The following is a 72089-nucleotide window of genomic DNA, read 5'->3' on the forward strand; positions in this document are numbered from 1 at the left end:
TAAAATGACTGTTGTTTATTATTAAGTAGTGAATGGCACTTTCCTCTTAATCTCAGGGTTGTCACTTGGAGATGCTTATTGATGTCAGTGAGAAAAAAAAATCAGGCCCACATGCAGTAAGGAGACAAGTTTCCTTCCTTTTATAGTCAAAGCACCTGATCAGTCATATAATATTTCATAAGAGGAAAGTGTATTTTTTACTTTCTTGGACTCTGAAAATGGCAGCAGCTACAGAAATAAGCAGCAACATTCTGGGAATTGTAGTGGATATCTGTAGTTTGGACTTAAAAGCCAGTGCTATAATGCTTCTCTTACAAAAAATGCTAAAGATAGCTGCCATGCTATACTGGATGACTTTTGAAAGCTCACTGTTTCAAAAAGTGAATTCTTTAAGGGCGTAGATGAAATGGGGGCCCTAAATTGAAGTGGTGGGTTTTTAAAAACACCGCTTCAATTTCGGGCCCTTTAAACCCCCGTGTTGTTCACACAGCTGAATTTACCTGCCTCTCCGGTGGTGGTGAAGGGAGGGCAAGATGCCAGCAGGTGGAGCAGGTGCCCTGGGCTGTGAAGGGGGCTGGTGCTTTCCTCCACAGAAGTAGCACCCGCCCCCCCCCCACAGCACCCACCTGCAGGCACCCGGCTCGGGCAGTCCCGGGGGGCACCACAGCTGTGGAGGGATGCACTGGGCCCCTGTGCAGCTCAGGGAGGCAGGCAGGCTCCAGGGGAAAAAAAAAAAAGATCTCAGGCAGAGCATGCCTTCCCAGGCTGCTGCCAGCCTGCCTGCATGGGCGTCCTGCAGAGCGCCTGAGCTGCATGGAGCCTGGTGCTTCACTCCACACCTGTAGGGCAGCAAACTAAAACTCCTCCTCAGAGGAGTTTTAGTTTGCTATGGCCCAAGTCATGTAAGGCACATTACGTTGCTGAATTTGCTACAACGGCTGGAATTACTGCACAATACGGTGCTGTGTACAAACACCAGCACCATTAAAGTGGTGCAAAAGCATTTAACTCACTTGAAAGTGTTGTGCATACATGCCCCTCGTTTTGTCTTACACGTGACCTAAGTTAACTTGGGAAACACTGAGGATGCAAAGAAAACACTTTAAAGAAATGGCAAAAGTATCACAAACACTGGAAATATTAGGAGTTACCAGCTCTCCAAATCCTGATTCAACAGTCAGGCTGTGCTGTCTCTGCTTTTCCCTCATCTCCAATGATAACAATTTTGTACTAGGATGCCAGATAAAGTTGGGTTTGTAAGGCTCTGTAATGAGCCTTTTCCCTTGACCTACATACAACAATCTAGAAGGAATACAGTAGCATGTATGGAAAGACAGCACTGAGCATGCTATACTCTAGCTGTTCACAAGAAGCACATGCACTACAAAGCTGTTCTCAGCTACTGAACATAGGAGCAATCCTAAGACTTTTCTAAGTTTTGCCAGGAGGCAGAATATGAGAGGCAGAAATGTGACCTTTGACCCCCACCTTTCTTAATTTGGATGAGCACACACAGGTGTATAAAATGGAGGCCAGGATGTATCTGGGATTAAGGCAAACAGGAACTTTCAACATTTGGTCCACCGGACTGGACAAGAGCCAGTTATGTGGACTCTGCAACATTACTTTCAGGTATTACTGGGACATCAGTTCCTGCTGATTCATAAGAAATGCAAATCTTCAAATACCACAACCTTAGGCATCCCAACCACTTCACCTTCCTGCCAATCGCTGGGTGTGTGTCTACTCACGCACATGTTACAGCGCGTTAATGCAGGTGCACAGATTGACTTGGGCCTAAAGTCAGCTTTATGCAGGTATCAAATTTAGGCTTGAATAGCCTAAAATTGCCATTTTTAAGGAACATTAAGGGTGTGCACACGTAGATGCCCAACCTTAATGTGCCTTAAATTGGGCTAATGTGCATTAAATGCGCACATGTAGACATGCCCTGGGCAGTTTTACATCCCAGAGGAAATCCCCTCTTTCTCATGGGCAAGCTTGACCCACTTTACCCCAGCAAAACAGTGGGCCAAGGCACACTGCAGAATCAGGCCCACTAAGAACAAGTCTGTTAAGTCAGATCAATCTAACCATTACCACAATTCAAAGATTTGGCATCTTTTACATAATCAGCCTGTTTTAAAACGTTTGAAGTAATCATTTTATCTGTAACATAACAACGGTTAAGGAGGACCAAAATATTAGCTTTATAAATTCCAACAGCCAATGAAGAAACAGAAGGCAAATAACTCTAAACTGCATAGCAGTCAGAATAAGTAAATAATTAAATAAAAGAGCAGCCCTTGTGAGAGGCTTATCTGGATTAATTAAAACATACAAACTACACATAAAAATATTCAGTGTTGCAGTTGTGAATAAATCCCAGAGTCTTCTGCAGAGTGAATACTCTTACAGATACAAGTCACCTTTTTCACATAGACTTCAAAAAGATCTTCACGGATGTAAACTGGGCATTCACTTCGCTGCCAGAAGACATCTATTTTCTCTTCACATGTGACCCGGAAACAGGAGAAGAATACAGAAAGCTGTAAAATATAATCGAAAAAGCTGCTGTACATACCAAGACCCTTGTGGATGTTATGATTAGAGTACAGTAATAGTTGCATACTCCATTTCCCTGGGTTCCAATGTCTATATAATAGTCCTAGCCATTTTTGCCAGATAATTATTCAGTGTTAACTGACAAGTAAAACTTTATCTATAGAGTTTAGGTGGTATGAACCAAATCTTCCCTGTCCAGGCTGTTCCACAACATAGTCCACAGGCTGGTTTAGGTGCCCTGAAACCAAGTCATGGCTGCATTCTGCAGTCCCTGATAGCTAGAGCTTGAACCTGACTACAGTTAAGACAATGGTGAAACTTCCCTTAGTGCTTTGCTAATTCTCTCCTTTTACACACTACTTTGCAGAAGAGAAAGGTAGGTAGCTATGTTAGTCTTAAGTCAGGCAGCAGGCAGAGCAGGACAGCACCTGTTTCAGTTTATGCCTCTGAAACAGTTAGTCTCTAAGGCCACTTTTATATGTGATCCAGGAGTTGGGGGGGAGGGGGCAGTGCTTTAATTAGAGCAGCTCTGAGAGCCACTCTAAAGTGCCGCCACATATCATGTATCAGCATCCCCTCACTTAAAAATGGTGGTGGGGGCACTTGAACTAAAGCTCGTTCAATGAGCTTTAGATCAAGTGCCCCCACCTCCTTTTTTAAGCACAGGAGGGATGCTGGTACAGGAGACACAGGAGTCTGCTGGAGATTAATCGAGTCTGCTCTGATGTGCTGGAATGTCAGTGCATCGGAACAGCCTCTGCACTCGTGTATCGGTGCCCGAAGCCTAGGTACAGGCATTCACTTAATGTGCTTTAAGCGTGCAGAAAGCACTGTGCAGCCATAACACAACACACGTTCATGGCGCATAACGCAGTTTAACAATTACAGATCCCACTCTAGTTAACCCTGGATGGATGTGTACTAACCTAAAGTACTTTCTGTTAGAGTGCTTTACTGAACGTCCATGGCAGATCCCATCGAGGGTTAACATAGGGAACAATCGCTGCCATCCCAGGTAGCATTGCACAGGGCTACACTCTAGCCTTGGGCTGAGCTCATTCCCCCTGCTTGAGCACTGGGCTTGTCCTGCCCACCCCCCTGCCCCCGCAGTCACTAACCCAAGTCAGCGACAGCCTCTGATCGCAGCCTCACACTCAGCCTTGTGGAAGGCATGGAGGGTGGGGGGAGAGAAGTGGGTCTTCTGTCCCCAAAACTGCCCCAGCCCTGCAGCATGCCACAGCATGAGGGAAGGACTCTGGGGTTTCTCTCCTGGCAGCTGCCCCAACCAGGCTGCAGTGTACCACTATGTAGCCGGAGGGGAGGGAGGTGGGGGCTGCTGGGGAAGGCTTCAGGGTCTGTGTCCCTGCAACAGGCCTGGCCAGGCAGCACCACAACACTGCTTGGCTGAGGCTACTGTAGGGGAAAGGCACTGGGGTCTCTACCCCTGCAATAACCCTGGCCAGTCAGCTATGTGCAGTGCTGCCCAGCTGAGGCTGCTGCGGGGACACAGACCTCAGAGTCCTTCCCTTGCACTTGGGGCCACTTCGGCAGCCTCCTGGGAGGCATGTGGGAGAGCCCCCAGCAGCCATTATGGGTAGGCTGCAAGCCCCCCTCCACTGAACAGTGAATGTTTGTCCAGTTGGCTTCTCCTCTAATGTATCGCACTTTGGGTACAGTGCAATAGGGGAGCCAAGCTACACTAAGACATTATTTCCAGAACTAGGGAAGTTAGATTAAGAAAGAGAGATATCCATTGTCAAAGGGCCCTTGGTTGTGAGGAGATTGCTTACTTATTGATCTGTTCCAGAGGAAAGGGGGGATTGCTTAGGTAGGCAGATGTTGTCAACATTTCAAAGATGTGAACAAACATATTTTTATCCTGAAAAAGGAGTCCTAAAATTAAGATGCTTCTTACAATTCAAAGTTATGTATATACATAACAAAAAAACTGGAATTCTTGCAATAAAAAAACTGACCACAATTAATTCAACTTTGTATTAATTTTTCTCCCCATGATTTTATCTTTTTGTGGTGGGTGGATCTTATAAACAGGTAAATTATATAGTCCAGAAAACATGGTAACTTTTCTAGCAGTCCACCCAGCTCTAGACTGAAGGAGAAAAAGAGGCCTGATTCTTTTCACTGAAGACAATAGGACTTTCCCACATCTTCCAAAATGTACTAGATCAGGCTGAATAGCTTAATTTGTTCAAACAAAATTGTAAACTTTATTTTTTCCCAAAGTAACATTTGGGCACTAATGTAGTTGTAAAGTGCACCTGCCTTAGCAAAGCAAAATTGTGCTAAGCACTAACTATAGCCTCCATTTGATTCTACTTCCTACTGAGTGTATCACATACTAATTGTAGCAGAAATGTAGGCCCCAGTCCTGCAGTCACTTACCCTGGGATTGCTCCCTTAATTCTGCTGGTACTGAAGTTTAAACAAATGCATGTGGCCATCCAGGGGGCAATAATTGTATTTGTTATGGTTTTATCTTCCAATACTTCTTTGAAGTTTTAAATAAAATGTGATTTTTCTCCTTTTGGGTTTATTGAGGAGATTCATTTGGGGGAATGTTTTTGAGCATACCTTACTTCTGGCTCCCAGCCAGCCCTAAAAGCAGTTGTGGTTCTTTCACAGAAAAGCAGATCTTCCCCCCAAAATAAAACTTTTCAGTTGTAATTCCCAAGAGGCAGCCTCTCCAGCCAAATCACCCTTGGAAACATATTTTAAATCATTTGAGCAGAGAAAAATATTTGGATCTTTGCCTGTTTTGCTAAGGCTCAGCATCAAATTACACACACAGAGCTTCTGTTTTTTTAAAAAATATTTTATGTCTATACTATTTTAAAGTAGATGGAAAGTAGTATTTTTTTAAAAATAAAATAAAGCTTGCTGGCGCCAGTATTACATCAGTGACTAACTATTGTGTATGCCATATACCTATAATGGATTTCTCAGTCTTCGTGCAACCAACTCAAGAGTGAGCTAGGTGCACTAGAAAATGGGAATGCAATTGAGTCCTTCACTGAGTTCGTCAGGAAAACAAAAGCGCTATAACTACTTGATTTATGATTTTCGCTTGATGTATGCCACAACCTTTTTTTTAATGGAGGCTATGCCTGAAAGCTGGGATCTGTGCCCAGTTTTGTGTTCAAATCATTTTTTCATTAGCAAATAATAGCCAGTAACCTGCACTAACTCCCAAGGTGAATAATCACGAGTCTCATTTGGAGTTTTGAGTCTGATGAATATAGAGACTGACATAGGACTAGATCCTTAGCTGGTGTAAAATGGCCCAGCCCTACTGATGTTAGTAGACTTCAGTTGTGCTGAACCTATTTATAGAAGCTAAGGATCAGGCCTGAGTATGGGAATGGACCAGATAGGTAGACGAGATATTCACATGAGAGTGCCTTGTTGGGCAAGTGACAGATAAATACCTAAGCAATTTATGATTATGTTGCCCTCTTATTAATCCATCTTCAAGGACTTCTAATATCCTAACTCCCTAAGCAACTTCATGCAGCACAATTTATTTTTTAAATCAACCTGCTGGGAAAATATTTTCTCCTTCCCTCTCAAAAAGTGGAATTTCCGCACAAATGTAATCTTCCAGAAGCCCATTACAGGCAAGTTTCAGCCTTATACCAGTGACAGTTTTTCTATACATAAAAATGCCACAGTTTTAAAGCTCGATATATCATGATCTACAGACCTATAAAGGCAAGTATTGTTGTATTGGGAATGGGAGATTCTTAGCAGCTTCCCAACAGTCCTTAGTACTTACTTTTAGGGCTCAAGATTTTGAGGCCCTGAGATGTCGAACTTGAAAGCTGTGACATTTTTATGTATGGAAAAGCTATTCTAAGGTTATTTTTAGGAGCGTTTTATGTTTATTGGTTTTAATTTTTCTCCCCCTCCTGGTAATTAAGGCACCTGGCTTTACAGGCCAAGGGATACAAGACATAATCTGTACTAAATATTTTTAAAAGTTCTAAATCATTCTTTCAGGAGTTTTAATGAAACATATGTGGCACGTACATGGCATGTTTTGGTATAAATGGCTTAACAAGACTTGTTTGGGACAACCCACATAAGCACACAGCTGGCATAATGAAACCAGCCCAAATTCATGCTGATAAAACCATTATGGCATTGTTGTGAATGAGCCATTAGTGGAGAGATCACATCCAAGCAAACTATATTAAAAGAATGTTACAATTGCAAAACCAAGCACTCACGTATAGGAGATGTGAGACTTAAGGTGATCTGTAGAACCTGGATTCTTCTTGGGTTAGATCCCTAAGTGTCCCCTGGGGAGAGGAGGGTTTATGAAACATCTGGGGATATCCAGCACAAACAGCTGTGCTGGACTGCTGAGGCGCTCCAGTTGTGTGCTGTGCTGCTCTGCCAGTCAGTTCTGTGGGATTGCTAATGAGTTCCAGATGAGGAGAGAATTGGTGCCCTTTGAAGTAAAAGCCACTGCTAACAAGTGAATGACTTGCCCAACCTTCTGCTTGTAACTGACCTCTTGCACCTTGCATTTTATTTTCACTGGATAGCTAGCAGTCAGGAAAGTTCCCTCTCTCTTTGGGAGCAAAGGCCCAGTGCCTCCTTCATCCTGGGCAGCATCCATCCCACATCCCTACTAGCTTGTTCACTTTCTCCTAGTCCCGGATATCTCCATTTCTTGGCTGCCCAGGGGGTCAGCTTCAAGACGAGGGCTTGAGAGGACTGGATAATACCTAACCTGTGGTGGGGTAGTTGAAGAGCTTGCTGGGAAGCATGAGATGCAGGTTCAATTTCCCTTTTGGGAGGCAAGAACCTGCATTTCTTGTTCCTTGAACAAGTGCCCTATGCACTGGTCTTCTGGGCAAAAATACAGGGTGTTCCTCCCTCTCCTCCTCTATTTTGTTTCCAGCAAGTACAGAGTAATTGTATTTCACCGCAGGACAAAATAAAATCCAAAATTGTGCATAAGTGCTAAAAGCTGCAGCTACACAGCTGTGTACCTGCCATTTAGACACATAAAGTGGAATAGGATTTAGCCCTTAGGGTCTGATTTTTCAGACTACTTGGCACTTTACAGCACTTTATATGTTCAAAGCACAGCTTCAACTGACTCCAGTTTCTGTAGTGAGTGCTCACCCCTCCCTACAGTTCTCACTGCAGCTGTCCTGTTGGGCAGCCTAAAAAAATGGAGTGCAATTAGTGATGAGTTGTTAACGTAGAGGTTTATGTAATCTAATTAGAAGAACAGAGGAACTGTAGGACTGATGCAGGGAAATAATTTAGTTTTCTGGAGTGCCTTTCATCTGCCTTAAGTGGCACATTGTCCTTTTTCTTGCTTTGGTCATCTGCCTGATTAACTTACACCCCTCCCACTTTTGCTGCCCCCTTTACTACATGAGCTTGATTCATTCCTTGACCAGGTCCACCACGCTTTTCACATACCTGACTAATATAAATTGTATAAAGAATCCTGGGAGCAAGGCTTGAAATCAAGATTCCCCTCTCCTCACAGTTACAAGGTTGTCCCCTTGGGTTGAGGAGAGCTGAATATCCAGATCTCCTGCTTGCTAGGTTAGTGCTCTAACCATTAGACTGTTGTGCAAAAGGTGGGTGACACTGCCTCCTCCCCTGCCACCTCATTCTGCTGTGTTTTCTAATAGGTATGCTCTGTGACTGTCTGAGGCTCTGGGAATTTAAGGGCCTCCCATCACTGATCTACTTGGCAAAAAAGCTTCAATGGGGCTAGGAAGGTCATCTGGATCACTTCTGTGTGTGTGTGGTGTAGCCCAGGTATTGACACCTATGGATCTTCTCAGGCCAAAATGGAGGTGTCCAAGATGTTTTGTGGCTGCTGGAGAAGGATAAATTGGAACTACTTTCTGTGATATAGGCACCAAAATTCTGCCTGAATCCTATAAGAATATTATGGATCTGTCTTTATGTGAACTAAGTGGATCAGGCCTTGATTTTTTCCAGAAAACATGTGAATTGTGATTTTTCAAAGCCTGATAATCTGGCCAAATAGGTGTCTTTTCACAGGAGTAGCAGAAGGTGAGTCTCTGGAGTCAGAGCAAACTTCTCATGAAGGCTAGGGATAGAAATTACACATAAATCAATATAAGTGATTGGAAACAGGTTCAAATCTGTAACACAGAAGGGCTAGGGACAGACATTACACATAAACCAGTTTAAAAGATCAGAAACTGGTTTAAACCTGTAACAGAACAGACATTCAGTGCACATAAACCAGTTTCAAAATGGCTGAAACCGGTTTGAGATAAATCTGGTTGAATGTAGTATCAGACTTAGCCAATTTGGCTCTAACCGGTTTATGCAATGTCTCTACCAGACCCCTTGCTGGTTTAAGATAAACCAGAGACCCCCAGCACCTCACCATGCTCTCTAGGCTGGGCAGGGCTCTCTGCTCCAGCCACAGGGCTGGCCCCACCCCTCCAGTCTCTAGCTGGAGTAGGGACTGGCCCTAGCAGAGACACCGGCAGGCATGGCTCCATTAAGGCAAAGTGAGCAGGGAGGGGGTTAATTCTTCCCTCCTTCCCCTCTTCCCCAACTGCAGCTGGGGTCAGCCTGTCTGCCAGGGAGCAGAGGGGAGGGGGCTGCAGTGGTGGCCCCTGGAGCTGGCGGGCCCCGGCTGCAAGAAAAGGAGGAGAAAGGAATGAATCTTTCTAACTGCCCCCTTCACCTTAATGGGGCCATTGTAGGTAGGTTGTCCCACAGGGTTGGGAAGGGGGCTCTGTTCCATGCTGTGGGGGGGAACTCTTTTCTCTGTTCTCCCAGCATGGGGACAGGGTCTTTATGCTGGGCATAGGCAAAGTGTACGTGGGCCATGGAGGGGGCATGTGCCCCCCTGAAAGGCCACTGCCACCCATGGTGGCGCCTGTGGGAGCTTGCCAGCTCTGGCCCTGCCACCAATGCCAGTGGCAGTGCCTGTCGGTGCCTCCCCCGCCCAGACTTGGGAGGCATCAGTCACCCTCAGCACTGGGGGTGAGGAGCACAGCCCCACACAGTGTGCCCGGCCCCTTCTATCCCTGCAGCTCCGCACCGCACTTGCAGCTCACTCTCTGATGGAGAAGCCCCATGCTGGACTCTGCAGGGATACAGGGCGAGGCTCCAGTGGCAGATTTAGAATTATTGGGGCCCTATGTGCAGCTTCATTTTTAGGGCTCCCCCTGCCACCAGGACGCAGCCAAAAAAAAGAACGTTCTCTCTTATCTCCCCCCTGTTTTTCATTCATTCTTTTTTTCTTCATCCTCCCCCTATACTATAAGTAAAAGGAAGTAAATGAAAATAAAGTGAGGCACCTTGATTGTTTTTGTAGTCTAACTTTTTTTTCCACAGACCACTTGAAAATTGCTGAGGATCTCAGCGGACCACTTAATGATCTTTTCAAATGTTGTTTGAACCACTAGCTAACTATTGTAAAGTGCTTTGGATAACAATGCTTTATTAAAAAAACCTTAATAATCTTTCCTTGGTCCACCTGAATAGAATGCTTGGACCACAGTTTGAGAACTTCTGGTCTAGATGAAAGCTTGAATTTGCATTACGCTAACATGAAAAATGTGTAAAAATAAAAGTATAGATGACGTATGAATGGAAAAAAGGTTCCTCTGAAGAAAGTTATTTGATTTAAAAAATATATATATTTATTCAGATAGCTTTTTTCATACTTTTTCTTTACAAAATCATCAATTAAGTCATCGTAAGTAATATTTTGTAAAGAGGCACTTTCAATTGTCAATATTGCTGAACATATCAAACGTTCCTGACTCATTGTATTTCACAAATCATTTTTAACTTGTTTCAATACAGAAAAAGAATGTTCACCAGATGCATTTGTGACAGGTATTGCTAAAAATATTTTCAGAATGCTTTCTACATTTGGAAAGGTTGCCTGCGAACTGTCATGTACAAGTCTACACAAATTAACTGGTGATCTCGAAGTACAGACCTCATCATTTTTGGTAAAATGAATGAAAAGTTTCACTTCATCTTTAAAAAGATTTATGTCCATGTCCTCTCAGTAGAATTCACTTAATTTCTTACTGTAGTGGCTTTTAGCATTTTTGGCCATATTTCTGTCAAGAAACACACAAAATAAATCAAGTTTTCTACTCTGCAATTGCACTATTATTGGGTCACAAATAACATTGACAGTCTCAACGATAATCTTCTCTTTCCCTTTTAAATTGATTTCATTGTCTCTAGTTTCATCGAAAAATAACTTCCTGCTTTTTTTTTTTACACTTCGGATCAGATATATCAGAGGAACCTATATTTTCTGTTAATGTTAGTGCCTCTGTTTCCACTGAGCTATAGTCATTTCAAACTTCCATGACAAAACTTTTAACTGAGGCTAAAAATTATGCAGCATTCAATAAATTTGTATCAACCTTTTGCAGTGATTTGCTGATGGCATTCATTCTTTGAAGTAAATGGTTCCACAAAAGAGTAAAAACAGCAATATCGTACCTTTCAAACTTTTCTGCTAACGATCTTACTTCAGTTTTTGCATGCAGTTTTTCAGAATTTGATGTAGCTATGTCTAATAAGGTTTTCTTTACATCATAATAGCTCATTTTGAAAGCCAAAACAGCATCTGCATAAGCAGACCACCTGGCGTCACAAATTCTTTTCAATGTTTTTCATTTGCCTGCTCCAAGTGTGATTGTAGCGTGCTCCACCAACACATGGAAAGTGAAAAAAGGCATCCATGTTTTGAATGATGTCAAAAAAATGTGTAGGTCCCTCACAAGATTTGGCTGTAGCATTGCTGATTAAATTTAAGGAATGGCTGGAACATGGTATGAATAAAGCAGAGAGGCTTGTATTGTTCAGTCTTGCCTGTGGACCTGAATATTTTACTGCCATATTTGCGGCGTTATTAAAGCTCTGCCCATGACAATTTTTGATGCCCAAACCTAAAGGTGCAATGATTTCCAAAACAGTTGTCTCTAGACATTCAGAAGTGTGGGATTTTAGTGGGAAAACACAAAGAAATGGCTCTACAACTTCACCACTGCCGGTCACATATCTTAAAATTAACGTTAATTGGTCCACATGACTCACATCTGGTGTTGAATCAACTATTATGGAATAGTACTTGGCATCCTTTACTTCATCAGTGAATTGGTTTCTGAGCTGCTCTGCCATTATAGTGATTAATTCATTATAGGTTTGGTGTGTTAAAAAGTTGGTCTTCCCTGAGCCACAATACTGATAATTTTTCAAATGTTCTTTGAGAAAATCATCAAATTCACTAAGATATTCAAGGCCGGTTAAAAAATTACCTTTTCTATTTGACAATGATGACTCATCGTGTTCTCTTAGAGGTAGTCCCAAAGAAGCAGTTTGACCATGGCAACAACACACCTCAGCACTTCCTCCAATAAGAATGCTCCTTTTCAAACTGAGCCGATAACACAGAATCAGTTCTTCCAGATAATTTACACCTTTGAACAAACTTACACAAAGCATTGATATGAGCTTTGGAAGTTTGATGATCAGCAATATCTCTTGCAATGTTTCTTCAGTTAGAGTACCCATCAATGAATGTTTGTTTTCCTTTCCTATGGTCAGGGAATAATTTGCAAACATAACAGTAGACTGCCTTAGTGGTTTCCAAAAAAAAAAATCAACCAAATTCTCATTTCTGTCATCCCAATGGTCTTCATCCTCAGAAAATTGTACTCATGCAGGCCTCTAAATTGCTTTTGTCCTCCAACCTCAAACTCTTTTCTCAAATTTTCCATGTTATCTAAGTTTTTCAGTTTATTTACTAAGAAATACTTTCATATCCAATGAAACAGATTTTGGCCATAATGCAATGTCTTCAGGGTAGGTTTCTTCCATTACTTCAACAAAATTACCAATATTTTGTAATTCCATTGTCACTTTAGAGTCCACTTGTTCAACTTTTGCAGTTGTTGTGGTATTCCCACAACTCAGCAAGTGATCAGATAAGTCAGATGTTTCCTCGCCCATACTTTTTGATGAATGCCCACTATTCAATATTTCAAGCTTTTTAAAATAAGATGACAAACTGTCTTTTTTCTTAGCTTCGTCTTCTTGCCTCACCTTCATTTTTTTGTGTTTTTAACTGCCAGACTCATAGTGTCACTTCATTATTGCCAAAAAACTGACCTTGATTTTAGGCAAATTAAAAATGTCTGAAAGAGCAGGGGAATAACCACGGGTGGGCCTGGGTGGGCCACGGACCACCTATTGGGTTTAATTCAGTTTATCCCACATTTTTATCAGACTCTGTAAACACGGGATTTTGAACTATTACATACTAATGACAAATCACAGGCATTGTTGCGAAGTGTGGGGAAAGGTGCTTTTGTTCAATTGGATAATGGTTAAGCAGACACATTTTGATTGGCAAATGATGATTTCCCTTAGTTGCTCTTATGCTATTACTGAGACAGCAAAAAAGTGGCAAAGCAAATTCTTTGCTAGATTACTTCAAAAAACCACATTTAGAGCACAGTTCACAGAAAACAGAAAGCCTGGACCAGTTCGCGACTTGCAGCGTTTATTAAGTTCAATCATTTGTCAGGTTTGTCCTGCATTTTGGGTCCCCCTGTCACTGGGGGTCCCGTGCCACTGCACGGTTTGTTTCATGGTAAATCCACCACTGGGGGCTCCCTCCAGTCCAGGCAGATTGCAAGTGTGGGACTGCACAGCAGGGAGTGGGGGAAGAACATGGCTCTAGCGCTGGAGCTGCAAGCTCAGGCTCAGAGCCCTGGTGGGGGATAAGGCAGGCGCCATGCTCTCCCCCAGCACAGAGCTGGCCAGAACCACACCTGCACTGGGCACAAACAACCTGACCTCTCCGCCTGCTGCTGCTGCCAGGCAGCAGGGGCTGCAGCCGTGAAGGAAGTTTGCAGGGGTCCCTACACCCTTCACCCACACATCCTCACCCTGTTCAGCTGAGCTCCATGCTCCCACTGCCCCTCTGGGGGGAGGAAGAGCAAGGGGAAGAGTTTCACCCTAGCATGGAATAGACCCTCCCCCTGCCCGGGGTAAGAGCCCCACTATGGGCCTGGGCAGCCTCACAGAGCCCCCCTCCTCCCCATGCTGTTGGCAGGGGAGGAGGAGGGAGCAGAGCCTCACAGGGCCCCCTTCCTGCCCCAGCAGCAGTAGGGGAGAAGGAGGATGGGAAAGAGTTCCTTTCTGGGGCTGGGCAGCCCTGTATGCCTGAACTGCTCCTGGCTCTCAGGGAGCCGCTGGGGCCTGGCCATGCCCCCCTCCTCAGCTTGCCTATGGAAGGGAAGGGAGGGCTGCTCTAGCACCCCTGGGCTTCTGGCTTGAGACACTGCAGGCATGAGCCGAAGTTCTATCCACTTGTAAACCTGTTCACTCTCTGCAAAGACTGAATCAATTTGGGCTTTTTGAATGTCTGTCCCTAACTCTGAAGTTCAGTGCACATAAACTGCTTTCAAAATGGCTGAAACCAGTTAAAGATGAACCTGGATGGATGTAGTCTGAGACATAACTGATTTAGGTTAAATTGATTTATTAAATTTCTGTCCCATATCCCCTCCAGCTTCAAGTGAACTCACAGTCCCCCAGCATGCCAGGATGCTTTGTACCTCCCCTGCAAGCCCCAGTACCCCTGCCCCATCAGGGGGGGTGGGTTAGCCTTGGCCCAAACTGTCTACTCCAGCTGAGCAGAGAGGCATGCTTTAGTGTCCCCTGGCTTCTGGCAGGCATGTGGCTGCATTTCCAGAATAAAAAGTGGATGTCTATTCACTTGCTTCTTGGTTCAATCTATGCAGTTTAGCCTAACCTGTGAAGACTGAATTGATTCAGCCTCAGGATTTTTAACTGTCTGTACTTAGCCCAAATGTCAAATCCCAAATTAGAAGGGTGCTAGAGTGTCCCCAAAAATGGCTGAAAGATTAATTTTAAAGCAACCCCCGCCCATATTTTCCCTTAATCTTTCCTAGAAACAGCTGAAATTATAAATGTTTTAGATTAAACTTAAAAATATTATAATCGTGGCAGAAACTACTCAGTGGAAAATTTCAGTTGGCATAGTAAAATTGGCAACATTATAAGCAACTGAAAAAGCGCCTTCAAATGGGAGGACTCAGGCAACCTGAATTCTAAGTATAGATACCATGTCTGCATGTAGTCCATATTCTATAGAACATGAAATAAGGGATAGGTCTTAAATGAAATACCAGATTTAAAATTTGGCCAAAAATATCCTGATCTTTAAACAGAATTATTTGTCTTTTTCCTCGTTCTCTTCTACTTCTCATAGCTTTATACAGCACCCAAAGCTGAACTAGTCACTGGTGCAGAAAACATGCAGAACCAAAGGTACCTGCCTTGGACAGTTTACAAGCCAAGTTGACAGGATGTGGGAAGATGAAAAGACTTACAGAATGGTGAGGGTGTAAGAGGCAAGGGTTACAAATATAAGATCATGAGTTGACTTTGGCCTGAAGGGTTTGTTTTGTTTGTTAATGTGTTCATTGTATTAATTAAAGAATGTATTCAGTGACAGGGGAGGAGGTTGTTTTGGTTGGAAATGGGACAGAAGGGACTGATGAGACTTGTGATTGCAGGATAGGGGAAAGGAATCAGGGAGAAAAAAACAAAAGCATTGGGCAGGGAAAGTGCATATTGGCAAGTGCCAAACTAGAATACTAGACCTAAAATTCTCTCGTTTTCATCTCTCTGTGAGAAAATATAAAATGTTATTAATTAATGTCATTAATTTGTTTTCAAGAGTCACAGATTATAAATTGATTTTGTCTGCCAAATCTGTATACGGATTTGGAATGTTACAGCCAAGCCCTAATTTATAAGAGTTAAAGTTGGTAACGCCCAAGTATTTTCATCTATTTCAATATGAGTATTCATTGGTACTCATATTACCAATTGATATTACATCTTCACTAAGGGGAATCCCCATGTGGTGGGGAAGGTCTACATTTCTTTACCTTTCCTTGCTATCATCCTGAAGGGTAGACCTAGTAATTCTATAATCTAGCCCATAGAAATTAGAGATGGAAATACTAGATCAGATCTTATGTAGTATGATCATAGCAGGTCATATCATAATAGTAGATCATATCTCCTTCAAAATGCAGAATTCTTCTTTACGCTATATCCTCTATAATGTTGTCCAATCTAGTGTTAACATTTACAAATGCTAGGGCTTCCATCACTTTGTTGAAGACAAGGAGGCAGGTAGAGAGGAAGGTGGAAAGATCTTATCCTAGATATGAACAGGGGTTGGGAAGCTTGGGAAGCATACTTGGGATTTGATGGAGGGTTTGCTCTTATGGGCAAGGAGGTGGGAGTTAGAGGGGAATGCAAATTTGGGGGTTTTGTTGAGGAGTCTCCTGTTGTTTCTTATCTGTGTGTTGTTTGTAATGTATGTAAGCCACTCTAACCCTTTCTGGATAGGGCAAGATCTAAACAACAATAATAATAATAATGATGCTGACTATGATGATAAGAATAATAGCACTAGTAGCAGTAATAATAATAATTAGAAGGTGTAGAAATTTTGCATTTCTCCATTTCAGCCCAGTGCTCTCAATTCTTCTGTATACAAGTCTCCTTTCTTGGTATTTATACCTTTTGGGCCAGATCAGAACAAAGGTGAGTAATCCATAATGGCAAATTATACCACAGAGAAATTAATAGAATTAGCCAGTTTATCGTATGGATAATATATTTGTGTCAACAGGGGAAGTTGGTTTTTATTAGCGTGTGAATCTCTAGGCATGTCTAAGTGTGCTATTAATGCACAGTAAGGAGTCTACACATGCCCCTGCTTCAGAGAAAATTTGCTCCTAATGGGAGCAGTTGAAACTAGAGATGCTTCTGCTTCCCTGCCCTGCTCTGCCCCACTGCAGCAGCCAGGGGGAATTCCAGGATGCTCCAAGTGCCAGCCCAGGCCTGGCAGGCCACATGGGGCTGGCCCTGATACCCATGTGGTGGGAAGAGCTGTCCCATGTGATCAGGTAGGGTCCCCACTGTGTGGGGATACCTCTCCTGGCCACAGTTCTCCCAGCCACATAGGGATAATGATGGTCCCAATCCCCATGTGGTGGGGAGACAGCTGCCCTGCAGCCAGCACAGCTCCCCCCACCCCCATCAGGTGTTAGCCAGGCAGCAGCAGGTCCCCTGATGCCAGGATGGCCAGAAGCAAATTGCTCCCAGTCAGAATCTACTCCTTCACTCTTGCACAGTAGCTAACACATAGTTAATCTACTACTTTCATTTACAGGTAATAAAAAACTGAGCATTAGCCTAATTAACTGCACAATAGCTGTTGCTCACAGTTACATGGTGATGCCTTACTGCGTAGTACTACTACTGCTCAGTAAATCATCTCATGTAGATGTACCCACTGTGAACTTTCTCTGCATTAAGTATTCTGAACTGGGGATGGATCCCTGGCTGCAGGGCAGCTGTCTCCCCACCACATGGGGATATCCCATGCTACTGGGGCTGACGCATGATGGAATTTTTTCCCACAGTTCACTGTGGAATATATAGCAAAAGAAAGCCAAAGGCAACTGTAATCCTGCGGCTTGGGTCAAGCTCACAAATTCCCTTAATATCTTTCCTGCCCAGGAGCAAGTTAATACCATTTTCAGCCTATGAGTGAAGCAGTACTTGCACCATGATTGTGGTCCCTTGAGAATATCAGGAGCTTGTGGGGGAATATCTGACACCTGGTTACTTGCTGGACAACTTTAAGTTTTCAAGACAGTCACCACACTGCCCAGCAGTTTGGGCAGGCATTCTGGCAGCAGCAGCAACAGCTGGCTGGCCTGCAGCCGCATGTTAAGAATGAGGAGGAAGTCGATGACATAGACCAGCTGCTTCTGCAGGAAGTTTTCTTGGATCAGCTTCACTTGCTACAGCACCATTTCTGGGCTAAAACAAATGGCAGTGGGTGGGAGAGGACTTTGCTCCAGATGTGTCTGCAGAATTTCACAATGACAGAGGACACTTTTCTGGAGATCTAAATAGAGCCTACTTCAGAACTACATCAGCAGCCTGTAAACACAAGTTACCTGAACTGTTCAGAAGTGTGTGGCCATCACCCGCTCAAAACTCACCACCTTCTCAAAGCTCACCACCGCTCCGGTTGCTGTGGGTCAGTAGATAATCAATTTGGTGTAGGCAGAGTACCTGTTGGGGCTGTTGCAATGGAGGTATGCACTTGTATTAATCAAGTACAGTGTAATGTAAGTCTTGCTGGGCCTCTGGAAGTTGTTGGTGGGACTCAATCATTGGACTTTCTGATCAAATATACATATTCATATTTTTTGCCCTGCTCCCTACATCCAGGCTCTGAGTTCATAAACAAAGACAGAGCCTGGATGCTATGGTTTAGTGGGGTGGTCTGGCCAGGTGAGTGAAGTTAAGGTCCAGAGAAATTAATGCCTCTTTTCCTTAAGCAAAACAGCTAGTTTTTTTCTCCTTCTCAGCACCCCACTCTATTATTTGGGGAGACCCCTCTTATGAGGCTGGTAAAACCTTTCCCTGGGCAACTGCATCATGGAAAAGAATTTTGCATAAGCAGCTGCAAGTTGACAATGGAGCGTACACTTGGGAAACTAAAGGAGGGATTGAGATTATCTGGTCTCATGACTAGACTAGAAGCTGCTGAGCAATGTCTGCCTTGAATTATAATTTCATGCTATGTTTTCCATAACATCTGTGAAATCAGACGAGAGAAGTTCCCAACAAATGGAAGGTGCAGGCTCAGAATAGTAGGAGCTGCCAATGAAACATCTTCTCAGAAGGGATCGTCATCAGTGGTATGTGATCAGGGATCACTTGTGTTCCTACTCTGGGGATATGGGCTGATCATTTTTAAATTTTAAACTTAAATATCAATGGATATGTGGTTTTCTCTATGGCTCACATAACTTTTCAGGCCTCTCATTTACCAAACATTTAATCCTTCTTCTTTTCTTCTTCTCCCTCAGATTTGCCTGACGCTGCACAGTTGATAAGAATTATATCTTTGAGGGTCTGGTCTGCTCATGAACAGACCCTGTGTAAGATGTGGCAGGTAACAAACCATTAGTGTTCCCTGTTCAGTTTCATTGTTTCAGAAATAATGTTTGTCCCTTAGTTGAGATGCCATCCTTGTAGCTTCTTCTAAGTTGTTTTCTACCAACTTCCCTTATGCTGATTCAATAAGCTTTTTATGTACTCCTAGAATATTGTAGTAACTAGTGGCTGGTGAGTGTGGGTTGTTAGTCTAGAGATAAAGCAGTGTGCAATTTGCAATGTGTTTGCATGTCAGAGAGGTAGGCAGAACCTTGAGGAACATGGCGGGGGTAGGAAGTAAAGGCATTCTCTAGACCAGTGGTTCTCAAACTTTTTTTTCACAGACCACTTGAAAATTGCTGAGGGTCTCAACGGACCATTTAATAAACTTTTTTGGGTTCTACATATCAAAGCACACAACTCATATTTTAATATAAGTAGTCTTACCTTACAAGTACAGATATTCCTGATTGTTCTGCAACCTTTCTACGGACGACCTGAATGGAGCTCGTGGACCAGTGGTGGCCCGTGGGCCACAGTTTCAGAACCTCTGCTCTAGAGCATAGGTTAGCAATTGCATTTGCCTCCCTGAAGGCAATTCTTCTATGTGATGTAGAGTTGCTCATTTATTAAAGCTAAATTCTGAGCTTGCAGATGGGGGTATAGGTTATAGCTTATAGTCTAAAAAAAGATACCACACTTATCCAAAGAGCCTTGCCTACCTCTGAGCTTAAAGATGTACACTGATGTTCTTCATTAGAATAGGTCCACTGTGTGTCCTGGATGCCCTTATGAGTATAGCTACCTAATTTTGAATAAAGAACAAGGTAGCTCTGTCCCATAAGGCTAAAGCCATAACAGTGTATTCTCTTTACCTTAAATTCTATATTATATCCTCTGAAGACATTAGGTAATTTTGTAGTGAAATAATGTATTTTTTCAATGATTGTTCAGACATTTAGGGGTTAATAATGTCCTGTGCCTCTTGCCTTTATTTGTGCCACATTATTTCTACATTACACATTCCTTAAACAGAGTTTTTTTACTGCTGCAATTCTAAATTTTGGACTGAAAAAATATTGTGAAAATGACTTTTCATCACAGGAATGCAATACTTGGTATTTAAAAAAAGGGCTAGTGAAGAACTCTCAAATGGTGCTGAGATAATAACATCTTTCTTGGTGTTCAATGCATGCAGTAAACACATTTATATGAAGAAGTTTTCCCTTTCTTGAACCATCCATGGTGCAGTCATCCTTGTCAGTATATAGTATAGAGGTAGACACACTTGGCAAAGCTGCCAGCTTACATCTGCCCCAGTATAACAGAATCCAGGGTCAGCTCAAGAAAAAAAAATACCAAAGGTAGAACAAAGTATAGGTTATTATTAATAATAACAAAAGTAAATCTAATGAGTCAAAATAAAGAATTTAGTTGGCGGAGGTCTCCTCCACAGAGCTGATAGGTGGGGTTGGGGTTGAACAGGGTTAGATGTCCAATCCAAATTATACTGATAAGCACCATTCAGGGTTTTCTTGGTCCTCCAGCATGTGGCCAAGCTTTTGTGTAGTGATGAGATCCTGGCTTTCTGTCAGTTCTGAGAATCCATGCCAGTGCCAGAGTCCCCATCTCTGAGATCCTTAAATGTCTCAGTGGTGTTTGCCACAAACCACTGCTCAGTGCTTATGGCCCACTACAAAATCGTGGGCAGCTCCCATGGACAGGCGACATGAGAATTGCTGAAGGTCCAGGTCTTGTCTTTTACTTTCTCGTAAGAAGACTTCAGATCATTGTTTTTTTATTTGGCTCCTGATAGTGACCTTGTTCAGCCATCCCCTTAGCAATGACTTAAGAAAAGATCCTTGCTGAGCTATTGTATGTCATCTGGCAGGGTTCCTGAATCTTCACCTTTCCTTGGATGGCAAGGAGATTCAGTGCCTCTGCACTATGCCTCTGCAGGTTTTACACAAGTATACAAGACATTGAACCAGGAAGAGTACACTAGCTGTGTTTCATGGATGCTGAATCCAGAAAAATGCAACTGGAGATGTAAACTGCAAATGTATTGATCTTGACTATGCACCAGCATTAAAAAGGGGGGTGGCATCCAGTCACCATGGCCTGAAACAGAAGAGAGGTGAGTCCTGGCAGAATGACTGATGGAGGACTTCTGCAGTAGCAGGGTTCCTCTGCTTTATGCTGTACATGCATTCCTGGAAAATGGTGCGTAACTTGAATTTGCATAAAGGGAACCCACTTTACAATGTAACAAATAGGGATACGTGCTAAGACCTTGACTGTACTCACCCCCAGACCCATCTCTACCATTTTTACAAGACAATCTTGGTACTCACCAGCACAAGCACAGGGCACTATCATAGTGGGGATAGCGACTACAGAAACACGTCACAGACAATGACCGAGGAACACAGATCCACACAGGGGACTATATTTTGGTGCGTGTCAATCCCACAAGGCACCACACCAAGCAGCTGACTGTGCCCTTCCACCACACCAATCACATAAGAGTGAATTTACCTTGCATATAATGAATTTTTGGTATAAAAAGGATCATCGCATACCAGCGAATTCGCACATACAGAACCTACATAAAATGAGGGAAACCTGTACAGAAGTATCCACACAAACATTAGTGCCTATTAACTTCATATGCAGTGAGGTCACTCCAGTTTCAAACAAAACTGTAGAATATACATTACCCCACCTGTTAAAATGTACTCAAAATTGCATCATGTGAACAGCACTCATTCCAAATCATGGAAACTGAGCTCAGTGCAAATAAACAGTCCCCCTCACCAACCTTGTAGACAAGCCCTTACTGTACCTGAGTGTCTGAAACCAACTCATGGCAGTTCTGCTCCTGAATCCTAGCACTTTTACAAAGAACTGCAAATGCAAAAGACAGAAAGTCCTTCTGGAAAAGTACCAAGCATGAACTGTTAGGATTCCAACAAAGGAGTGCAACTCAGGCAATCAAACCTTCTTTTCTTTTAATTAGAAATGAGAAATGAAATTCAATTTTGGAATATGTTTTTTCATTAAAAACTATAGCTGTCTGTGTTCTGAAAAACCCTGGAGGTCTAAAGATGATATCAGTATATAAATATTCAGTGCTTCCTGCATTTTTTTTTCCAGAACAGGCTTTTTCTCCCTGTTTCAATCTCTTTGACCTTTAGAAAACAGTCATTATTTGTAGCCTGATTTTTTCAAGATGTTCTCCGGTACATATAGATGGCAGTGAATTCAATTTAAAAGTCAACTCATGAAATGCAATATAATAGTCAGAAGATAGCATTGCTTTAGGCGTCATTTTTATTAAGTGAACAGCCATTCAAAGTATTTTACCTTAGAGCATATTATATTCTATTCAAAGGAGTTTGTTTCCTTCAACTCAGCAACCAAAGCATTTTACAAGAGATATGATATTTGTACTATCCACAGGCATATGGCTAAAATGTACAGTTCACAGCTGTATTTGAGATGAGTCTTTTTCCTTGCCTTTACAAAGTATGGTATAAGGACTGATATAGTCAAAGCTCTTATTTTTTTCTTAAAGGGAGCAACACTTTAATAATTTCCCACAGAACAGCTGCAAAAATACCTGCAATCTAGCATCTGGAATTCTTAAAAGTGACTTGTGGATTTGTGGCTAATGAAACATTGCTAAATAACACTCACCATGTTGTAAAATAATACCCTTAACGGTTTATTAGCTTCTTGGAGGACAAAGCTGAAAGGTGCCCCAAGCATGTTATTCTGCTGTAATTATAAAAAATATAAAAGTTAGAAAGAAACAGTGTGAGCACTTGATTGTTCTGCAATAGAACTTGATGTGGAGACACCCCTGTGTAACCTCAAAAGGGGATTAAAGATTTTGTGGTATTAAAAAACATATTATAATAATTGGAGGCTGCAGGCCTGCTTATGAACCCCTCACTGGTGAATAACAATGAAGTTTCCCTTGATTTACATGAGAAGGCTAAAATCTACCCCTAATGTTTCGCCTAATTCCAAATTTTCAAGACAAAAATTTGGGGCTAAAAAAGTTGGTCATTTCACTGAGGGGAGAAGTAATTGGTTGCTAGCTGGGAGTAGTATGCCTGATGGGAGGGAAAAGAACAAGTAGCATAGGAACACAGCAAGGCACTGGAGTACAGGGGCAGGAGCTGCTTTTCTTTGCCCCCTGCTAAGTCAGCAGTGGGTGCGGTTGCCCCATTCGCCCCACCCTAGTTATGTCACTGGGAAGAACTAGTCCATCCAAAGGGCCATACACACACACATTATAAATATATGTATAAGTTCTAGGTAGTGTTGGAATGATGTTGTAGCCATGATGATCCAGGAAATATGCAAGAGGCAAGTGGTTTTTTTGCATGATATCTTTTACTGGACCAACTGCATGCTTGAAACAGACTGACAAGTTTTCAAATGCAGTGCCATTCTTCTTCCATTACTGTTACAAAACAGGACATGGCAAAATAGTATCTCTGATCCTATTTTCAAATAAATAATTATCTAATGCACAAAAAAAATTGTGGAAGAAAGTAGCTTTTTCTTCATAAACAATAAAATACTCTGATAACCTTGATTCCCTAAAATAAGGTCTTAGGATTTGCATTTTATTACCAAATAAGGACCAGCTGTCCTAGTCAATATTTGTTTCTGTGTGTTTTAGCCTGAGAGTTCTAGGGCAAAAATGTAGGATCTGAAGATGACCTGGAATAACAGCACTTAGGGGTACTAGGTAGAGCAGCTCAAGCAAGCTGCAGATGCAATGTCTGAACACCTATTAGAGAATTAGTGCAGCAGATTCTGGTGCCAGTACAATGGATTGTTGTAACAATTGCAGAACAGCTGTCCTAATACTCTTACTTGCTGCCAGTATGAGAAGAGCCACAACTACATGTTCTTTTTCTCCCCCCAAATCATGTACATGCTATGGCTTGGTCTGTAGCTTTGGCTAGGTCCTTAACATTACACCTCCCTTCCAGGAGTGCATAGGCTAATACGGGGTGGGCAAAAGGCAGCCCATGGGCTGGATGTGGCCCGCCAGGCCATTCAATCTGGCCTGTAGGGCCCCTAAAAAATTTAGAAAATTAATATTTATCTGCCCTTGGCTGCCTGTCATGAGGCCCTCGACGGCTTGCCAAAACTCAGTAAGTGGCCTTCTGCCGGCAATAATTGCCTGCCCCTGGGCTAATGGATGCTCCATGGTCTGTGTTTCCCCATGTTCACATGTATCTATGTCATTAGAGTACCTCTCTTTCCATATGTTTCTTTTGCTCTGCCAACTCTTGTTTAGCAGAAATTCAACATTCTCCACATTTGCCGATCTGTTCACACACCTGCAAGTAGGTATTCAGCAACATCAATGTCTATTTGCAAACTGTCATTGATGCAGTTGCACTGATTGCATCACTATTTCCATTTGTGCAGCTGGTTTCTTAAGTGGTGAAAAAGGTTTTTTTGTGACTTAAGTCAGTGAGTAGCCGTAAGTTGTTTATGTAGCAGGCGCCTTGTATCTTTAACTTGTTGTGTGCATTCTTTCTTGTTTGCAACTGATCTCATAATAGCTGTATAGCATGTACAGACTGTTCACATTAGTTTGTCTCAAGCATCTCCTAATGCATCAGCAACTCATATTCAGTGCAGGGGGAAGTCATTCTGCCTAGTCCCCTTGAACATTCTGGATTCAAAGTGCCAGCTGTCTTGAATGCTGTTACATTCACATTTCACTTAGGAGACACTAGAACTTCTCAGACTCAGACTTACAGAAAGCTGTTTATTTGACAATGTAAGCCTATTTCTGTTCTTCATTTATCTGCAAGCAAATTTTGGATTTTGACATATTTGTTCATAATCACTGAACGGCTTATACAAATGCATTTCAATCAATGGTGCTTATACCAATACATGATGATTTCACCTTATAATGTCCACTGTTTGTAATTGGCTGTTTACATGGTGATTGTTTCCATGGTGCTGTTTCAGCTGTCTGGATGGTCCCTATGTTCCAGAGTTTTCAGGATGGCCACCTAAAAATTAATGGTACAAATACTCAGGCATATATACTCAGGCATGGGTATTTCCTATACCTTTCCTCCTTGCAAACATCTTTGTGAACAACCTTTCTACTGTGATCCTTTTGGGAAAGCAAACAAAAGGAGTCATGAGAAATCAGAACTAATGTCTTGTTCTTATGCAAGTATTTTTATTTGCATTGTTTCCCAAGTTTTGGATAGTGTTGCCAAAAAATGAGAGCAAGTAGCTGGCAGAGAGAAAGAGAAAAATAGGGGTAGTAATAGTGTAGGGACGAGACAGGGAATTAAATATAGAAAGAATACAATAAATGGGAGGAGGAGGAATAAAGAAAAAATATGGATGTAAATGAATATGGCATGTATATGGTACTCACTCAGATTATTTGAGCTTTAGCTAAATATGTTCTTAAAAGTGGAAAAAGTCTTATGAGCATTCTGCAAATGGAGTAAATAAGTAAAGGGAATGAAATTGTTGCAATATGTAGATATTGAATTTTAATAGAGCACTTTTGAATTCACTCCTGTCTTCCAAATTAATTTGTGTTTTTCTTGGGCATGGACACTGTCATACGGCATAAAAACTGACTAGAGGACAGTAAACCTGGGACAATATAACCTGCAACGTGTAGAATTGCAGAGGGGATGTGCATGCATCTAATAAGCTACTACAGGAACTGGTGTTGATAAGGTATGATTTACAATGGGACAGTATGGTATATTGGGAGATAGAGGTGAAATTCTATCAGGAAAAATTTGGGATGATTATAGAAAATGTTTCCAAACAGGATGATCCAATAAAAACTGTAGAATGGTTTTTCAAGGGAAGGTCACAGAACTTATTACTAAAGACATTTACAAATAGGCGGAACAAACTACTAGAAAACTTACTGAAATAGTCTTTTACTAGAAAGGAGCACAATACCAAATAAATCTTTTCCTTTAATTTCTATGGATGTCATTGTGTTATTAGCTGCAACTACAGTCTGAGTACACTGAAAGGTAGGGTGACTTTAATAAATACTTTGGGAGTTCTGCAAAATTCAGGTCACCATGTTATCACCCTGTTACAGCCTGTGCCCTAGCATGTATTGTCCCTCTATATCAGGCTAGCTTATCTTTCCATTTCCTGACATTTTGCATTTCCTGACATTCTCTTCTGACCCCACCCAGACCCTACAAAGAAGTTAGAGAGGAGCAGTTGCCTCCAGAGGGTACACAGACTACAATTGAACTCAGGTGCCAGGAAGGGCTGCAAATACATATTATTTACAATGGCAATAAATAGAACAGGTTCATTTGTGTCCTATCTGATTATGGCCAGTATTTATGAGGATTATGGTGTGTATTCAGAGTTCTGAATACAATACTTGCACTGAAAAGATGACCTCAGCTACAGCATTTTCTTGTGGTGCTGCTGGGATGTCCAAGCTCAATCTTCTCACACTGGGGGGGCAGCAGTGTTTTCTCCTTATTCTTGAATCTCTGAAATTTAAATTCCTTTGGTGCAGAAAGAGTCTATATTTGCAAAACTTAATCAGTAACTTGGATGACTCATAGTTTGGATGTTCAACTAGAGAAATTTATAAGAAATGGATTTTCAAAGGCTGGATGCTCAGGACTTTCTGAAAATCAGGTCCTTTTGAGATGCATCAGGTTGGATATCCAAAGAAGGAAGGTACCCCAAATTATTTATCTTTTTTTTTTTTTTTTACTTTAGAAACAAAGATCTGGTTCTTCTGTCTTAACACAGAGACACTATAGTAATTAGTACAGTAAAGGAAACTACATAAGAAATTTAATTTATTTAGTGTATGTGGTTTTGGCATATTGTTTCAGCCATCTTAAGGCAAGGTCATCACCAGTATAAAGAGCTTGACGGCCACCAGGTACTAGGTAGTATAGTAAATGGACACAAGTCAGCCATGTGGAACGTAATTTGAACTTGTCCACCAGGACATTTGTTGTCATTGTGAAGGCCTCATTGGTACACGTTTGAGGTGCAATGACTCTGTCCAGTTCAAAAATGGTTAACAAGTGCCTAATAATGAGATGATGTGGTAAGAATCACATAAGAAAGGATCAGAAACTGATTCATCATTCTTAAATTCTAGCCCTTTGTTTTAGACAGAATAGAAACAAAGAGAAAGGTATATTTAGATGAGAATTTAGATGTCATACTAGCTACAAGTGCTCTCAGCTATCTTAATTCAATTTCAGGTGGACAATAAAACCCCACTTGATTCGTTTCTTTTCCTCCCTATGCCAAGAGAATTACTAAACTAAATCTAAAGGAAGTTGTCATTTTTTTTAGACTGTGAGACATTGCTGAATCCACAAAAGTTTGCAATAATTTAATTAAAACTAGCTTTTAAGTACACTTAATTAAACCACTACAAATCCTGATGCAAACACACATAACTTGATTTATAAGTTAGTTAGTATTCATTTATTTTAATTTGATAATCTAGTCCTTCAAGAATTTCTAAAATACTTGAACCATGCTTAGTGTGCTATTTAATCTATTCACTTTTTGTTTGCATTCAGTTTGGTACAATATGGGCACGTCTACATGTTGTACAGAGATAGATGATTACTGTGCCATGCGTGCAGCGCATGGTTAGATTTTGCTGCTACATTGTTATAGCTGCGCACCATAGCTGGAGATCACGTATAGACTCTGGTGATCGCTACATCGCTGTAGTGTGCCATATGGTGATGTGTAGACAGACATGCCCTAAAAGAATGAAACTCTTTAAGAAGGTGTGATAAACAAGTATGACACTGTTCTATAGCAGGTCAAATAAATAAAGGCTTCACACTTTTTTGGCGACTTGAATCCAGCTGTGTTGAAAGAGACACTCAGAAGCCTATCCAAAGTCTCTTTCCTAACTCAAATTTAAGTTGAATTGACATTACAGTAGTTTAAAGAAACCGATTTAAAAGCCAAATTAAACTTATGCAACATCCATATGTTAAAAAAAAAAAGAAGCTTTGGACAAATATTGTTAAGATTTCAACATGGAAACCAAGTTGAATAGATTTTGGATATGCTTCTGAGCTACATCTTTCATTACAGGTGCCTTCAATTTCTAATATAATAGTTGATTTCCAGGGAAGAGAGCAATAAGAGGCCAGATTAGTTAAAAGCCTTACAGACTATGTACTTTAGCTATTCATCTGTTAAAGCAGTTGTTGTGGTTACCTTAGTGATAGGTGAAACCAAGAGTAAACTGCTACTCTATTTTTGTCCCAGAGACTATGTTGTATAGAAAAGAACTCTGCTTTATCCACAAAGCCATACCTGTTTCCAAGTATCCATCAGGTTGAGAAACTCAAGACTTGCCCATTTCTGTTAGATAATATTACATCAGTCTTAAAGAGGCACATAGAGAAAATGAAACAAAGTCTAGTAAATGTTTTAGGGAATTTGCTGTTGTAAATGGTTGAAAAATTTGCAAATCAGAATAGCTTAAAAACCAGCCAACTGCTTTTGTGTGTGTATATGTGTGTATATATCCAAGAAATAACTCCCACTATATAATGTGTGTGGCTTAAACTCATCTTTGTAGTATACAGGGATGTAAATCTTATATTTAATAGCCTAACAGGTGACCAGAAATGTGTTTCTTTAACACTTACTTTTGCCATAGTCAGAAATGAAAAAGGGTGTTGATTCCTACTCTTTTCTTAGATTTGTTTTAACAACATGTGTGGTCTAGTTTGTAGTTTAGATTGGAATAGAGTTTAAAAAAGCAGAGGTCCAGTAAAGCATTGTGCAATATTCCCATGTTTACTGTATTGGATGCATTGGGTAAATACCCTCAATAATACTTATTATTTCCTATATAAATAACAATCTCTGATTTTCTGAGAATGCCAATCAATTTCTAAGTAAATATTTTAAGTTAAAAGGCAAACCTAGAAGAGAGACGTAAAATGAAAGAACTTTTGAAATAGTTTATATATGTAATTAACCCTTATAGTGCTATATATATACACAGAACTGATCTTTAATACTCTGTAATTATTAGTAATAATACCCTCCCCTCTATCTCTTCCAGCCATCACCACCTCTCACGTTTCTTATCCTCTTTGCCCTTCACAAGATTAGACCATACATGCTTCCCTCTCTTTTGACATTCCCCTATGCCTTAGTCATCAGAACATGGCCACCTCCTTAGGTTGCTTTCTTTTTGCTTCAAATCCTCACATTCTGCTAGCCCACTCCCAAAAATGAAACGATTCCTTCATATCAAAAACCAAACACTCCTTAAGCTGCAGGTTTTTTTAAAAAATAGTTGCCTTTAAATGCATACCTCAAACATACTAACAAAAATGTGAGAAAAACTGGTGTATCCAAGCAGACAATCAACCGAAGACCAAGAGTGGTTGGTTTCAGCTCTTCAGAGATGGCCAGCAGGTTTAAAGAACAGCCCAGGAGTAAAGTGGCTTTCGTATTCCCATTATTTTAAGGAAGCAGCATACCAGACCAGCATCCTAGTGAATCCTGAAGCAGACTGTATGTATGCTTCAGGGAACAACTGTAAGTCAAAGAAAACTGAATAATGCTGCCAAGGAGCAATAAGGAGTGAGCATTGATTCAAAGCGCCTCAGAGTCTCCAGACAAATGACCATGGACTTCCATCTAACCTTACGTTGTCAAAGATAAATGAAAAAAATGTTGTAGCAAAACACCCAGTTTTTCTTTTCTTTTCTTTTTTTATTTTAAAATGCATTCCCTCCCCTTCCCCAATCATTTATGACTTTTTCTCTCCTTCTCTATTCCCTATAGATAAGTATAAGTAAGCTAAGATGTAGGATAAGCTTTAACATTTTTATTTTGGTAGCAAGTTTTTGGTTTTGGATATCCACTGTTTTATATTATATAATTATTAGGTTTCTATTGATTTTTACTGTTGTATATTGTATTATTATCATTTTTGTATTGATTTTTATTGTTTCATATGGATATTGTATGGTTTAGACCTGTGTTTGTAAGTGAACCAAAGTCATGTCAAGTTTCCATTTTATATGCCAAGTCTCCATCTTGTGTCTTCTGCTCGGGCATCCCCTGTGTCGCAACTGTATGAGTCAAGTATCCCTCCCATGTAAATTGGTTCCCGGATGAATGAGCATGATTGGGAATGACTGAAATACAATGGTAGCAAGCCTCTACTGAATGGCCTGTAATGACTGGGCCATCACCTCGCATTGATTCATCCAGGAACCACGGACTTCACCCAGGAACAGAAACAAGACCAGCATTTGAAAGACAAAAGACCCTGCAGAACCAGCTACTCGCACCATTACAGACACCCAAAACTGCACATCCCTGCATGGAGCACACATGCTCAATATGCCAGGGGCTAACCCTTGCTTGGGCATGCCTCCTGTCACTAGGGTCACACAAGGTCTGCCCCTATAGAAAGGGGCAGTGAAGACAGACTCAGTGGGACTCCTTCTCCATCTGGACCAGTACCATGCCACACCACCTATCCACCCAGAGGTCCTGCCAGCGACCCCCCTCTGGACAACACCTACTGGACAAGGACCCCTTTCCAGCCTGGATAGGTAGATGTACCTACACACCTCCTCCTACAATTTGGACTCTCTCTGTCTCTCTCTCTCTCTCTGGACTTTGGACTTCCGTGGACTTCAGCCCCTGCACCAAGTCTCTCTAACCCCTGCTGCCATTGTGTGTGTGTGCGTGTGTGGGTGCAAGGGAACCAATAAGACATTGTGTCACCATCTCCCGTGTTCAATAAAACCACTGTTATTTGCAACCCTGATTTGGGTCATGTTTTACTAAATCCTAGTCCCTTCCTTATCTTAAATTACAGCTTCATTCTCTCTCTCTCTCAGCTCTAGCCCCCACCCCTCTCCACTAGTTTCCCAATCTCCTCTCAATTCCTACTGCCTTTTTCCTGTGACTAACTGCTGCCTTTCTCTGCTTTCCCACTGCCCCTGCTGTCTTTCAGTCTCTCCTGCTGCTTTTCCCGTGATTTTCTGCTGTCCATCTCTCTGTTTTCAGGCTCCCCCACATCTTCTGTAGTTGTCCCCACAACCCTTCCTGCAGCTTTCCAGCTCCTTGTGGCTGTCCTGCAGTTTTCTCCAGCAGCTGAAGCCTTTCTCCAGCTCCCAGCACCTCCTGCTGCTCTCTGCAACTTCTCTACTGCCCCAGAGCCATCCTCTGGCTCCCCACATCCAGAACCCCTCTTTAACACCCACAATTAGCCCCATTTTCCCTCTCCCCACTTACCTTTTCAGCTCCCCACTAGCTCTGGCTCCAGTCCCAGCCTCTGTGCCAGCATCCCTTCCCTGTTCTGCAGGCTTTGGGTTGTCTTTTAACCAATTAAGATCAATTAACCTAAAGCTACCCTCCAGCCTCAGCTCTTCAGCCCAGGCCCCTCTAGTCTACCAGTTCTAATCCCAGTCCTGGTGACTTTCATTTCCAGCAACTTTCACCCTCTACACTTCTACTTTCTTACCTTAACCTTTTCCCAGGTATCCCAAGTACACCAAGCACATACATACACACGTATCACAATACCCAACTTAGGAACTCACCTGTGTGTATGTGTAGGTGGATGGTAAGTGTGTAAATTAGTGAATACACATATATATACATATATAGATGTCATTGTGTGGGGTACATGAATTAGTAATCCACGTATGTGTATTGGATGTGCAGGTGTTGGTAACTGATTCTGTCTAAATTTGGTGTGTGTAGTGTGTATGGGCTTAAACTGGTGATAGGTGTGCATGAACCTAACCTGGTTATTTTGAACCTGCGTGTATCTGAGTTGCGCATGCACACACACGTGTGTGTGTGTGTGTGTGTGTGTATGTATATGGTATTGTGTGCATGATATATGAATAAGTGACCTGTGTCTAACTTTTGGGGTGTATAGAGTATGTGCTTGAATTCGTGATAGGTATGCATGTGCCTAGGCTGGTTTGGATGTGTATATGCCCAAGCTGGTAGTGTATATGTGTATGCACCTAATTAATTTGTGTGTTTGTATCTGTGCAATTGTACACCATGCCTTCCTGTCTAACAGCACAATATTGAGATCCGGAGCGTTGGCCTGACCCCTCAGGGCAACAATGTGAAGGAAGTATAACTGATGCAGCAGTGTCTGGCTTCATCTCAATAGCTTTGCAAGTTGTATGTTAATTCACAAGCATGATCATTTATCAGAACTGTCCAACTGGTAGCCCACAGGCTGCAAAAGGTTAATGTGTATGGGCTCCTGCCCAGCCATTGCTCCAACCTTTAATCCTGCTTCTGTGGCAGTGCTCGAGATCTCTAGGACAGGGCAGCATGACCAAGGGCGGCCTGGTCTCTTGCTGCAGCAAAGACCAGGCTTGATCAATGACTTGCAGCAAAGTTGCAGGTTTAAACTGTATATATAAAAAAAACCCTTCTTCAGTGTGAGAGCAGTGAAGCAGTGGAATAGACTGCCTAGAAAAGTTGTGGCCTCTCCATCACTGGAGGTGTTCAAGGCAAGTTGGATAAGCATTTATCTGGGACAACAACAGAACTAGCCATGGCTATGCTCTAGTGCAGGTATTTTCCATAGTTCTGGGCTTTGCTGATTACCACATGGGGTCAGGAAACATTTTTCTTTTTCCCTTCCTGTTGCTACATGTTAGGGGTGTTGTTTAGTTTTGTTTTGTTTTGTGTTTTCCACTTAAGTACTAAGTGTTGGCTGTGGCCCAGCCTAGGGATTGTGACTGGGGTATGCCAACACTCCTGCTGGGACTAACACCTGGAGGTTCCTGGCTAGACAGTCCCATCCTTCCACTCATGGTCAGACCAACTGATATATTTGGGGTCAGGAAGAACTTTTACCCCATGGTCAGATTGGTACGGACTCACTGTGGAGGGGGGGTTGCCTTCCTCGCTATCAAGGGGCATTGCCATCTCCCTTGGCTCTCTCTAGGGTATTTTAACAACCCTGCCGCAGCAGGACACTGACTGTTGCTGTCCCCCCCGCTTTACCTAGGTTGTGCAACAGGGTTGCCTGTATAGTTTTAGCAATCGCTTAGACAAGGATGTGTTTGCAGGGTGCTTTGGATAGGGATCATCCTGCCTCAGGGTGTTGGAATAGATGACCTCCAGAATTCCCATCCAGCCTTACTTTTCTCTGATGCTCCCATTTTTTCTCTTGATGATTCCCTGCCTTCAGAGAACCAAGATCCATAAAGAGTTACAGATAGGTCGAGGTGGAATTCACTACTACAGTGAGTTTTGAGCCACTTTTCAGCACAGAATGGAGAGTGAAGAGAAATGAAGTCTTCACCAGATAATATACTCATGGCATCCATGCCAACCAGTTTATAATGGCTCTTCTGAAATGCAGAAAAAAGCAGTAGAATGTCGTAAAAGATTTTCCCCCCCCAGGAATTATTTGGGATTTAACTTGATAGGACAGGACATAAATTTTTCTACCTCCTGTAGATACGGACTGCTCAAATGGAAATGTCACCTCTTCATGTGGGCAGGAGGCTTGTGGTGGCAGAGCGGTAAAGGTAGAGCCCCAGAATTGAGACTTCAAGCCCTGCTCTGGACTCATGCCAAAGGCTGCCTCTGTTGAGCCAACTGTAAATGAGTTATTTGTGCTAGGAGTCAAAGGTGACATGATACTAGCCACATCACTGTCGTGTATGCCTTGATGCTGCTAGGTTCAGGTGGACCTTTAAGCTGGTGTGTGGGTTTGCATGTGTGACTTTTGTATTTCTTTTCTCAGCACATTTCCAGAATAAAGTAGCTCTATAACAGAAGAAGAAGAAAATGTGAACATGAAAAAAACGTAAAAACAGATCTACCAAGAAAAAGAAGATAGCAGGTCTAAAAGTACCCAGCAGACACCCAGGAGTGTTTACAACCAATACACACATGTGAAAGACTCTCCTTTGTGACAGCCAACAGGATCTTCCAGCTTGCAATAGGCTACTATATTACTGTGCTTAGAAAACTGGTATGAAGAACTGCATGAGCTGTCAGCTCAGAAATAAAACAAGAGCATTCTGAACACACAGCAAACTCCAGAATTTTGAAAACATTTGGACTTTATTTTTCAGCTGAACCAGCTCAGAATGGAAATTAAAGACTGTTTTGTAAATGCAAATGAAGCATGGGAGTTGGGTTCATGTTTATTTTTAGAGTTATCCGATTCTGAAATCTGAAAAACTAGACATGACAAAAGCAATTTTGCTGCCAGAAAACTTGAACCCAGACAGGGACGCCAGAGAGCAGTCCCAACAGACCATGTTCCACAGAGGGAAGGTTTCTTTTCACCGTCAGAGAAGAATGTGCCTCCCCAGCCCTACTCAGGAGCAGAATTTGACCCTTAAAAACATAACACAGTCTGCTTCTCAGTCATGTTAATCTCTTGTTTTAGTTCCTTTCTTTGCTGAAGTATCGAAACCTGAATGCATTTGTAAAATTAAACAGACACCCCTACATATTTAGTTGGCATACTTTTGCAGGGTGATACCGTATGATAATTCTATTGACAAATGTATTAACTAAAAGCCCATGTTTGCTGTAGTTATTTTTTATGGAAACTGCAATCCTAAATCATTTTGGTGCTTTTGAAAATCCCACTCTACACAAAACGTAATGCTTCGTGCCTGGTAGTCACTTTGCAACCAACACAAAATTAAACCTGGTTTCAGCTCAACAGGCTGTGATCTGTATAATCTGACCCTGCTTTGGCTTTACAATGTATCTGCTGCTAAAGAAGAGGAAATTTGAGATTGGAGTGGAAGTCTCTCTACTCCCCCTACTGGAAGGAGCTCCACACAGCAACTTCCACCCTGCCTAGGACACACTCATTGAAGTCATTTGGCATTCTTCTTCCTAGGAAAAATGTCATAGGTTTGGAGAGAATCCGTTTTGCAGGCTAACACAAGGTTTGGGAACAGGTCAGAATAGAGAGCCCACACTGTGCGCAGAGGACAGCTCCATAATAACAGCCACTATTTTCAGTCTCTGACCTAAAAAAAGAAAAAAGAAAAAAAAGTCCTTCTGCATTGCATACAGAGAAGTGTGAAATTTTGCGTAACCACCTGCATTGGCCCCTCTTGTAGCCCAGGCTGCTGGGCCTGACACTCTCACACCACGACTCTCACACGCCCTGCAAGATCAGACTCACAACATGTGAATTGACTTGCCTGGCAGACAATCAATACATCGCACCTTGCAGTCTAGCTTCATCTTAATCTACCTTTCTCTCCCCAAGCTGCCTTTATGGGCTCTGGAGACATACAGGGCCTTACAAGAAAACTTCTACTAGGGAGTACATTTCCACAGTGAGTAGCACACTGTGGAAATCCCTGGGTCTGCTGAGCCCAGACTATTACCTCTGCTGCTGCAAGGAGCGGGATGTCAGTGGGAATTTATAACAACAGCAACAAACAGAGAAGGGCATTTAAGGCAAATGCAGCGATTACATTTTATAGCCAGACTACTTGATCAGCAGCTTCTTAGCATTAGGGTCTCATCGGCTTTAAAAACCAAGCAAGTGTGAGTTCTGCAGTCGTAAGCAGCAGAGCCAACAAAGCTGGGACTGCAGGAGAAACGCAAACTGAGTGTAAAAAAGACTGTTCACAATGGAGCAAATGTTTATGAATGCTTCCCGACACAATCAATCATATTGATTTCAAGCTGCATGGACCGTCTCTGATACTCCATGTACAATTCCAGACAGACAAGCGCCCATGGAGCACAGGAACCAAAGCCCCCTTTGGTGCTGGAAAAGAGATTTAGCCCTAAGTTTTGTGACAGATGGAGTTGATAGTCTCATGATGAAAAAAAGCGCCAGTTTTTGACAGGCAGCAGACACTGATGCCTCTTGTGGTCAAAGACCATGTTGCTCTGGAATTAAGGTAGCACTGACATGAAAAGAAAGCCTGACTGATGCACTGTCACCTACACACCAGTGTGTATCGTGCACTTACGTTGCATGCTACTTTCATCTGTTCAGTGTATTTTCTTTCAAGCAAAGTGTTTTGTGTAGAAGGAGAGCCCGATATGTTGACAAGTAGATTTTCCCCCTTGAGCTAAAACTGATGGGGGAAAACTTCAGCTAAAACTGATGGGTTTTGCTCAGTTAATAGAGCCTCTAAGAGCAGATCAAAGCAAGCCCTGAAGTGAGGGTCTGAGGTTATAATGAGCATCCAGCATCCTTTTGTGGATGATGGCACATCTAAAGCCCAGTGCAGGGAACCCATACGCAGCATCTTGGTGCAAATGGGCGCTTGGTTTCCAACACCAATGCAGCACCCGGCGGGACTGCTGAGGGGCCACACCCGGAGACAGCAGTCGTGGGTGCTGCTGTCAGTAAACCCATCTGCTCCCACCCCACTGAAGCCCACTGCCTGGTAGAGATTTCAGCAGGAGCTTTGCTGCCACCGCCATCAGTGGGAGCCCGAGGGCTGCAAGTCACTCGGGACAGAGCCCTTTCTTTCCGCAAGGTTTTGGGGAGCACGTCTCCCCCTTCTCTCTGGGGAGGAGAGGGAGGCATCCCCGCTACGTGGCCAGCTGCGAGTCAGCCCGTCTCTCTGGATCCCCTTCGCTGACACCAGATCAGGGGGATCCTAAGCCCAGGAGGCTTGCAGCCCACCCCCTCCCTCGCCTTTCTCTCCTCTGGTACAAACCAGCTGCAAAGTTGCTCCCGGCTTTTGTGCGGCGGAGCCTCCTTAATGGGAGGAGGGGCTCCTCGGGGGCTGCTGTCAATCTCCTTAAGCCTTTCCTTTCAAGCGCTGAATGCGAGCTGCCCACCAGCTCCAACCCCCTTCCCCTTTTCTGCAGGAGATCGTAAAGAGAGAGGGAGGGAAGGGGGGGGGGAGTTTCAACAACAGCCCGGGCCAATGGCGAGTGGCGGCGCGGGGAAAAGGGGCCGAGCGAAGGGAAGGGAGAAGCGAGGGGGGCGGCAAGGAGAAAGGGTGAGAGCGCCGGCCGGGGGCTGTGCGGGAGGGGAGGAGCGTTGCTAATTTGGGGGGGGGGGTTGTTTGCTTGGCCATGCATGCGGAATGAGGCCGCGCCGCAGCACGCCGCGCCGGCTCGGGGGCCACTTTTGTATTTAAAGCCACGCCGGCGAGGGGGGCCGAGAGCTTGTGGACCACGGAGAGCAGCCGCCGGCGCGGAGGAGGAGGAGAGCCCCCAAGCTTGCTTCTCCCCCCCCCCCCCCCGCTCCTTCCTTTTCTCTCCCCAACTCCTCCCCGCCGGGCCAGAGAGGCCGAGCGCGCGCGGGGGAGCTGCTCCCGGCCGAGGAGAGCGCGCCCGGCGCCGGCATGTGCGGGGATGCTGCGGAGCCGCGGCTGAAGGCGGCCGGGCGGTGACCGGCCGCGGGAAGAAGCAGCAGCAGCGGCCGCCGCGAGGAGGAGGGGGAGGATGCGCCGCAGGGGCGCGAGCTGCCGCCGGAGCCGCTGATTCCCGGCGCTCGGCGTCCCCGGCGGGGGCCGCGATGCCTCGATGAGCGCCGCGCCGCCCATGCCCACGGGCTCCCCGGGCCGCCGCCGCGCCTCCGCCGTCCGCCGCCGCTGCCGCTGCTGCCGCCGCTCCCGCCCGCCATGGGCGCAGCTCTGCTGGGGCTGGCGGTGCTGCTGGGCGCCGCCGCGCCGCCGCCGCTGCAAGGCCGGCGGCTGATCTGCTGGCAGGCCGTGCTGCAGTGCCAGGCCGAGCCCGACTGCAGCTACGCCTACAGCCAGTACGCCGAGGCGTGCGCCTCCGTGCTCCTGCCGCCGCCGCCGCCGCCGCCGGGCCCCGCGGCCGCTGCAGCCGCGGCCGCCTCCTCCAGGCGGCGGTGCCCGAGCCACTGCATCTCGGCGCTCATCCAGCTCAACCACACCAGGCGGGGCCCGGCGCTGGAGGACTGCGACTGCGCGCAGGACGAGACCTGCCGGGCCACCAAGCGGGCCATCGAGCCCTGCCTGCCGCGCACGGGCGGCCCCGGCGGGCCGGCGGCGGGCGGCGGCGGCGTCATGGGCTGCACCGAGGCGCGGCGGCGCTGCGACTGGGACAGCCGCTGCAGCCTGGCGCTCAGCCGCTACATGGCCTACTGCGGCAAGCTCTTCAACGGGCTGCGCTGCACGGCCGAGTGCCGCGCCGTCATCGAGGACATGCTGGCCGTGCCCAAGGCCGTGCTGCTCAACGACTGCGTGTGCGACGGGCTGGAGCGGCCCATCTGCGAGTCGGTCAAGGAGAACATGGCCCGCCTCTGCTTCGGCGCCGACCTGGGCGGCCCCGGCCACGGCCCCGGCGGCGCGGGCAGCAGCGGTGGCTCGGACGGCGCCGCCGACGACTACTACGACGAGGAGTACGAGGACGAGCCCGGCCCGCGCGGCAAGGACGAGCCCGACGAGCCCGGCCCCGACTTCGGCTTCCCGCACTCCACCGACCGCGCCGCCCGCCCCGCGCTCGCCCGCCTCCTGCTCCTCCTGCTGCTCCTGCTTCTGCCCGGGAGGCTGCTCTAGCGGCGGGGACGGGGATGGGCTGGGGCATTTGTGCCTGGATCCGGACCTTCCTCTCGGCCCCTGGGGCCCCTCCTGGCTCCGGGCTTCTCCCCTCTCTCCTAAGGCTTCTTCCCTCCTTCGCACCCAGAGATCCCCTCCACCCCCCACCCCTGCGGGCTCTCTCCCCCCGACCCCCATCTCTCTCTTCCTCTCTCTCCTGATCCCCTCCACCTAAGCCCCCATGCCGGCCCTTGCCTCAGCACACACACACTAACATCGGCCCCAGCCCTGGTGCAGGCTCTTCTCTCAGACACACACACACACCCAGCCCCCCTACCCCAACACTGGTGCTATCTCTTCTCTCAGACACACACGCACAGTCTCTCCCTCACCCCAACACATGCTGTCTCTTCTCTGACGTACACACACAGTCCAGTCCCCCCCCTCACCCCAGCGCTGGTGCTGTCTCTTCTCTCAGACACACATGCAGTCTCTCCCTCACCCCAACACTGGTGCTGTCCCATCTCTCAGACACACACACACGGTCCCCCCCTCACCCCAACACCGGTGCTGTCCCTTCTCTCAGCCTTACACATACACAGCGGCCCTCTGTCACGCCAACACACATGCACACCCTCCGCCCCAGCACAGGCAGGGGCTCTTCTCTCAGCCTCAAACACATGCATGCACATGCACTTCTCCCAGCTTCGTGCACACATACACACACATCCCGTCCGCCCCAGCACCGGTGGGGACTCTTCTCTGGGCCTCACACACATACAAACACCGCCCCCCCCTCCACCCCAGCTCCGGTGCAGGCTCCTCTCTCAGCCTCCCCAAACACCCGCTTTCAAATCCCATTGTGATGCTGATGACCCCCAGTTCATGGGCCTGGTGAACCAGCCGCTGGGTCTTGTGTTGTGTTTTGTTTTGGTTTTTTTTGCCTGGGAGTGAAAAAAAGAGAGGAAGGAGGGAAGTGTCCAGGACTGGATTCTCGTTATTGTTATTGTTACCGTTTGGGTTTGTTCTTAAGAGTGTGCACTATGCAATTTGCTCCCCCCACCCCACCCCCCAGCTTGTGGCAAGCAGCAGGCAAATGAATTTAAAAGAGGAACTGTTAGCAAAGCTACTGTAGGTTCATTAGCACCCCACCAAAAACAAGCAGCAAGAGTAATGTGCTGAGAGTTGCTTTGGAGCATTTTGACATGTAGGTGAGAAGGAGGCGGGTGACTGCCAAAACTACTGCCTTTAACTGCTCCGGAGTAGTCAACAACTTGATCTCAAGTACCAGTCTCTGCATCACCATTCATAAAAGTCACAGTGATGCCTGAAAGAGGATTACATTTCAATTGTCTTTAATTAGCTGGAAAAAAAAAGTTCTGAATGAATTCGGTGGCTTCGCCCTCTCCCCCTCCCCACCCCCCCAGCCTCACATGCATCTTCTTCCATAACAAAAGCCTGCCAACAAACATTTCTTCCTTCTCAACTAAGGACAGAAAAATGCTGATTTCTTTCCAGAGTTGTTGGCTATACTGAACAATGCAAGTTTTGTTTTAAAAGAGCTCTGCACTGCCATCTTTGAAAGACACTTTTTAAACTCAAGAACTTGTATGTACAAATATCCTGAGAAGTTATATTGCCTCTAGTCATATCAGGGTTGCTGACCTCTGGTAAATCTTATATAAAATGTATTTAAAACTGGGATTTGTTACCAGTCGCTCTACTTTGTATATAGAATTTTATAAATTGTATGCTTCGGGAATAATTTATTTTTTAAAAAAAAATTAAAATTTTTAAATCTATGTCCTATTTGCCAGATAATTGCATTTACCCTTCTTTTCTAGAAAGGTACAAATTTCATTTTGTGTCTAAAGGGACACAAGCACCAGTGTTTCAGTGAAGGATTCACTAGAACTTCAGATGTACAGTGTATTTTATAGATTCGAAGTGAACTTTCTTATTTGGAGAGAGACTCTATGAACGTTGTAGAATTGTATAAAAGCATTTCCGAGCTGCCTTAAACATTGTATTTTTATAGAAGGCATAAAAAAGGTCCTATGTTTTAAATATCTCCGGCTTTGTGTATTTTTAAATGTGTAAATTAGTAAAGAAAGTTTTAAACAATGGATGTGGTGAAATTGTTTTCCAGAGACACAGCTATTGAATGGCCTCTCAGCTGAGTTGTAGATGGAGGAGGGGGGAGGAGGTGGACCACAGAAAGCAAAAAAAAAAAAAAAAAAAAATTTAAACACTCCTTATCTGTTTCTGGTGCTTTAAATAGATGTAAATTACTGGTATTCTTACTTTAATGAGTAATTACATCCAAGAGGTAAATACAGCTTTGAAAATACCACTTAAAAGCAAGTGGGTGATTTGATAATGTGTTGGCATGGTAACGTGGTAGCGCCAGAACTGTGTAAAACAATTCTCACTTTTCCTTCCAAGGACGCTGGGCTGGAAATGGAGGAATGCTGCTCTCACTCCACACTCTTAGAGACTCTCTTAGGTATGCAAATAAGTATCTTGCGAGAAATAGATACCTAAAAGGAGGCTACTGTCCCAAGCAGCCTTTGCAAGTCTTTAGGTTGTATACACTACAAGGACTTGAAACAAGATGCCTGAAACCTTGGTAGCCAGCCCGCTTTCCATCATGCTGCAGGAGTGCAGAAGTAAACAGGCCGGGCTGATGAACAATTCCCGAAACTTGCAATATTGTTCTTAGGGGTAGTTTTGCATTGGGCTGAAGCCTGGTTTGCTGCCAGAGCTACTGATCCACACTCAAACGCCCTTAGATAAATAATTACCCTTTAAAGCTGTGTCGAGTGCTGATACACTTGACCTTGTAAATAGAAATGTTTGCAGTAGGAATAAACTCCGGCATTGGAAAATCTTTTAAACATTAACACAAAAGAGAGAGCTCAGTCCTCTGGGGATTTGAGTCTGAACTGCGCCAAGCTAGGCACTTGCACAAAAAAAAAAAAAGTTTATTTATCTTCTATTCGTGCTGTTTATTTAAAGCTTTTCGTTTTAAACGCAGTGATTGGAAAGCAAAGTCAGAAGTTTAAAAGTCACCACAAATAAACTTTGACTGAGCGGGGGGGGGGGGACAGATTAGCAAGATGGTGCTTTTTTTTCTCTCTCATTTTACCAGATCTTGACAGAGGGTAAATAAATCAACATCTGTCTGTTGTTTAAGTCAATTAACCTAATTATAAATCCCTGGTTTAAGGATCTTATTTTAATGACAATTTTCTGCCATGTCTTTAGCTCAGAAGATTTTGCATAATTTTATTAGGCGTTGAACTGCTACATGTATACACACAGTAACAAAAAAAAAACAACCCATCTCAAATAGCTGTGATATCAAACAAGTCTATGGGTATGGTGTGTGGCTATGATCTAAGTTCGTTTTTAAAGTCATCTGAACGGTTGAGTAAACTTATTGTTAAAACAAAGCTGAAAACGTTGTTTCTCTAGGAAGAGAACAAAGAGTAGTTGGGTGAGACTTGTAAATGGAATCAGCTTTCTTTACAAAATGCTGAGTTTGCAGGCGGTTAGGGAAGATCTTAAATATTTCCCCAGGCTCTTTAAGGAATGATCTTGAAGATATTTTTGATTGGCCAACACTTTGTGACCATGCAGACAATTTTAACTCATTTTAGGTGAAAAATTAAGTCCCAGTAAAAGCCTCTCCTTTTTCCTCAGTAAGGAGTAAAGGCATTAGCACTAGAAAAGGACTGATAATTAACTGCTACAATAAACTCAAGACTTGATTTTACAGGCTCCTGTCAAAAGCATCTGCCTGGAATAAATCAACACTGAGCACCACTGGGGAGGGAGGACACGAGTCTTTCTGCTTCCTTCCCTGTAGAAAAGTGTATGTTGATCTGTGGCTTGTTTTAATTTAAACAGTCCTGCAAGCAAAGAAGCCACACTAGCTATGTCTTATGATCTTCACCTTCAGACAAAGATAATGCTGTAAACTTACTTGGCTTTTCAGAGTAAATGCTGCTTCCAGAGTCAGCTATTGATTAGAACGGGTTGGTATGCGCTTGCAAAGATTGCACAGATGTTGAGGTCTGTCCTTTTAAATCCACTTGTTACTCACCCAGTTAGAGGGAAGGCTGGAAGTTTTTACACTTCTAAGAGGTGTACTTTGGGCATCCTTGCAAGGGGGTGGAAAATATTAGTATGCCTGACTCAGGGTCATTTTCCACTGGAAATGAAGCAGTTGATTTTGTAGACATTTGAAAGTACTCCATGCCCAGGTTCACTCCTGGTGATCTCTTCCGGGGAGAGAAGGAACTCTCTTCCATTTCATGTAAAATAATCCAATGGGTTCTGTCCCCTTTTTTATTCCCAGTTACCAGGTTTGAATTCTCGGTGACAGTTTATTTGTCTTTGGAGGCACTTCAGTGACAAATGTTTAAGGGAGTGTGGGACAATGGTAGAGAACAAGGAGGCAGTTCATTGAACTGACAGTGACCATACAGTAAATAGAGGGAGATTCAAGCTTCACTGATCACCCAAGCGCACAGCAAAGCTTTTGTACACAATCACAATAGACATAACATAAGGTCTCTGTTTATTTTTAACAATATATACCAGTGGATACAGGCAGACATACATAACTTTGAAAATAATTATGAAACTTAGCCTATAATAAAAAAACTGAAATCACTGGGCTTGGCCTGCCTTTTACAACCATGTTGGAAAACACACAGGCTTTTTAGCTATAAACTCCCCTGTGCTCACAGTAAGAATTACAGAATCATTATAACCTTCAGTGACAACGCCTATGTATAATCAATATGTACTATACGTTTGGGTACATGTGTATGCAAATCATTGTGTATGTGTCGAGGAAGAACTTCTTTCTCCATGTCAAGCAAGATAATTCAGTAATAAAGGACTCTTTGCCTCATTTTTTCAATACTCTGTGGATGGGAGGGAAAATTGCAAAGAAGTCAAGATGTGCATATACAAAAGGACCGGAGCATACTACCACATAGTCAGATTGAAGGATGGAAAACATGCTCACCTTGATCTAAGTGTAGGTGTTGCCTCAATATTGTTAAGATATCGAGGCCACACAATTTATTTTGGTTCTGCAGACAATAATAATATCTCGGAATGCCATGCTGCCAGTTGTAGTATACACATGTAAATTTACAAGTACAGAAGGTAGTCTTGCAATACAACACGTTTCTAAATGAAAAGATCAGCTCTCCAATGTGAGATTTCAAGTCTGTCATACAGATTTGTAAGCAGCAAAGTCGAAAGTTACTGTATTTTACTTGAGGCATTGGCTCTGGTAGACAGTTGAAAAGGCTCACATTGACTGTCTGAATGACATAAGTAATGCGCTATTAGCATAAATACTTTCTAAGACATCCATTTAATCAATTTCTTAAATAACAGAATGATCTACTACAAAATAGTGGACTGTATACACTATATTTTGGCACAAAGATGGTCATTCTCCCACTAGTAACCAGGGGCTCTAAATAAATGATTTCAACAATGTTTTATTAAAGGAGGACAAGAGCCCTCGAGCTGCATTAATCGGGGAGAAGTCGAGTGGCACTTTTGTTATGGAAATGTTAAGCACATAATAGTTCAGGCAAACAATGTGGAGCCACTTCATTCTTTCAGCCATGCTGACACCTCTTAAAGAGGAACTGCAGGGAAGGATGTGGGAAAGATTTGCTTTCTGAGGAAGCTTTCAGCTAATATTTTGGAGGGTTACCTCCAAACCCCATTTAGTGTGAAAGTAACTGAAGGACATAAACAGCCCATGAGGAGAAATAATTTATGTAGCTGATAATAGCCACAGGCACCTTGCCTCCAAAATCAAGTCAACATACTTTTCGAGTAAACATTTTCTTAAATTTCTATGAATTATTATGAATGCTTTAAATTTTTTTTTACAAGGTTGGGAAATCTCTTCTGTATACACATGCATAAACACACAGGAGTATAGAACTAGTATTATATGATGAATATACTATAGAGAATGAGATAAGAGAAGAACGAGAATTAGAAATGTGGATGACCTGAGATTAAGTAGGACCTAGTAGATGATAAAGAGATGATGCTTAAATCTGATCTGGTCAGAAACAAGAAACCAAACTGTGTGTAATACTACAGTGTTTGGATAAAGAGAAAATGTTAGCAGTGGCATTATGGATAAGGTGGAGAAAGGAAAAGTCAAAGGACCCATACAAGAAGAGGTGAACAATGGCCAATGTGTAGTTAAAGAATGGAAAATGAAGGAAGGGCTACTTTTGTCAAAAAAGACAAGAAACATAATTTACCAAGAGACTGGATGGGAGAGAGAGATGTTAAGAAAAAGTAAGGTAGGAATTAAAAATAACATCAAGTTAATAGGCCTAGAAAAAGGACAGATAAGGATACCATCAATAGAACAGAGTACGGAAAGGAATTAGGATGAAAAGGTGAGAAATTCACATTTGGAGAGAACAATTTTGATATGGCATCTGGAAATCCAACATGTGTCAGACAGACAATCCATCAGAAATGTGACACCAGCCAAGGAGGTAGCAGCTACAGACTGGAATGGAGATTCTAATGGTTGAAGCTAGTGGGATAAACCGATCTCAAGAGGGGATCAGTAATGGATCTTTGAAAAACAGCAGTAGGCAGGAAAAGAGGAGAAGTTTATTAGAGGAGACTTTTTAAAAAGTGGTCAGTAAAGTAGGAGCACTAAGATAGAACAATGTTTCAGAAGCCAAGAAAGAGAACTGAGGAGGAGAGAGAGAGTAATCAACAGTATTAAGAGCAGCAAACCAATTAAGAATACTGAGGCTGGAAGTACTCTTTACATTTAGCTTGAAGGAGGTCATTAGTGTCCATGCTGGATTGGAGAGGGTAGAAGCCAGTTTGGAGGGGATCAGAAGGAGATTAGGAAGAAAGCAAATCCAGGCAGTAAGAGCAAATCCTTCTCTCCAGGATTTTGGAAGCAGGAGGGAGAAATGGCATGGAATGGTAATTAAAGAGGAAATGTTCTTCAGGATATGAGAAAAGTATGTTTTGAAGCAGAAGAAAGCAAGACAGAAGTGAGAAAGATAAAATAGAAGAGAGGTGAGGAAAAGGTAAGAAGGAATTAGCTCAAGGGGACAGGCCAAAGGGTCAGAGGCAAGAGTAGAAAATGAATAAAAAATGAATGGAGGGAAAATGAAGGATAGAAGGAACACCTTCCCCACCTGACAGTGTCAATTTTGAATTGAAAAAATTAGTTAAATCCAAGTATGTGATGGACCAAGGCAAGGGCAGGGCTCAGAAAAGGATTTTGAGGATACTGAAGGTACAGAAAAGATCTCATTTCTCTTAGGGGAAATACTTATTCATAAGCGTTCATTAACATAGTATCAGAATGCCTCAGAACACTAATGGCACAAGAGACCTTGCTATTCAAGCAGTCACCTTGACATTTGTATTGTGACATGTATTTTTTATCATGACGGGCATTCCAGGATGTTAGGATGCTCCACATTACAAAGTGCACCTCATCATGCACATGCTACAAAAGTAAAATCATATTTGGCATTGGTTTAAAATCATTCACAGCCTTTCTTTAATGTAAAGACTCTTTATTTTTCAAATCTTCCGCATAATAAATTTGAAGAAATTGCACTTGTCTTGGTCTTCCAAGACTAAAACACAACTTTGCTTTTGTTATTTAAACATAGACAGAGAGAGCCAAACCATCTGCTGTTGAAAGGAGATAAAAGCACCTCTGTCCAGTTTCTTGATGCTGAGAAGTAAATTTTAAGCTAAAATTCTAAATAACCTTAAAATCAAAACTTAGAGTATTGGATTTGCTATAACAAATCAGGCCAGAGCCCCATTAAATTAGTCACTAAAGACTTTACCTAGCTGGACTTTTTCAAGAAATCTCCCAACATTGTCCTGTGACAAGTATAACTCCTTTCATAGTAGCAATAGGGGAAGCATTCTTATAGTCAGGGGAATGGCATTTTACCATGCTGGCACTATCAATTCTGGACTTATAGAAATAGTTCTTCCTTCTGAAATCAGCTTGTACTGTGAAAAATGAGATTAAAACTAGAAAATGCTGGTAAAAACAGAATATTTAATGACAAGAAGTGTAATATCACTTGGTAAAGTAATTTCTGTTACTCTGTTACACCTGATTTAAAAGATTATTTTAAACTCATTTAGAAATGATTGGTATTATATTGTAATGGTGTTCAATAGGATGTACCCTGAATCACTTAGGCACTTCTGAAAATGTAACCTTAAATCGTTAATGGTTTAAGTGGTTTGCATGCACTCTGTGGTCACACAAAAGTAATTCAATGACTTAAAGCATGAAAGAGTTTTAGTGACCAGTGGTGTGCTGTTGGACACAATGTCTGACAGGGCATGACTAGGTTATGGAAGAAAAAATTATGTGCAGTCAGGTGATCTAAAATGGACCATGAACCCCAGGAAGACCTTCTCAGAGGGCTGATCTAGCCTGGCCAACATAGCAATGCCTGAATAGCCTGTGCATGCAAACTCAAAAACCAAAAACACACATGATCTACTACTGATCAGGGTCTGCTGTAATTACATGAATGCACCTGAATGAGGTAAAGTGCAGACTATGGAGCACCTGCTTATTTTCTGACTCTTTGGTGAGACTATATGAAGGAGGATCTCACTGCAGCAACAGAAAGAGCTATTGTTTGTGCACAACATCCAGTTTATGACAAGGACATGAAAGGAAGTAGTGGTTTGCTTATTGTAATCTCCCATGCATGTCCTTCAATGATTAGCGGTACCTCTGGCCTGGAGAGTGGATATTCATTCTCTGATGCGTAGTCAGCTTGCCGGCTAGGGCATCTATGTGGGTGCCATTAGTTATTGCCTGCCACGACTTTCGTGTTGCATGAAAAATAGAGAGGCTGATCTTCTTTATCCCCCACACAGACACCGCAGGTCCTGCATTTCGGGACTCTGCCTCCCTTACACCCCACCTAGCACCACCCAGATGACAAAACAGGAAAATAATGTTCAACCAGAATTTGCAATAGTCTCTTCCTGGCACTGTTGTGAAGGTATATGCAATCCTCCACATCGGTACGGTTCCCCTCCCACTTGGGACCTTAAAAGTCTCTCTCATACTGCTGTTCACATACTGAGGCTAGGGGAATTCAGCTTTCTTTCCCCAGTGTTCAGTCCCAGTACTCACGGCTAACACTGTGTTGCTCATAGGTCATCTTAGCCAGTCTCATCACTGCCAAGGCACAGTCTCGGGTCTCCAGCAACTGTGGTTCCCACCATTCACCCTTGCTGGGGCCTGCCTTCCAGTGTGCGACTGCTGCGGAGCCATTACATCCACTTCTGGGCCCCCTCTCCACCATGGCCATGCGGGTTTTGAACTCCAGCACCACATTCTGCCCCTCCCACTGGGCCCAGCAAGTTTCTTGTAGCTGGGCTCATCCTGGGGCCAGTGTACCCAGATGTGCTTGGTGTGCGTCTGGGTCACCATCAGAGAGCTTTGGCCTAACTGCTGCCATGGCCGATCAGGCTCCGCCACCACACATATGTACATATACATGGCCATACAGATACCTGATAAAAGTCGGAGATAAAAAACCTTCATTTATTCACGGGTATATTGTAGACTTTTCTTATAGCAACAGGCCTTGAGTATACATATAATAAAAACTGAATTTGCTCAGCTCCACTGAATTCTTTCAATGAATAGAACCTGTTTTAAACATGTGCAATTCTATTTTCAGTTACATATGATAAAACTGGTGTAACTCCACTGATTTTAGTGGCCTCCTCTTATAAAATGTATCTATACACACACACATTTTACTCACAGAAAATTCACTTTTTGCAAGTGCTTATGCAAGTAAGGCTCATTTTCTTGAGTGCTCTCAGAAAGTGAAATTTGCTAAAACTTCAGTAAATCTAGAAACATACACAAGAATTTAGAGTGTCAGTTCTAAATTACAAGTAGAGCATCAGCTCTACTTGTGAACCAAGGGTTGCCATCATGCTGTCCACAATATGATCCACTCCTGTTGGGTTGCATTCTGGGACTTGGAGCTCTGCACCTTCTGCTACGCTCACTAAGCCTTAACACAGATGAGACAAGAGCCACAGAGGAACTGTTTGCAGGTCCCTAATCTTTGGCCTGGGTCTATACAGGCCTTAACCTCAAAGTAAGGCCTAAAGACTTAGGGCTGCTTTAAATGTATAGTACCTGTTGTTCAATGGGGCTACCGTGGTTCTTAATGTGCCTGCTAATTCCTCCTGCCCTTGGACCTCTTCCTGTCATATGCCTGTTATGGCAGCTCTACTTTATCTGAGGCAGCTTTAAGACCTTTTCATTTGCCAGAGCAGGCTAGGATCTGGTCCATAATCTGCTCCGGCAGGATCTCCATGAAACATGAGGATGACTGTGGAAAAAGGGATACAGCTCTCAAACTGCTGCACGTTGCCAGTATGGCTTTGACACAAAGCTCACTGAAATCAGTAAAAATTCTTTCATTAACTTCCATTGGCTTTAAATTAACCTTCTTATTCTTATATGGGCAGATTTTACAGTGTAAAAAATTCTTCAGGTAAACTGAGATTGGTTTTTGTATTTTTTTAACTAATCATTTACCCAAGCATTCATTTCAAAAGGAAGCTGAAATATAGAGTGCCTATGGAGTGGAAATAATTATTATATAATGTTTTTATAATAACCTAGGTAAATTTAATGTAAATACCTGTCAAATGCTAAGGTGGTGCCTTATGATATATCTGAATACTTAAATTCGTGAGAGTATCTAAATACTGCAGAAGCATCAGTGAAAGTGCTAGGGTTGAAGGTCTGAATACAAAACAATGAAAATGAAAAATACTGTTCCCTGGATAATTATGACATAGATTTCTTACCATGTGAGAAAACAGATAACTAGCACCTAGCTAACAAGGCAATTTAATTTATGGAGGAGAAAAACAGTATTTCATATCCTCATTTTAAAATACTGAAACCATAAATCTTTAGAATACAGTTATGACCTCAAAGCTGTCTTAATCTTTAACACACTAGCTATTTTATTACAGAATACAACATAGCATTTTGGAACTCCTGATGTAACTCTGAGAATATATATACATACAAGCAAGGAAAATCATTAATGCCACATTTAGGCTGGGACTTAAAATGTTTTAAAAAAAAAAAAACCTTCAGGAAAGTTTAGTTAAAATACTAACTAAAAAATTACAACTGCCTTTAATTAAATATAGCTAAATGCTTAGTGTGAAAGAAAAGTGGTAAGTTATAATATATCAGCCAGCCTCTGCTTTTCCCCTCAGATTTCTAGTCTTTTATTTGTCTCAGATTTGTTTAAAAAAGAATGTGAAAGACACGGTTTCAGAAACACACTGTCACTTTAAGAGGATACAACATGCCTATTAATAATTGTATTACTCCTCTATTATTGTTAAGAATAATGAAGGAATGGGAGCATTGGCCCCCAAGCTGAATTTATCCTGAAATGTTTTCAATTAACTCTTGGCACCGGCAGGAAAGCATCAAACCTTTCCCATGCTGAAATATGGAAAATCTGCAGGGAACATCTCAGCAGGAGTGGAATTTCATTAAAACAAGCACATCATAATTCAACGACTTCTGCACCCTCTTTAAGCCTTTCTATTGATAAGGAGTCCGAGGCGATTTTTATGGATTTGCAAAGAGAAATGATTTCATAAGATCTTTTCAGAGAGTTTGTTTTGGCCCAGGCCTTTGAGTTATTATCTGTTCCCTGAAGAAAAAATGGTAAGACATTTGGCATAACTGTGACTACTAGATAAGAGGCAGAACTGAAGAGACTTTAGGCAAGACTTTATCCTTCAGACAACTCCTTTCTATAGTCTCTGTAGGAACTGACTCCACAACTATTTTCCCAGATCTTTTAAAAAACTGAAATGCCATTATAACCTGCACTTTTGAATGACTGATTTGGAGAGCAAAAATAGATTTTTAAGAGACCATCTGTAATACAATTTACACCTCTGTATCTACGCATGTGTTGTCTTAACAATGCATGGGTACACAGCTTACAAATAACTTTACCATTTGTATGGGATTTATGAAGGAATTTTATTAAGCAGTAGCTAATGAGATGCATTTTTTCAGTGGTACCTATTCTATGATTTTTTCTTACTTTCACTCGTCGCTCTTTCATCCCTTATCCTTTTCCATAAATGGTCAGTGATCTCTTCTTTATTATACAGCGGTAAGCAATTATTTTTAAAAAGAAAAGAAAAAGAGAAGACAACAACATATTGGCCTCTATACTCATATTTGAGACAATACAAAGACATAAGTTATCCTCAGATAAAACACAGGAATAGTGATGTGATTTTTCATGTGAGAACTTTGACAGGCCTCTTAGTGTATCCTCAGTTTTCTTTTCTTTAAATGGTGATACCACCCTACAGAGTCATAGAATCATGGAACTGGAAAGCACCTGTAAGATCATCAAGTCCAGTCCCCTGCCACGGGCAGGAAGTTATTGCGCTTAGACAAGCTCAACAAGGTGCTTGTCCAGCCTCATCTTGAACACCTCCAGTGCGGGTGACTGGACCACCATTGCTGGGAGTGTGTTCCAGATTCTGGTGACCCTTACAGAAAAAAGTTTTTTCTTATGTCCAGCCTGAATTTACCCTCTGTTAGCTTATGCCCATTGGTCCTCATCATCCCTTGAGGTGCTTTCCTGAAGAGTTGCTCCTCTAGATCTTGATCCTCACCCCTGATGTACTTGGAGGCAGCTGTCAAGTCACCCCTCAGCCTTCTTTTACTTAGACTGAAAAGGCCCAGTTCCTAGAGTCTCTCCCCGTAAAGCCTATCCTCCATGCCCTTAATCATACGAGTGGTCCTTCTTTGTACCCTCTCCACTTCCTTCTTGAAGTGCGGTGCCCAGAACTGGACATAGTACTCCAGTTGAGGCCTCACCAACACCAAATAGCAAGGGAGGAGCACCTCCCTGGATCTATTGGCAGCACATTGGTTGATGCATATCACAGTTCTGTTTGCCCTGCTGGCAATCTCATCCCACTGTTGGCTCATGTTCATCTTCTGGTGAAGAAATTAGCCTATAATAATTTTTTCCACCTGGGACATCTACATTTTTTCCATTATCTACCCCATAATACAACCCTGTGTAACCCTGACAAAGTTAATATGCTGAAACCTTCAAGACAGGGAATTTGAGATAATGAATATATGGAAAAAAAATCTGTGTTGGGGAGTTGGGACAGTTGATGGAGGTGTTGGTAGGCAGGCTGGTGGCAAAAGGAGAGTTCCTTCTTCTGTCACATTCACAAAACACATCACAGAAGCACCATTTTAAGAGATGCTGTACCTGCCTAAGCATATAGTTTCTCTTGGCAGGAATATTTTGCAAAATATACATTCTAGGCAAAGTAGTAGTAGTAGGCCACATACACAAGTACTGAAGTTACTGCACAGTATTGTCCCCAAATGGCTTTTTGGTGATGCTGACTGTGCAGTAGCTTGTTACTACTGTATAGTAGTGTCATGTCATGCTTCATGCCACACAGCACTACTGTGCTGTAGTAACAAGCTACTGCACAGTCAGCATCTCGTATAGAGGCAGTCACAGAGTTGTAGGTCATTCTCTAGCACATACATACCAGTGGAGCCCTCTCTAGTTAGCCAGCGGAAGAAAAATTACAGGCAAATTAGCCCATTTGAAAATCAGTCCCAGAAAGGACCAAGTTTGCCATGTGCCTTTCATTCAACCTATGTGCATACACACTCACACACACTTTCAGTCATGGGGATTAACTTCCTCAAAGATAACTCATTCTTAACTGCCAGTAAATGTATTACTAAATCTGCCTCCTAGGTGCCATACCTTACAATTTTTCATACACATCCACAATAGACAATTACTAATGTCCTGATACAGCATAACAGAAAGTATCACTTTCTTTTTCAGAAAAACAAAACACCCCCCCACCAAAATAAACCCAACGTAACAAGCAAACAAGAAAACCCCCAAAAGCATCCTTCTTGCAAGAATAAAACAAATGTCCATTTTTCTGCTAAGAAGATGGGGGATATTATCACCCCTTTCTTTCTATGGTCTACGAATGAAAAACAATGTGGATGCAAAGAACTGGATGATCCAGGATACTAGTTATGACATATCGAGCCTTTCCAACTTCAGGATACCTGAATTTGTAATGATCACAAGTTGTCACAGCTATACTGTGTGAAAGTCATGCATCTGTCCAGTTTCCAGTAGATAAGAGTTTATATTCAGAAAGAACCACCACGTACTGCCATGAACTGTCACTCCTGCTAACAGTCTTAGCAAAGAGGTCATGAACTGAATGGCCACAAAGAGAGAATTATCTTTTTCTTTCTCCAGGGGACAAATCTCCAGCTAGTATTAAAGGTAATATTAGTTGCTCATTGTTTAGAAGCCTGTATTCATGCTTCCCATGCTGCACCACTTTTGCAAAAAGCTATACTGGTTACACTGCAGAAAGCGTGGCCCTTTGGTTCTGAGACGGGTTTGGTGGATAAATGGGAAGTCCACTTAGCCTCTCTAATCTGAGCTATCTAAAATGGATGGGCATACCCATAAAGGGAGGGGGTCTGAGGTTGAGTTCATTACTATTTATAAAGTATTTTGAGAATAAAGGGACACCATTGATTTAAAACTTTTTTGTTTTTAATTGTTTGAAATTAATTTCAGGTAGCATTCCTGTCTCTCATTCCCTCTGCCAATTTCTATGGCTTTACAACCATATTTTTCTTTCTTAAAATATTTTTCTTTCCCCTATTGCTTAGTCAAAGACCAATATAAACAAAATGAAAAACGGCTTTTTTGATATGTAAGCAAAACACTGCATCCCAATTGCACAAAACAAAATGGTGTTTTTCTTACCGTGTTTTAGCTATTGTGAACTAAGAACTTACTTGTAACAACAATATTAAAATATTTTTAGATTACCAAAATGTCATTTTTATAAGAAAGAAAGAAAGCAAACAAGGTTATTTCTTTAATAATTGTGCATTTGAGTGTTTAACAGTGCAGTTGTCTCTTAGAAACTCTTGGGGCCATTTTTCTATGCAACTGTACTCACATATCCCTTGTATGTTACCCTATCAACATTTTGTTTTATCACTTGATTATAGTAAACCTAAAGTATTGATTTATATCAAGATATCCACCCTATTTCAGAAAACCCCATGAATTCTCATTTTGTTTGTTTCGTCTGGAAATAGTAGCTGATTTCTTACTAGTCTTCCATTAGCGCAATAGTTTTGTCAGAACCAACCAATGAACATGATGTGGGATGTGAAAGAACTAAATGATGGAAATTCCCAAATACTAACGGCATATTCTGCTTTGCTCCCTCACTCCCCAAAAAACTTGCTGTTACTTTTATCATAAAGTTCTTACTACAAACATACCTATAAGGCTCCCACCATTTCTTTCCTTTCTTATTTGGTCCTGCCATTATTGTCCTATTTAAATACTAAAAAATACCCTTGCATTTTCCACTTCTCTGCTGTACAATTTTGGTGTCCTGGTTCATGTTCATACTGTGGTCTGCTGCTTCTCCTTGCGTTTTCCCATTATATAGAGTCTAAAGTGGTTGTGTGTGTGTGTGTGTGTGTGTGTGTGTGTGCGTGTGTGTGTGTGTAAGGATAACTCCAAGAATTCATTCCCCCACCATTATTATAACTGATTTACAGCACCTAGTCATACCATTTATCGGGTTCCACTGTGTGAGGCACTCTTCCAGCCAGATTGTACCAAGGCAGTCCTTGCCAAGCCACAGCCCTCTTTGGGACATGTCTGTAGGTTACGAATAAAAGATCTAGTCCTTTACCCTGGATAACGGCTTTAGTTTTGGGTTTGTATAGGATTCTGAAATTAACCAACTTTTATTTTATGTAACATATTCCATGTAGGTCATATGTATTACCTAGGGAAACTAACCTGGACTGCATCTGTGCCGTAGGTGTTAATTCTGCATTAACTCTATGAACACAGAAAGCAGTCAAACAGTAGCACTTTAGCACTTAGGCTAGGGACAGTTATTACACATAAACTGGTTTAGGTTTTCAGAAACTGGTTTAAACCTGTAACAGAACAGATGTTCAGTGCACCTAAACCAGTTTAAAAATGGCTGAAACTGGTTTGAGATAAACCTGGTTATAGGCAAGGCGTAGGGGGTACCGGTGGTGGCTGTAGGCGGTCCCTGCTCCCTGCTATTGACACTGATGCAGGCAGCTGTGGGTGGACCCTGTTTGCCACCAGCCACCACTCCTACTGATGCCTGTGGCTATGGGTGGTCTCCGTTTACCACTCGCCGCTATGGTACCCCCCCGACTCTTGGAAGGCAACGGTCATTTATGAACCTGGCTGAATGTTTTATCAGACTTAACTGATTTGGCTCAAACTGGTTTATGCAATGTCTATCCCAGACCCTGTGTTAGTTTTAAGCTAAATCAGACTCTCCCAGCATCCCAGCATGCTCTCTGGGCTCGGCAGGGCTTTCTTTTCCACAGCAGGGCTGACCCCTTCCCTCTGCTCCCTGGCAGAGACTACAGGCTGCAGGACCCCTTCCCTGGCTCCCTGGCAGAGACTGCAGGCTGCTCCCTCCCCCCATGCCAACCAATCCCTGTTAAGTAGGAATTTCCCCCTCCGTCTGCCTTGCTGAGAGGTGTCTGTGTACTAGCTAGCAGAGCACATGCCGGCTATGGTCTGTGCTGTGGCAGATGGGACAAAGGCAGAATCAACAGATAGCTGGTAATGTCCCTCTGTTGTTTTCTTAATGGGCTGATAAACACTGAATCAATTCCCTGCTGGGCTAATCAGAGCATCCCCCTGGGCCCTGGCCACATCCCCCTTAGCTCAGCACTATGGAAGGGAAGCGAGGGCTGCTCTAGTGCCCCCTAACCAGAGCTACTGCAAGCATGTGCCTGCATGTCTGGAATGTCTGTACAGTTACAAACTAATTTAGCCTAGCCAGGTTAGACTAATCTGAAAAGATTTAATCAATTCAGGCTCAGGCTTTTTGAATGTCTATCCCTAGCCTTAGAGGTATGGGTGGATCTAGAATTTGTAAAAAGGGGGTGCAGATGGTGAGGTGCACCATCATTTTTAAAACAACACATTTTTCTTTAGTTAAAAATAAACTAGAGGCATTACTAATATGCTAGGGGCCTACGGCCATATGATTTAATTTAAGATTGAAGCAAAAACAAATATAACTTAATTGGAATGAGTTAAAAACAATCTAAAGGGCTGTGAAATAGGAGCTTCATTAACAGGAGCAGCTAATAGCAGACTTGCAGAACAAAGGATGGCATGATTTACAGAACATCAAGGTTATAAAAAGAAGAGAAGGTTGTTAACACCTGTGGAACGCCCAACTAGAAATGCTGCTGCCCCTGCCAGGCAGTTGCTTTTAACCATTGGGTGGAGCAGGAATCAAAAGGTGATGCAAGTGCACCAGTGCCCCCCCCCATGAATCCACCCCTGCTTAGGAGTATCTAGGGGCTTGATTTTCAGACAAATCAAGTATCCATAATGCCAGTTCCACATGAGTGGTAGCTGCAGATATTTAGCTTCTCTGGGAAAAATATCCAATCCTTCTGAGTGCTCAGCCATCTATTTCAGAGATCCTTTGCTATTACATTCTGTTTCCTTCCTTCCTTTCTGGTAGACAAATGAGCTCATGGCCAGGGCCCCATGCAGAAACTGCCACTAGAGGTTACCAGCTCTCCTTGAGATGGGTGGCTTGTACAGAGTGCACCAGGCCAGGTCGGCTTGTTCTATTGTTGCTGCCACTAGGCACTGCCTCCAAGTCATATCAGGACAGGTGGCAAGAACACAGGCATAACACACTTTGTCCAACTACATGTACAGTGCCATGGTGGCAGCAGGCACCTTCTGCAAGGAGGAGGTGGAGACCCTCTTTCTCACCTTCCTGGCTGCAACCACTCTTTGCTAGCCTCAGTGCACCTTCTTTGGCATGTTAGACTTGAAATTCTCCGAGATCATGTACATATTCTTTGTCCTGTACCAAGTGATCAAGGGGAGCACGATCTGCCTGGCCAATTTCCTGCTGGGCCAGGCCAAGATGGTGACTTTCAAAAGCCACACAAACCAGGGGCTGGTTCTGATGATGCCCTCTAACTCTTCCACCTCTTGGTTTGGTCATGTGTCACATTTGAATTTGGGCACTTCACCTTGCACTAACACATTGGACCAGTTTGTGTTGTGCTGGGCCATCAATGAGGCCCTCTGCAAGTAGAAGATAGACAGTTGATACTACATGCCACCCCATGATGGCATGAAGGAGCAGGGCTCAGTCTTTGGTGACATGCTGTATTCTGCCACTGACAAATATTTCATGCTTGGCCCTTGGGAGGGCTACATACCTTTGCACTTTCACCAATTGTTTTAATATTTCTATAATAAAGTTTTTAAAAAGTGTGTCTGTTTGTCTTTGACAGTGAAACAGTTAACTAAGATATCAAATTTACTGTATATCAGATTTTCTTATACAAATATAAGATGGCCCTGATTATAAGATGATCCCCCCCCAATAATTAGATTCTATATGTGAAAACAATTACATTTGATATAATCTTCCAGGTATAGAATCTAAGTTTTGGAGGTTTGTCTTGAAGACAAGCTTGTACGTCAAGAGGCCTTTTTTCCTGAAGCTGATTATTTGGGGGGGGGGAGAAGAGGCAAGGACCTCATTCTGTATTCAAGTAAATATAGTATAACCTATAACTTAAAAAAAATTCCATGATATCTTTAATTTTCCCCTCATGAGTCACTACAAAAAGGACGGAAAAAAATTCTGTTGGATAGCTCATCTAAATTTTGACACCTGTAACTTTCCAGCACCCCCTTAGCAATCTAATGGAGTGTTAGTACTGGGCACCAATCCAAGTCCTGCTATGCAAAATCTCATCAAGAACTTGGCTTCATTAAATTGTGAGATGATGAACTATCTGGCATAATGCTGGCTAAGAATCATAGGGTCAACGTACATGAGTAAGTCACATTTAACATTGTGTCAGATACTCTGGGGGAGATACTTTTCAGTAGAGAGAAAACCCTATAGGAAAATTTGGGACCTTAATACTGAAACCTTCTGTATAAGGAAAGATAATTATAAGATTTTGCTGGTACAGGTGAATATACCCACCCCATTTTAGCCCTGAAATGTCTCTATGTGAGGCATACCTCCAAGGGAAAATTGATCTCATGTTGTTGTTGTAGTATGTATTACCCATCTTTTTTATGTTACCATATAATTTATTAGTGTCATGGCACCATTCCCCTTCTCCTGGATATTATCTTGTGTAAGTTCTGTAATGCCAAATGTTGTTTATCTAGGTACACAATCTGCTAGTACTTGTTAACACTGGAGATGTGAACTCTCTGTCTTTCCTCTGAAATGGGGTATGCTAACTTGTGTATTTCAATAACCATTCCAGATCACAGCTGTCTCAGGAAACATTTGCATTTGAAAATGAAAAGACTGACCTGGGTCATAAATCTTTGTCTATTTTGTTCAGGTTCTTATATAGTCATCATCACCAACAAAGTATTTGAGATTCTTCCAGAAGTGTATGGTGTGCCACAATTAACATCTGTTCTCTGTGGCTCTTTCTGTCTCCTTTTCTCCAGGGAGAATTTGGGACACTGGTTATATCTACTTATAAATACATATATAAATATAACTTATAAGCACATATGCATACCCAGTGATCTATATCTATATGTGTCTTTGGGTGCATCTACACAAGATGTTTACTGCGGAGTTGTCTAATTAATCTCCTTAGTGCTGTCGCCATCTACATGAGTGGTGCTATCAGGCCGGAGTAAATTAATTAACTTTGCCACAGTATAGTGCTGCTAAACACAAGTACTATTCTAAGACAGAGTTATTTACTCTGCCACAATGCACATGTAGATAGATGTTGACCTGGCTGGCTGGGGCACAAGGGTGCTAGTGTCGGGGCTGCTTGCTGGTGAGCCCCACACTTTAGTACCCTCATGCCCCAGCCAGCCCCTCCACAGCACATTGAGTCAGGGTGGAGCAGCTGTGGGCTGGCAGGCTGAGACCCCCCCTGGGCTTCCTGCCAGCTGAGGCTGCAGCACATTGAGCTGGGGCAGCTCATTCTCAGGTACACAGGAAGACACTGCTCTCAGAGACACTGAACTCCAGCATGAGTGGTACCAGAGTTTATTCAGGCACCTTCATTTCATGTGTAGATGCCATCTTTCTGTATTAGACTATGTCTAGGTATAGATGCATAGCAATAGATACGTGTTTTTACATTAGTAACAGGAAAGCCAAAGAAATGTACCTCCATTTGGAGTAGATGGTTATGAGGTTTATGATAGGCCTGGATTACTGTGATTGTCATATGGTCTTAGACCGAGCAATTGAGCTTTACCATTGCAATGGGCTTCATTCTGCTCTATTCAAGGAGCAAAATACTGATTACCACCCTCATTCTAGAGGCTTAGGCAAAGTTGTAGCATCCTGGGTCAAAGCCGTACTTCATCACTTTTATTGTTTTTTCATTTTTTGATAAACCAGATCTATCCTAAATTTCCTTACTCATGTTTAAATAATCCATAAAGGAATCTACTATATCCATCTGTTATGACAGAGGATGTAGAAAATGTCTGATAGGTAGGGTAGAAGTCTTGTGGTTTTTCACCTTCCCATGGACCACAAAGCAGACATTATCCATCAGTATCAAAGTTCTTATCCTGTACCTTTTGAATTAAATGGTAGTTCTGCCATTAGCATCAATAGAAGGAGGACTCAGTTCCAGCTATGCATATCCCACACAACAATTTTCCTATAGTTGCAAGAATTAAGCATTAATTAGTCTTAGTTATCTTTTCTGTGTTAGGAAGATAACGTGCAGCTAGCCTTGTATGGCAAAAGTACTGTATCCCTTTCACATATAAATTGTGTACACTAGTTCTATGTGAGCTTATACACCTGTACTCTGCAAGGGGCCTTTATATATAACAAATCCATTCTAAATTTCTATTTCCAAATGTCTTTAACACTTAACTTTAAACCCATTACCGTTTTGGTTGTTGTTGTTTTGTGAGATACCCAATGCATATTTGGTAATTACATAATTTATGTACTTATTCTCTCATAGAGTCTTCATATAACAGGTGGGCATTTCTATATTTCAATATACTTACCCTCACTATGTGCCTGTGAGGGTACGAAGTACTATCCCCATTTAAATATGTAGGGAACTGACACACAGGAAGACTGGGTGATGTGCCCAATTTCATACAAATCGTCTGTGGCAGGGCAAGACACTGAACTGGGTTCTGAGTTCTTAACTAGTTCTCTGATCCCTGGATAACAACAACAATTCCAGTTATCCATCATAGTGTCACCAATTTTACACCAGTATTTCTCACTGTCAACACTGAGGAGTCCTGCCAGAGCCAGACTGCATAATAAATCCAATTGATTTGAAAGCAAAATATCTTTTATTATGAACAATTTTATTATAATTATTTTAGCAGTACAATATCTTTGTATTTTCTCAAGCATAACTCCCTTGTTATTAATGCATTAGTGCAGTTACCAACCATTTATATCCATCCCAGCCATTCTCTCAGATCTAGACTTTAGGAAGTTCAAATCCAAATAGTGTTCAAATCCAAGCTGCCACTTTGATTTCATCACATCAAACCCTTGTTGAGATCAAACCTTTGAAATGAGAAAAGATTTTTAATCCAGTTACACCAGATGGGGTCCAACTCTTCAGGTCCTGAGAGCAACAGGATTAGGATTTCTCAAACCCCCCCTTCCTCCCTACTACCCCCTCCCCCCGACACACAAATATGCATACTGTCTAGCTTCCTTTAAACATTTTTCTCATAAAATATATTCTAATAATAAGCTACTATGCAACAAGTGGGTAACCTTGCTATCTCTCCTTCTGAGACCTAAACATATACACCAGATATATGAATATTTTTGTCATTGTTTTATGTGCCCTATTTTAGAGAACAGATGAAATTCAAACTATAGCTCTACAGCAATTCTGATAAATGTGAACTTTCAAAACATCAGTAAAAATTTCAATCAGTCTGAGCACACTTTTTTCTTTCAAACTTTTCTTCACTTATTTTTTACCCAGGAGCAAATAAATTCTAATTCAGTCTGCAGAATACTTCATTTTTGAAGCTAAAAGCTGAAAAAACATTTCCAGTTATGTTGCAGAAAAGCTGAAACTACCTAGTTCTTTTATCTTATTTACAGTTATCAGAAAGAAGGGATCATAGTTTATGTTCTCAGATTCAAATTACAATGTAAGGTAATTTGTAGACCCAAAAATTACATGCTTTAAAGACAAGACTGGATAATTCATTCTCATGTTTATAAGAACCTGCATACATTGGCAATGTGGAGCAATCACTAGATTCTGGTAAGTTTGATGACATCACATTCATACTATATCCACAAAGTATGTATGCATTGCTACTAAATGGTTGGTATGTTGCTTTGTGACCCATGAAATGGGATCAAGAAATTAGTCATGAGCAGAAAGGCAGAATATGATGGGTAAAAGCATCAGTGAGAAAACATAAAGCCATGTTTAGTTTGTGGCAATTGCAGCTGGCATTTATCCAAGACAGAGAGAGAGAGAGAGAGAGAGAGAGAGAGAGAGAGAGTTAGCAGGAAGGATAAAGTGTCTGTGTTCATACTTTTTTTTTAGTTTGTTTTAATCATTTGGTTTCTTTTTGTCCACATCTTCCAGGTCAGAGTAGGTATGAAATGCAGCTGCTTCCTAACCCAGCAAGCTTTTGCAGAGTATCTTTAATTCAAGCTGTATCCCAAAACACTGACCAGACTTAATGCAACTCCCACGCTGCACCATAAACAACGGCAGAGGGACAGAGAAATTTGGAAAACTAGGCAGGGGAAAAAGTGCAAATCACAGTGCCACTTTATTACTTTTTCATGGGTGCTGAAAGAAAGGGGACAAGCAACTTAAAACACAAAAACAAACAAAAAAGTCCATAAAAATACAGAATTTTAGGAATGAAGGTAAAGCAGTTAAGCCTCCCTCACAATAAACAGCAGCCCAGAAGCAGTTAGACAGCCCCCTCTGTGTGGGGGAAGATCGATATGGACCCCTCCCGGTCCCTTTGCAAATTCAATTCATGGGCTCCCCTGATCAAGCCCCAGAGCTGTCGCTCCGAAAGGGGAAGAAGGGGAGGTTTGTTCTTTTTTTTCCCCAATCACCATTTATTATTAGAACACAGGCCTGCAAATGACTGAGGAGAGGAGGGGTGGGGGACTGATATTTCTCCCCTCTCCCTTGTGTGGTCCAGTGTATTTAAAGGAGGGGTCTGTCTAGATTTACTGAGAAGGAGGAATGAGCTGATTTAACATGGACTGCAGCACAACTGAGAAAGAGAGAGAGAAAAGCTTCCAATCAAAGTGTGAACTGTTTTGGTGTGTTTGTGTGTGCCTGCGTGAGTGAGTGAAGTGGCCAGTCTCAAGGCACCTCCTTTCTGAGAGCCCCAGGGCAGATAATTAATGTGACAGACAATCCCCCTTAACTCCCTCCTTTAACTCCCTCCCTTAACAGCTCCAGGGCTGCTTGCCGCTTCCCTCACTCACTAAAGCCCGCATCTTCCGACAAGAAGTCAGGAGCAGGACCTACCAGCAGCGAATAGCTACAAAGCAAAACTCCAATCTGGCCCCTACCCCACACCAGCAAGCAATAACAAATGGAGCAATTCAAGCAATAGAAAATATTTTTAAATTTTCTCCAGTGTCTTCTCCAGTTTCTCTCCTCAAATTGTTTGTGCCACAATGAATGTGGCATCATGAAGAGAGTATGATCATGAGACAGACTCGTTAAACATTCATGGACTGTGCCATTGATATCAAATCCTCAACCTGAGCCTCTCCTTTGCAGGTACACACACTGAACCTGTCAAAAGACCCTCTAAGCAGCCTTTTGAGAATGAGGGCACAACGCATTTGTCCTAAAAGGCCTGTGTCTGCAGATTTCCTGGTGCGTGCACAAGCCTAAGCGTCAGGCAGAGTGTGGCTCATGATGTGTTGAGCTGATACATTTTAGGTGCCAATTACTAGGGCTGTGCGAAGCTTTGGGTGGTGATTTGATCCGGAGGAGATTTGGCCTGATTCAGTGGCCGAATCTCCGAATCCGAATTGAATTGGGGACCAATTTAAAGGTCTGAATCAATTCAAAGCTCTCCGAATCTTTGGAAAAGATATGGAGAGCTTCTGAGATTTGGGCAGTCCCCGCCAGCTGCAGCAGGAAGCTGCAGCTGACTCCAAGCTGGTAAGTACTAGGGGCTGGGGAGGGGGGAATGGAGGAAGGGGGAGGGGACCAAGGGGGGGCCCCTGCCAGCCCCCCTGACCGCCCTGCTCCCCCAGCCTCCCCCGACCCGTGCCTGCTCCCCCAGCCCCACCATGGCTGCCCTGCCCGCCCCAGCTTGGTGCTTTAAAAAAAGCCCCAGTGCTCACCAGGTACTGGCAGGCAGAGTGCGATCCCTGCTGCCCACCACTGACCCATGCTGCATGGGGACCTCTGCACGAGTCCCCTGATGCCCCCCTTCTCCTGCAGCCCCCCACGGGTGCCCCACCCAGGCCAGCTCCAGCCCTTTAAGAAAAAAAACGGAGACAAGCCCTGGGACTCACCGCTCCTGCAGTGACCTTGGGGCTTTGAGGGGATTGTGCAGAGTCCCCCTTGTGGTGTGGGGTAGTGGGGGACAGCGGAGATTGCCCCCTGCTGGCAGGACTGGTGAGTCTGGGAGTTTTTTGTTTTTTTTCTTTCTTAAAGGGCCCAGAGCTGGCCTGGGTGGGGCACCTGTGGGGCAGCAAGGTGGGGAGTCAGGGGGCTTATGCAGAGCCCCCTCCCATGCAGCGTGAGGCAGCTGGGGGCAGCAGGGATTGCCCCCTGCCCGGCAGCACCCGGTGCGCCAGGGCTTTTTTTAAAACAAGTGCTGGGAGCTGGGGCAGCCATTGCTGGGCTGGGGGATGGACCTGGCCTGGCTGATTCAGAGATTCAGCCAAATCGAATCGGGACAGTGATTCAAATCACGGTCCCCCCGAATTGGCCGAATCTGAAGTGAATACTAGCTGCTTCGCACAGGCCTACCAGTTACTCTATGTATTAGCTACATATTTATTTGTTTATTTTTTTTATCAAAGACAGAAACTGTTTTAAATATTCTTCTTTGTTGCATGTTGAGTTCTGTAATTTTTGGGTCTACGAAGGCTAGGACTCTTCAGTTTGGAAAGGAGAAGGCTGAGGGGGGATACAATAAGGATACTTTTTTACACAGCACGGAATTAACTTATGGAATTCATTGCCACAGGAGCTGGTGGGGGCAGAATACAGCCAGGTTCAACAAGGGACTGGATAAATTCATAGATGATGGATCTACTAATGGCTATTGATCAGAATGGCTGGAGATGTTTCCTCCGGTATTCGTAAACCAATAATGGTGGGTGACCGGGAGGGTATTGAATAGCGAATAGCTCACTCTAGATATATCTGATTCAATGCTTTCCCTCTGTAGCATCCACATGTGCCACTGGTAGTAGCCCATTGGCCTGACCCAGTATGGCATTTATGTTCTTAAACCAATGACAGGTGATGTCAGAAAAAATATGAAAGAGAATGGATCTCTCTACACATGCCTCATTCATATAAGCTCCCTCTAAATCAAGGGTATCAAACTCCCTGGGCCAGAAGCAGGCCATGAGGCTCTTTGCAACATCTTTGGCAGTTGGATGAGTGGTGGCAGCATTAACTGCCTCATGTTTCTGAGCCCCAGAGGTTAACGCACCTGTTGCTTACTCCTCTGCTGGCAACATGTGCCCCCAACAATGCTCTATCAGAATTTGGCAGCAGGCCCCACTCCCCCTCCCCCTCCTCCCAAATTCCCAGTCCCTCCAGAAACCCCACAGGCCAGATGTTAGGTTGAATCCACCCCAGGAAGCCATGAGGGTGGATCTTCGACACTACTTGCCACTGTGCAGACAGGATAATAGGCTGGACTACTGGTGTGATCCAGTATGGCACTTATGTACTAACCCCTATCCAGGATAGGCAGTATCATTTCTATGCAATACAAACTATTTTAATATTGTTATTATAGATAGGCCCAAACCAGAACTCACCGACTGGTCCTCCCACTCCTATGTTTAAGGAAGTTTAGATTGAGGTCTAACTTGGCTTCTCTGGTTCTTACCTGCTGAACTCTAAAACAATCACTAATGTCAATGCTGAACAGAAATCCTTTGTATCATAATACTATGTGTTCTTTTGACATTTGGTATTTGTTTTAATTAACTTGAAAATCTTCAATAACAAAACCTTGCCAAGTAATTTTGACTCGATTGGCAAAAAACAAAGAGGATTATTTCCTGCAAAAAACAGGTCTTTTGAGGTGGTGGAACATATTCCCCACTCTTTCCTTAAATGCATTTATTCATTCTCTCTCTCTCTTTCTCTCTCTGTGAGGAGGGGGTTTCCATTAGACAGAGAGATAAAGGATTAATTTTTCCTATTATAATATTTTTTCTCTCTTGCCATGAAAGTAGTGGGTGTGGACAGATGCAGCTATACAGAGGGCAATCTTGGTTTGTTTCTTTTTAAAAGCAACCATTTTAACAAAGCCCCATTAAAAATGGGGATTTCTCCTGGGTGAAACCCTTTCCTGGGAGAAAAAGTAATCTCTGGAATGAGAAAGAATAAAAATTTTCTGAAATAGTTTAAAACTGTATTAGCGAGCGGGGCTGGTGTCCTGATGGGTGATTGGTAGTTAGCACATTAAGCTCTGAGAAAGGGTGATGCTAGGTATAGAGATTTGGAGGGTAAAAGAAAAGCAGAATCCGTGTGTGTGTGCGTGCGCGTGCACGTGCACACACACACTTACATGCATGCAAGTGCGTGACCACTCACATGCAAGCAAGTGCGTGCGCAAGAGAGAATAAGAGAGAGATAGCACGTAGGGAGGGGTAGCTTCTGTGGCTGGGCCTTAGTTATAAGAGAAGGAACAAAAGCCTCCATTTTGATAGCTCTTCTTCACTAAAGCCCCATCAGCTCCATTTACTAACACTCAAAAGCTAAGGCTCAACAGCAGCAGCAGTAGCAGCTCCCGCCGAGCTTCCAGCTCCTCCTTGGATGTTCACTTCCCAGCAGAAAGGAGAATGAAGAAGGAGACAGAGAGAGAGAAAGAAAGAAGGAGAGTGAAGGGGGGAGGGGAAGGGAAAGAAAAGAGAAAAAAAACCTTGCTGACACGGGGCATAACTTAATTTTCACGGTGCCGGGACAGCTGTATCGTGTAATCTGCCATGGCATGCCATTAAAACTTCAATGCCTTTACTGACCCAGAAGGGAAACTCAGACCGTGGAGAGTCTTTTGAAAAGAAGTGGTGATCTTTCACGATTTATGAGCTTGTCTTAAAGAAACAGACTCCACTCACTTTAAATTAATCACCCTTTTCAGGGTACATTGAAATCTGGGGTCTCTCAGCTGAAGAGTGTGGAGACCTGGTACCTTATGAATGCCTGCCCTGCTTTTATTATTATTTTTATTTCATTTTATTTTTCTGCCCACCAAAAAGATTGGATTTCAGAGGAACTGTATCTTGGAAATTGAGGTGCAAAATCCAATTACACTGACTCAGTGAAGGTTTGAATGGGGTAGCAGTGGAGCATACACATTCTTGCCCCTGCATATATTGTTCAAAGAGGAAAAAGGAAAAGGACCTGAGAAATATGAGGAGTTAAGGTCTTGAACACTAATGAAACATGAGACATCATCTGTGATTCAACAGCTAAAAACAAAATAGCAGCTACTTCCCTTGCTTCCATTCTGTGCACAGCCCACAGGACAAAGCATTGTAAACTCACACTAATAAAATTTAAACAACTTGGAAATCATAAAAAAAGAAATGTCTGCTGTAAGCAAGGGCAGATAAAACACTTCCTCGCTGTATTCTCTGCCAAAACTGACATGATTTACAGTAAGAGTTCCCAGGCCATATCCTCAAGTTGGTGTAAACCCCCATAGTACCTTTTTCTTCAGTGGTGAGATGCTGATTTACATCCACTATGCATCTGGACTCCTCTCTTCTGCACTTGCCACAGATTTCTAAATGCATGTGGCTAACATCATTTATTCTACCTTTGTTTTAAAATGCAGTGATAATAAATGACCAGGCTAAATACTAGGATTCAGAGGAAACACTTCCCCCCCTATTTTTTTTACCTCTTTTTCTTTTAACCTTTCAGTGTTGATGAATGCTAATACTCATTTTTCTCTCTCAATGAAAGCATAAAGCAGGGGACCCTTCCTTCTGTAACTGAAAACAAAAAACTTCATTAAGAGAGAATTAATGCTGGAAATAAAGTAATATATGGAAATGAGATATGAGGTCAGTGTTTGCGCAACCTTAAGTCTGAATTAATTAAGCAACCTCCTGCCTTAAGAGACCATCTGAAAGGAGCTCTGAATGTACTGAGTACCATGCTACTCTCTTTTGTTAGAAATCCACCTATACCAAGCAGCCAGGTTTTTTCAATCCCTTGACTAGTTACTTACAATAGGGATCATAAGTGAGAATTCAAAACACTGAAGAAACCTGATTGCTCAAAAGAGATGGGCTTTGACAAAAGTAAAGTCGAATGGTAGCACATTCAGGGTTTCATTGAGGTTGCTTCTTAAGGCAGGAGGTTGTTTAATTAATTCAAACATAAGACTCTGCTGACCTCACATCCATGTTAAAAACTATAAACCCTTTTATTCTGACTCCATTTACGTTTCCACTGTGGGCTACAGGTCCCCACTAACCTTTCCCATAAGTGAATAGCCACCTAATCCCCACATTCTGTCCTACAGTTTATGACCATCCTCTAGATTATGCACAATTTGTTTGTCATATACTTATACCTTTTCTCCAGTTCCTGGTCACAGACAGGAGTTCCTCACAGCTCAACCTGATAATATAGCCTGGAGATCAGAACATCTTAAGCTAAATACATCTAAGCTCCCCCACTTAGGTCAGGATGAAGCAGAACACAGGTTGGCCCTTATGGGGGGGTTCAGAGTCTGCCCGCACACCTCAAGCGCAGCAGGTAGGGTGGGCTCTAGCATGCCTCCCGGAGTGCCCTGCAGGTTTCCCAAGCTGCCGAAGACTCTTGAGCAGAGCCTAACGGCTGAGCTGCCCCCGATTGGCTGGCTGGGACATAATGGCCACCCACCCGGACCTGATACAGCAGCGGCTGGTCATGGACATGAGCCATCAGCCAGCTGTCCCACACATGCCCACCCAGAGAACCCCGCACTTGCAAGTGTGTGTGTGTGTGTGTGTGTATGTGTATATGTCTCCCAGATACCTTTGTTGTGTGAGTGTGTCCATCTCAGATGCCTGGGTTGTCCTAGATGCCTGTATCCTACCCATGCCAATTTTGGTGGCCCTGACCCCACATTGGTGCAGGCTGTCCAGATCTGCAAAGCCCTGGCCAAGTAGTTCCTCAACCATTTGAGTGCCTATGCCCTAGCACTGGGCCATGGGTCTCCTGCCACAGGCTCCTCTGGCCCTACATCACAGGCACTGCTGTCCATGACCCAGGCTGCCTGGGCACCATCCCCCTTCCTCTCTTTCTCCTCAGCTGTCCATGACCCAGGCTCCCCAGCGGCACACACTGAAGTATGGGGGAATGCTGCGTGAAGAAGAGATGTACCTCATTTTAATCAAATGTTGAAGCTGCCAAACTTTTAGTGCATTTATTAAACAAAAACTGTGTAATGTTGCCCACTCCAGAACTTGGAACCTTCTTCTCAGTTAACAATGAGAGAGTGAGGAAAGACCCTGGTTGCACCGGGTGGTTATGATGTTGAAGGGGGAATGGGGTGGGCAGCTGTTAGAGGCTCAAGTGAAAAAAGAAACCTTGGGGCTGCAGGGGGAATGCTGCACATGAAGCTACCGCTCCTTGGTTTAATTAAATGTTGCAGCTGCCAAACTTTTCATGTGTGTAATAAAGAAAAACTGTGGAAAGTTGCTTTCTCCGGAACTTGGACCAGAGTCCAGGAGGCTGTCTATTATTGCAGAGACTTTGCTCTCCCACACAGTGGGATGTGGGCCTAGAGTGGCCTGGCCCAATGGGCTGATGTTCTAAGCATTCCTGCCCCCTTCTGGTCTGGAACCTCTTTGGGGCCCTGCGCCTATGCTGGTGACCACCAGTGGCTAGGGGTAGCAAGTTGGCCCTGTAAGGCAGGTGGAGTCAATGCCAGCCCTGGCATTGGGTTTCAAAAGGGGCGACGCGTAGAAGGTGCACGTGGGTGCATGTGCACCTCCTGTGTGTGGCAGTGCACCCTCTGCAAAAAGGCACTGGCAGCCTGTGGGAGCTCCCCACTCACTACTGCCAGGCTCCTGCCCCTGTCAGCACAGCCATGCCCCCCCCCAGTCACGGGGGGCATGCGCTGTTCACGAGTCTCAGGCAACATAGTTCCTCTCCTTCCCCCTGCGAGAGAAAAAGATTGAAGCCAGAAAAAAGGCATGAAGTAACCACAGTGGGAATACTTACCATAGGTGCAAAGGAGGGCCCAGCAGGAGCTGGAAAAGGTCCAATGCTCTTCCATAGTACATGTTCCCTCCAGATTGGTGGACAGAGCTTGGAGAGTTGCATTTTCCAGTCCTGGTGAGGGGCAGCCAGGGGAAAGCCACAGCCAGAGGTTTTCTTAGCTGGCAGTACCCAATGACTGACTGCAGCAAGAGCAGGTGAGACCACTGGCAGGGGGGTCAGAGGACTACCAGAAGAGCCTGGGAGGCACCTCGACAGCACACTGGGTGGTGGTGAGAGTGGTGGAGAAGGAGCTGGTGAAGTGAGGGAGCAAGGGCAACCATTGCAAGGGGGACTGTGAGGGGGAACTGGCCCTCTGATGTTAGCCCTTCTTCCCTGATTTTTCTCTTCTATTTCACCTGGGAAGGTAAAGAGGGGTTTACTTCTGGTGTGACTCTACAGACCAGGGCCAGCAAGGGGATTTGGCAGGATAGATATTGATGTTAATTGAATACCCCAGTCAGTGTGGAAGGGCTGATCAGATTTTTACCCAAGACCCTGGGGAAGAATTGGAACAAATTAATGATTTCTGGTAACTCAGTAACACTAATTGAATTGTAACTCAGGAACCAAGCAGGAAGAGTCCCTGTTCCCCCGAGTACTACTGAGGGTAACAAGGAATAAATGCCATAAGTTGACTGAGAGTAGATTCAGGCTAGATATCAGGAGGCACTGCTTCACAGTCAGGGTGGCTAGGAGCTGGAACCACCTCCAAGGGAAGTGGTGCTTGCTCCTACCCTGGGGGTATTCAAAAGGAGGCTAGATAATCACTTAGCCAGGCTCATCTGACCCCAGCATTCCTTCCTGCCCAAGGCAGGGGGTTGGACTTGATGATCTGCTCAGGTCCCTTATGACCCTACCAACTATGAAACTATGAAACCAGGAGGAATTAGTACTAATTGACTAGCTGGGTCATTTTTTTGAAGGACAGTTTGATTCTGGTGGACTTAGTTTTTTCTTTTCTCCTTTTTCCAATGAACTTTGGCTAACTTGATTAACTGATGAAAAGCTAACCTGCAGTTGCCAGTGAATAGACTAAGTTTGGACTTTAATTCAGTAATCAGTCAAAATCAATCTGTTGGGGTATAAGTCACCCAAGACCTAAAGTCACATGCCTATCATCTCAGGAGTGGCAAGGGTGAAGTGTAAAGGGGAGGAGGAGCCCAACGAAGAAAACTCCAGGAAAGGGCTCAGTGGAATTGTTATACTGCCTATGTCCAGCTCCCGATAATACAAGTAGAACCAACAAGATGTGGAGGGCGAGAGTAGAATACCTAAGGTAGATGGTAGTGATATTCCCTGGGTCTTCCCAATAGCAAACACAAGCAGAGCATCAGGCAGGCAGGAGCCCCGGCCTTATAATATCCCACCTGGACACCCACAAAGCGGCTTGCTGGAACAGGTGCTGCTGGATGCCTTCGTTGCTCCTTGAACCACAAGACAGCAGCTCCTACATGCCATATTTCCTGTTCTGGGTCTCCCAATCAATGCACAGTGTAGATTGTTCCCTCTCAGCCACCATTCAGGACCCCCCGATGGGACTCTTGGGCATGTTGTCCCAGGGAAGCATTCCTGGAGTGGGGCTCTCCATGCTGGGGCTGGTGGGGTTAGTGGGTAGCAGCCACTACCCCACTACTCTTGCCTGGGAGGACAATAGTCTCCCCACAGGAGGCAGCTTTGATGCCACTCAGGGATGTCATAGCTAGGTCCCAAGTGGTCTTAAATTCTCTATCTTGGTGCTGTAACTCTTTCAGCTCTGTAGCGGCGCATGCAGTCTCCCTCAGAAAGTGTCTGGTTATCCAAAGACCTCAGGCCTGGTTTTTTGCAATGCATTCCTGGACTTGGATGTCTTATTCATGTGCTTTGGAACCACATGTACAAGCAGTCATCAACCTGTCCATTCTAATGCCCCATATTGGGAGTCCCCTTTGGTCCTTATGTTACTGGCACCATCTACACACCATCTCTAGCACTCTGCAGGCATCTGGGTGACCATCCTGGATCCAGCATCCTGGGCTCTATGACTGCACCATGGGATATGGGGCTCAATAAAAGCTTTCAATGTGTATTGGGGTCTGTTTGGGTTAGGGCTTGTGTCAGGTGGATCGAGGTAAACATGCAGGTCTCTCATAGTTTCATAGTTTCTAGGGTCGGAAGGGACCTGAGCAGATCATCTAGTCCGACCCCCTGCCATGGCAGGAAAGAATCCTGGGGTCAAATGACCCCAGAAAGATGTTTATCTAACCTCCTCTTAAAACCCCCCAGGGTAGGAGCCTGCACCACTTCTCTTGGAAGTTGGTTCCAGACCCTAGCCGCCCTGACTGTGAAGTAGCGCCTCCTGATATCTAACCTAAACCTACCCTCTGCCAGCTTGTGACCGCTATTCCTGGTCATTCCTGGTGGTGCTCGGGGGAACAGTGACTCCCCCAATGCCTGCTGATCCCCCCTGACTAGTTTATAACAGACCACAAGATTCCCCCTTAGCCTTCTCTTTTGGAGGCTGAACAGGTTCAGGTCCCGTAGCCTCTCCTCATAGGGCCTGCCCTGCTGCCCCCTGATCATACGAGTGGCCCTCCTCTGGACCTTCTCCATGCTGTCGACATCCCTCTTGAAGTGTGGCACCCAGAACTGGATGCAGTACTCCAACTGCAGCCTGACCAGTGCTGCATAGAGGGGGAGGATCACCTCTTTGGACTTGCTCGAGATGCATCTGTGGATGCATGCTAAGGTGCGGTTGGCCTTCCTGACTGCCTCCCCACACTGCCAGCCCATGTTCATCTTGGAGTCAATGATGATCCCAAGGTCCTTTTCTGCCTCCGTGCTGACAAGAGGGAAGTTCCCCAACCTGTAGGTATGGTGCCGGTTGTTCCTCTCGAGGTGCATCACCTTGCACTTGTCTGTGTTGAAACCCATCCTATTCTCATCCGCCCATCCTATTCTCATCTGAGGAAAGCAACATGACCTTGAGACATGGGGGGAGCCAGCTGTCAATTACCCAGATTTATGGCCCCACTCAATATAATACAAACTGATAAGCCCCCAACAACAGTAGTGGGGACCAAGTCTGGTGCTGTACCTTTGTTCCAAGCCAGTGGCTCAGGGGTTGGGGGGGAGTTGTTTGAGATGTACGAGGTCAATGAGGAGCATCTTTTAATCATTGTCATCAGTCTTCCATGTGGATAATCACTGAGCCAAGATCACAC

The 72089-nt window shown here is 43.4% G+C and overlaps 1 protein-coding gene and 1 long non-coding RNA gene across 2 annotated transcripts; one reads left to right on the plus strand and one right to left on the minus strand.

Annotated features, from left to right (window-relative positions):
* Nucleotides 1–19303: 19303 nt before the first annotated feature.
* On the minus strand, nucleotides 19304–23951 carry LOC149868464 (uncharacterized). Its single transcript, XR_016441258.1, has 3 exons — nucleotides 23922–23951; nucleotides 22342–22422; nucleotides 19304–20763 (listed from the first exon to the last, which is right to left on the minus strand). It is a non-coding gene; the product is annotated as an uncharacterized LOC149868464 (long non-coding RNA).
* Nucleotides 23952–37143: 13192 nt separating this feature from the next.
* On the plus strand, nucleotides 37144–38324 carry GAS1 (growth arrest specific 1). Its single transcript, XM_090038622.1, has one exon. It carries the CDS (start codon nucleotides 37287–37289, stop codon nucleotides 38187–38189), a length of 903 nt encoding a protein of 300 aa, XP_089894748.1. The 5' UTR covers nucleotides 37144–37286; the 3' UTR covers nucleotides 38190–38324.
* Nucleotides 38325–72089: the final 33765 nt, after the last annotated feature.

This window comes from Crocodylus siamensis, chromosome 3 (assembly GCF_052110815.1).
Source record: "Crocodylus siamensis isolate JL-2025a chromosome 3, ASM5211081v1, whole genome shotgun sequence".
Classification (NCBI taxonomy): Eukaryota; Metazoa; Chordata; order Crocodylia; family Crocodylidae; genus Crocodylus; species Crocodylus siamensis.

What these genes read in the sequence shown, in the direction of transcription:
- GAS1 (XM_090038622.1), top strand. Translation starts at nt 37,287, where the DNA reads ATGGGCGCAGCTCTGCTGGGGCTGGCGGTGCTGCTGGGCGCCGCCGCG.